Source organism: Diplotaxodon limnothrissa, linkage group LG4, assembly GCF_057381915.1.
Source record: "Diplotaxodon limnothrissa isolate DT_005_m linkage group LG4, D_limnothrissa_male_GT1.1, whole genome shotgun sequence".
Lineage (NCBI taxonomy): Eukaryota > Metazoa > Chordata > Actinopteri > Cichliformes > Cichlidae > Diplotaxodon > Diplotaxodon limnothrissa.
This window is the reverse complement of record NC_140599.1, coordinates 20,436,174-20,508,262: the sequence shown is the minus strand read 5'-3', so window position 1 is coordinate 20,508,262 and position 72,089 is coordinate 20,436,174. Positions and strand designations below refer to the sequence as shown.

The following is a 72,089-nucleotide window of genomic DNA, read 5'->3' as shown; positions in this document are numbered from 1 at the left end:
CTCAGTCTATACTCCGTGCTCTCCCATGGCTGATAGACACTCATAAAATAGTGGCGCAAGTCCTCCTGCAGGAATTCATGGCTGGATGTAACAAAATATATGCCAGAGGCCTTTCACTGCTTCCTCTTACAGTTTAGAACATGATCAAACAAGACTGGGCAGGAAAGTGGGATGGCATTTAGGTTTACATGAGTTGGGGGGAAGTCAAAATGTGTGTGTGTGTGTCCCCGGGGATGAAAAGGGGTTGTGGGATATCTCTGATCCCCTGGGCCCCTGGGGAGCAGGCAGGGCTGCTGCTGAGACTGAGTAGGGCTCAAGTTTTGTCAACGGGCATCAATCTCTCTTGTCTGTCAACCCTGCAACTCCCAACCCCTGACCCTACCCCACCCTTTAATGGCCTGGGTTACAAGGCCTCGTGGATGGAGACTGGTTGCCACAGAGGTCCAGCTGAGAGACAGTGGAGACGGTAATCTGGCCTGTGATGCCGCTGTGTCTCTGGAAGATGGAGCTCGTATTGCTCTGGCCTGAGCTTAACAAACTCAAGCTTAAACTAAATCTGCTCTGATGTTGTCCCTCGTTGCTGTTCTTTATCACTTTACTGATAATAATATGCTGCTATTCCTATCTCTTGGTCATATCAGTCCACTTCCCCTTCCTCGCTCTTCAAGGTACAAAGTGTCATCATCCATCTCTCTTCTAACAACTGAGCAGCCTGTCAGTGAGCTACCTCTGGAGTGAAGGATGGCATTATCTCTGAACAAAGAGCATAGATTGTTTTCTACACATTCACTAGTCTGAGAGGTAGGATTCTGGGATTTTTGGTGTTGGAAGCGTGATGTGAGTAAGTGTGGGATAAAGATATGGTGGGTTCACTGAGACAAACTAATGAGACCATGACAAACCACTTGGGGCACGGTTGTCTCATTGCATATCCCTGAACAATGAATTCTTGCAAGGCCATGCTTGGCTCCTCTCTCAAAGCTTCTCTGTCATTTCATGGAGGAGGTCAACAATTCGGAGCATTCCTTCTTCCCTCCACTTCTGCATTTGTCTTTTTCTTTCAGCCAGTGCATTTTGAGGTGCAAGCAAAGAGACAGTGGCATCTCTTTTCCTGGGGTGTGGGGTTCGAGGGCAAATAAAAGATAGGCATGGGGTTATTGGGGTGAGACCTGGGGGTACTGAGGTACTCCAGCTGTAGAGCTCCTTAACCTTCTTTTCTTTATCTTTGTCACTCTCTGCTTCCACGCCTACAATCTCCCTCCATCACTCACTGTCCCTTGTCCATCAGCATCCTGCAGGTTCCTGATTAAAGAGAATATCTCTTTAAACTCCCCCACCCCCCTCTCATGTGCTCTTCCCCTCTTACTTCATCTTCTTCTGTCCTGTCTTTCATTTCTCCTCCCCTCCCGTGTGAGGCGACCTGGCTCACTTCCATCAGCTTGTCTGGGGAATCTGTGAGTTGAGCCTCGGTATGCACTCTACATGCTCAAACTAAATGCTTTTCCATTCTCTTTTATTTCTCTTCTCCCTTTATCCTTCCTCAGATTTGAGAACTCTTGTCCAGAACATTGCTTTCCCACGAGCAGGTGGCAAGCTGTGGTCCTCATGTGAGTCATGACTGCACAGAGTGTTTAGTTCACTGAAAGAAATATATAAAAAAAACTGCTTTTTAGTAAAATTTCAACCAAAAACCCCAGTCAGCTCTTTAAATTAAGACCAGGACAATTGCTCCTGGTTAAAGCAGCCCTTTGTCCCTGCTGGCCAATGATCAGCGACATGCAGCTGACATCAGCACCACTATAGCTCTTAATGAAAGATTAAAATCAAAGGCAGCGTGAACCTGTATGACGGTCCTTTTCACTCACAAACAGCTCTCTGAAGCAGGAGGCCCTACCCTCATGCAGGGACCCTCAACCATCATCAAATCATCACTGGTGGCTTTGATGCTCTATTCAGTTGATGGTCCATTGTCACTGCTCCCTATTCACAAGCACCTGGGCTAGGAAGCAGAGTTAAATCCTTTTGCAGTATTATCAAAACAACACCTTAATCAGGGAGCTGGAGATTGAGGGCGAGCTGACTGTGTCGCAGTCAGTGGCACTGAGGTGCTCTCTTTTTATTTTAACAAGATGGGGACAAGTGGGGAATGCAAGAGAGTTTTTGAATGTGAAAACATGGAGATCACAAGAACAAACCAAATGCTTTCTAAAGCAACACAAAAATAATGCCCTCAGATTTGCAGACTTGTCATAAAGAGAGGAGTAGTTATGGGCAACAGCGGGTATGAAATGCTGGTATTGTCTCTTTTAGAGAAGCCAGACCTGGTCTCATCAATGAATATATCTTCAGAAGCTAGTTATCATGTGCTCTGAGTACCTTCTCGCCTCTTCTGGCCATGGTTGAGGGAGGGGTTGGGGACAGAGTCCTCCTTCATCACCTCAATACGAGGATGGGACCAGTGCCCAGAGTGGCCATGCCCAGCAAAATCCATTCCTAGCTGAGCCGCAGCACGAAGCAGAGCAGTTAGGGGGATCTGGACCCAGGTAAAGTGAGAAAGTGTGTGTGTACGGGAATGCTTCTGGAAAAAATACACAAGTGCTTGTTCCTGTATATGTGCATATACATCATAATGCAGCATCCCTTACTAAGTTTTCCCCTGGAAAGTTTGGCAACGATAACAACAATAATGGAGGCTTTGCTGTTTGCCCCCGTGTTGGTCTTTCTGAAAATAGGACCTGAACGTGAGAGGCGGAGAGGAGCGGAGACTAGGTTGGTGGTTCACCTTGGTGTCTTTGATGCACCGTTGTTCCGCTGGCCACCCTCTCTTCTCCGTGCAGCACTGCGGTTTAGCTTTGGCTCCACGACCCTCTTCACAGTCTTCCCGTCCAACTCCGCCACCGCAGGTGAACTTCTTTAGCACTTGTCAATATTTGTTTAAGATTATTTCTAGAAGTCCAGAAGGATAAAATCCCTTTAGTGATTACAGAGCTGACACAAAATAATGAGGAAGAATCCAAGGAACCATGGAAGAACCATTAATGAATATTTATTATTTGCATAACAAACACAGATGATTTAACTCAGGCATACTGTGGGCTGCTAAATTTGGGTGTATCCACACGGTGTCCTGGGTAACCTCAGCCCAGAATAGCCTGTGATGAAGACAGGAGTCACAGTGGTGTGTTAGGCTCCCTTGCTTACACATGAAGATGGGAGTTATGAAAACAGAGTCAATGGAATTAGGTTTTTCCACCAGATCTCTGATAAAAGGATCCATGTCTGGCTTAGCAGTGACAGCCAAATTCAATTTGCTATATTTTGAAAAAAAATTAAAAATGTTTCATTGAACAGCCCGAGTGCTGACTCTGAGGTCAGCTCGTTCACACATAAATCAAAGACAAACGATTTTACTCATTGCGCTCATTGCAATTTGATGGAAATGAGAGACGTAAGTGTAAGAATATGCTCAGTCAAGGATGAGCTGTATTTCCGTGATCTCTGAATGATTCCCAGGTGGGAAGTTCTCCTGGCATGCGGCAAGATTCAGCAGGACTTTCTTTCCTTTGTTGCAGTGGGTGATTAGTCATGCAGTTATTAAATACAGTTGATGCATTACAGACTTGTCATCTTTGGGGATATGAACTATATGTGTTCTTTTTTTAGGCGGTTCACTCCTTTCTCAGACAGTCTGCATTAGATTAGATTAGTCTGGGGCTTACTAAAGTAATTAAGGTTGATATAAGTTCTTTTAGAGACAGAAATACTTCAGTTCAAAGATATGCAATCCTTTTGGAGTGTTATAATTCCCAAAGTTTCAAAAGAAATGGTGCAGTGAAGGGGATTTCCCCTCAGCTCAGTGTGTGCCAGCAATGACCATAAAATAAGGATCTACTCGTGATCCCTCTCAACTTAGTTTAAGTGTGTGAGCAAACTTAAGCGCAATTTACTCCAGGTTATTTAAACCATTTGTCCAGAAGTCTTTGGTAGCTTCTGTTTTCTCAAGTTTTAGATAAGCTCTTTATGCGATCTTTTTGGGATCTTTTTAAAAAGGATTAGTGCTTCTGTTTCCATGTGTCTGTTCTGTTAGCCCACATGCAACTGTCTAACCTGACTACGTAGCACAGGCAGGAAAGAGGGTTTTTTTTAACTGACAAAACCTGCTTGGCCACCATTAACCTTTGCAGGAAGGGAGTCATACCACACATAATATCGCAGCTCAGACTGTATTTTTGTGTTTGACTTGGAAAAATATAACAGTGATTATTTTGTGATCCCTTGAAGTCTTGGCTGGGAAATTCAAAGAGCTGAAAAAGCTTGTGAGTCACTTTGTTTGTCAAGCTAGTAAAGAATGAAGTAGGTAAGCCATTGCAGGCAGGAATCTATTACTCCAGGGCTCTGCAAATTCAACACTTTAATTCCTAAATGCCTGAAATGGGTTATCTTCAGGTCTGCAATATTGTGTGGTAATTGAAAAGTAGATTTCATATTTCATATATAGCCAAACAATGGTCTGTTCAGATAAGCTATGTAAGTTGTTTAACTTTTCCTCTTTTTTTCTGTGCTACAGAACAGTGCACATACTGCTATGAGCACATTTATCTTTGAGTGGATTAATAATCTAGTCACATAACAATAGCAGCATCACCTGGAAATCAGGATTGAGGTGCTTTTCCTGCAGAAAAGTTGCCTCATTTTTCTCGGTCTAAGTGTGTCATTAAAGAACTGTGGTTGCCCCTCTCTCTTTTTACTCTCCTTGTCTGCTGTTTAAGAGAAGAGTGGAAAGTTCATAAGCAGAAGCTGGAAACTACAACCACAACCAGCCTATGCACAGGATAGTTATTCATAGACTCACACACACACACTCAGACACATGGGGTGGGGAACAAGAGCAGTGGCAGTAAATTGGTACAGGCATCCGTCAGAAGCCCCATGACTCATCTACTGGAAAACATACAGCTCTCCAAAGCCAGAATAGATATCCATCAAAAGTGATTGTGGCCAGTGCGAGCGCCTGCAAAAACACAGTTACATACATACACACAAGCATACGCTCACTTTCACACACAGCGGCACATACTAAAGACATAGTCAAGCATGCCCCCACACACACACAGAACAGAGATTTTTGTGGTGCTGATGGTGAGGTGGTAGAAGGATAACGAGGGGTATGTCGTCCAGTAGAGAGACAGCGAGCCAGGGGGAGCCATGCATAACCACCGGAGAGAATCATCAAACTATAAAATGAAGCCAACCTTACTTTTGAGGTCACCTGGCAATATAACAACTGACTCAAGAGTTAACCTCAAATAAATCTCATGTTCTTTGATATTCTTTGATACTTTTTTGAACTCAAACCACTGACTGAAAATCAAGGTTTTGCCACCTGCACTTAACTCCAAATCGTAGTCCCTGTATGACATAAAGAAACGATGCAATGCCCAGTTTTAAAAATGATAAGAATACTCATCAGTGACTACTGGTTTATGGAGGGATCCTGACACCTAGACTGCTGTGTGGGTATTCAATTTAGTTCAGTTCAGTTCAAGACAATTTCATTTTTACGGCGCAAAATCACACAACAGTCACCTCAAGACACTTTATATTGTAAGGTAGACCCTACAATAATGCATACAGAGAAAAACCCAACAATCATATGACCCTCTATGAGCAAGCACTTTGGGTGACAGTGGGAAAAACTCCCATCACCTGGAAATCAGGATTGAGGAAGCCTGACTTCTTCTTAACAGGAAGAAACCTCAGGTAGAGAACCAGCCTCAGGGAGGGGCAGCAATCTGCTTCGACCGGTTGGGATGAGAGAAATATCTGTATCTGTGGAGGAAGAAGCACAATACCTTACCTTCACTACATTGTGGTGATTATTATTATCCAGATTTAATCCTGTATAATACAGTACATTAAATTCACTCTACCTTTTGTTTTTCCCCTATAGGGCACATTTTCATCCTGTGAATTTTTCTCTTCTTCACTTCAAGTCATGTTAACTTTGGTTTAATTTGCACTCATTTATTAGATATGCGCCACTATGAGGAGTAACAAAGAAGCGATTAAGATAAATGTAGTACATGAAGAACACTTGATAAAGCTATTCCTACTTGGCATCAATATGTCAGAACTGTATCACCAGAAGAAGCAATGTGATACACTTTCATCTTTCAGGCATTTGTTGTGAATATTTAACTCATCATACTCAGCAAAATGTTTAGATTAGAGCTAACGTATCCCTCTGTTTTCATTTACAGAAGACAAAGACTGAAGCACACTATAGAGTCAAAATTGTTATCGCAGTTGATTATGAGCTGATTATTTTTGTGAGCTCATGTTCACCCTATACAGAGGAGCACAGTGTTGTGAATAGTCCTGTGTTGTGTTGCATGGTGGGGCAACAATTCCTGAGACATCAGACATTCTAGTGTTGGTGGGGCCAGCGGCTGCAGCCTCACTCATGACCTGCTCAAGGTCAGCAGGTCAGATCCTGTGATAATCCTGTCTCATAGCTCATGGGGTGCATGCATGTGTCCTCTCTCTCTGTCAGAGAGGCTAAAACTGTGGCCATGTTTGCACCCCTGTGTGTTTTCATGTGTTTTCTTTATACTGTAGTTTGCTGATGGTTAGCAATGGTGTTTTCAAATTCTGATCACATGTATGGGAAACACATGTTTCATTTGACAGGCTTCCAATATCGCTTCCGCACTTGTGTGCTGTATGCACATGCAACCGCATAACCGTGAGTGTGTGAGGATGTACATGACTGACGTTTACTCTTTCATCTTAGTGTGTGTGCGTATACCCAGGAATGAGAGTGCAATTTGTCCCAAAGAGGCTCAAAAGGGCCGCACCTGCAGGAGATCTGCAGAAAACATCAATGTCATGTGGATAAGCGAGAACAGAGAGAGAAAAGAGATGAAACAGAGAACAGAGGTTCTCACTCCACCCCCGGACATTGTTATTTCAAGCTTTTCTCATCAAACTGAGGAAGAGGGGAACAATGCACAACACATACGCTCACTCGGAGAGCTCACTGGGAGCAGCTCAGTCTACTCTTTAAGAAAAGACAAGAAAGGAAAAAAAAATCAAAGAGCAGAGAGGTGAGGACAAGCAGGGACGGAGTAAAAGATATAGACACCGGGGAGATGAAGTAGCTTATCAAAAGAAGCTATATTCTTCACTCCCCCCACACTACTTTTTCATGAGTGTGATGCAAAACATGCATCAACACGACACGAGCTAGAGGCAACTTTACTGAGCTCCATGTTTAGCTTTTCAACATCTTACATGCGCCTGCTATGCTCACAGCACCCGAGAGAAGTAAAAGAAAACTGACAACTTATTGCAAAAAGAGAGATAAATTATGGAAAAAGCACTAAAGAGTTGGAAGAAACAATTTTCCTTTTAAGCTCTGAGTGAAAATACATTCTTTATAAAGATTTAGACATGAACATACTGGCCTTTTCTCCAGTTGTTGGGGGAAAGAATGCCTCTGTCGTATATCTAACGGCACATGGAATGATTGATCAGGTGGCAAAGAGACCAGAGTCATGATAGAGTCTGCGGTCATGTGCACATTTGTGCATGCGTGTGCAGTAAGCATGTCACATAAGTATGCGTTCTGCTGGCATTTGCGTGTGTGCGGCCTGTTCACGCGTGTAAATTCCTTGTGTACATACATCTGCTGTAGTGTAGCTTTACAGCAATGTAGACACCAAGACACTCGGCACCACACTGACATGACCCAATGCTCGACCCCACAGGACGCCAGCGACAGTCTGACATAGTGAGAAAGATGCACCCTACTTCAACTTCCTTAAAAAGTCTGAAAAAGATACGTTTTTCCTTTGTATCAGTCATGAAGCCTGAAAGGAAGCTCTTGCAACACAAGAGTCAATGTCTTACAGTCATTGACGTTTAAGCTAACCTCTTCGAACTTTGACAACTTTCTTAGAGACAACTTCAGGCTTGTGTAAAAAACTACAAGAAGAAACTTGACACCTGTCTGCATTTCCCTCCTGGGAACCATCCAGTTTTGAGCCATCTAGATACTCTTGCTGTGTATTGCTTCTCCATTGCCAACCGCATCTTTCCTCTTTCATCTTTTTCCTATTTTATGCTGTTTGTGTGTGTGTGTGTGTGTGTGGGGTGGGGTGGGTGAGTGTGTATTTTCCCTCAAAGAAATATTTGCTGGCATGTTTGAATTAGAACTTCAATAAACCTCTGCCAGCTTGGGATTCTGGAATTTAACCCCCTCTACAGGAACGCAAGATCGCCAACTTTCATTCAGATGTTATCTGTCCGTCAGGCAAATGATGATGGTTTGACAAGAGCCAAAACACTCCCATGATTTACTAGGAAACACTTCGCTTTTAATACACGGAAAACTTCCCTATTTTGCTGACATCATATGAGATGTAGGCCCCTCCAAGGCTATTTAATGGTGCACTTAGGTAGGGTTTGGTTAACTGAATAATCCTATACTTGGTGCATGCCCTGTTGTGCCCCCTCTTATGTTTTCTTTCGTCTACACTTGCTCCATTTAGCTCTGTTAGTTCTGATCCTTTGGGTGGTGAGGCTAGGTCAGCTAGACACTCTAATGAGCCATCACCTTAGGGGCTGGTGGTTACAGAGTAAAGCTTTATGACTCAGGTGCATCCCACCTCTGAACATGCACCTAATGTGAGCTGGAGGCTTTGGCTATCCTGGGCCTTTGGATCATCAAGTGTTTTGCTTCAGGACACCATCAATGGCCAGCAGTCAAAGAAGCTCCGAAAATGGGATGCGCCAATTTGAGCTAAGGCCAGTGACCTTTATGTCATCCTTTCATCTCTTATGTTTCCTGCCAAGAAACCTGAATCAATAAGGAAACGAAAGAAACCTTACTGAAATAAGGGAGTTAGTGTAGTGCCAAATAAGTGTGAAATAATGCAAAAAAAGAAGATTTATAGAGGAAAAAAATAATGTTTTAGTAAACTGATGACCTCTTTGTGCACATGTGAACCTTCAGTGTAGTAAAAATTGAAGAAAAAAAAATGTGATGTTTAATCCTTGCCAAGAAGCTTGACACAGTGCAGGTCAATATTCTTGTGTGGCATGCTCACCTGTCTCCTCATGCCTCACATGTTAAACAATATCCGTCATGGCTTAAAGATAGCACGGCCTGGAGTTGTGCAGGCGGTTTGGCAGGCAGGTATAGGGAGGCAGCTCACTCACACAATAACAAGCAGGGCGGTCTGCACCGGTACAGCAAATATTGATACTGTGCTTGTGGGCGTTCTGGTGTGTTTTCAGGATGTTGATGGTGAGATCGGGGATGAGGAGGGATTTCTATATGTGTGCAGCCGACTCTGAAAAGCTCACCAGCCCCTCACCCGTGACCCTTTACCCTTAAACTGTGCCATGCCTTTCTTTGGCACGATCATGTTTAGTTTTCCAGTCGACTCCCTGAGCATTTCCCAATTTCCCAGGACTCCCTGCAGCAAAGGGAAGTTTGAAACCCGAATCAGTCTGTCTGCAAATGTGCCAGAAGGAGGATCCCAGTGAAGCCAATCATGCCTCCACAAACACTGCTGCTCTGTAGTGAAATATTCAGTCAGATATAGCTTTTATATGTTTGCACAGGGTAGATAAAAATGATTTGGCAGACACAGGTGAGAAGTGTAGTCTGCTGTGAGATCAGGCAGTAAATCAGAAATAAGGTGCATTCATTCTCTATTTATTGCCGTTCTTCTTCTGCTGATTGTGTTCTTGACAGTCCAAAACCCTGAGATATTCAAGTCAGAGTCAAAAGAGGCTGATATAATTGCTTTAACAAATAACAGATTAGTTTCTTGGGTGATTTTCCTGATAGTTCATGGTTAATTTTTCTACCAGGCAATAGAAAGTGTGTGTGTGTGTGTGTGTGTGTGTGTGTGTGTGTGTGTGTGTGTGTGTGAGAGTAAGCTGTGTGAAAGTGGTTGAAAGGCAGGAGAATTAGGGTTCATGTTTTCTCTCTGTGAGTCAACTTCCTTCACAGACGCTGTAATGGGAGCAACACACTTCCGCACACATGAACACACACACACACACACACACACGCACGCAAACTCGGGAATCACACGTTCAGTCCATTTCTCACTTACCGAAGCCCTGAATCACCCGGGGCCACATGACTTTATGACTGGTTGTTTTGCGCCATCTGTAGGTCGTAGATGATTGTTGGCTCAATATATTTTTATGATATGATGATAAGAAAGGCTATACACAGGAGTGTGAAAGGGTCCAGATTTACTGCTTGGTCACATGTGCCGCGAATGTCTCTGTCTGTCTTTTCATGTGTCTGTTAATATAGTGTGTGAGAGAAAGACAGCATTCACGCTGGGTCTTCCTGGTCTTTGCACCACTCCCACTCTCAATAGTTCACAGCGAGATTTCATTTTTTCCTAAAACATTTACCCGGCAGATTGGAAAGTTTTAAATAAACCCAAATTAATACAAATACAGCCTTGCCAATAAAACAAGGATTTCTCTGAGAAGGCTGAAGCCAACACTTTGTCTTTTGTGTGCTCCATTTAGCCGTAAAGTTCCATATGCCTGCGTTTATGTTTTCCCACTCTGAATATATTTGGATTTGTTTTCTGTGTTAATGGCAGGAGGGAGGGAATGACAAGCAAGCGGGAGGAGAAAAGGTCAGTCCATGAAAAGGTGTCTTAAATACTTTGCTTAGTTAATATTAAAACTTGTACTCTTGCCCTGAAAGTATGTTTTTGCTTCAGTTGATATGTCTCATTTAATAGCCCCCTAATAATATGTTGCATTTAGGCTGTCCATAAGGAAATTCAGGCTCTCTCTCACTTCTCTGTCCTCGCTCTGTCTCTCGTTCTCTCCCACCATCCATGTGCCAAAGGAAAAATTAATAAAACCATCACTCATGAGGACTCATTGAAGAGCGCCAGCTTGACAAATACAGGGAACCTTTTTTAATCGTAACGAGAAAAGTCTGGTTAGCGAGCTGCATTGTTAGGACTGTATACCGGAGACCTCAGTGGGTCCCAGGGAAAACTTACTGTGTCCTTATCATTTCTCAGTTAAGGCAAGAAGGGAAGCAAAGTTGTTTTTACAGTAAAATATTTTTTTTATTATTTCTCTGGATCTAAGAGATCAAGACAGCAAGCAGCTGTCATCATGTTTGTTTGCTCTTTAAATCAGACCTAATGAGCGAGGAGTGGGTCTGACTCAGAAACGGAAGACACTGCATTTTTATAATGGAGCCACGTTGCTCACAAGCTAGATATAGCTAAAAAAAAAATACCCCATTTTATATGTTATTGTCTTTTCAAACATGGGCAAATGATATACAACATGAAACTGACTGAAGTTAGGGTTTTAAAACCACCAACTGAGGCAGAAGCAGTGTCAATCTGTCTTCTTCTAGCAGCCTGTTCTTCTAGGAACCAAAAAGAGCCCAAACTTTCTTTAAAATAGTGTCTAGCTTGATCAAAAACCTAACTGATAATTAAACTGACAGAATATCTAATGGACTGACTTGTGCTCCAGTGCCATCACCAGCAGGTCATCTCAGATGTGCTGTTATTTTATGATGTATTGTAATTGTGAGCAGCTGGTTTGAATAAATAACTCTTCATTTCAGCCACAGTTTTCAAGTAATTTCATTAAAATAGAGGCATGCCATGTTTTCTTTGTCGTTTGCTGACACCTTGTGCACAGTTAACTGTGAGCAGATTTATTTTAAGGATAAATCTGTCTGGGAGAATATTGGTAAATTTTCCCCATCAACTATAAACAGCTTTTTAGTCTCTGTGTAAGGTTATCAGAGGTTAGAAATTATCAAAGACAAAGTGGCAGAAAAATATGTTTTATGCATACATGGTAAACTCCAAAGTATGCAGTGGATAAAATAAACTGAGTACAGTCAGTCACGTCTATTGCCACAGCTATGAGGAGGGAACTCTACCCCACTGCACCTGCTTCCTCCTCTCCTCTCCCTGTCAGCTCTCTTGGTTGGGATACAAATTAAAATTCCTCCCAGACAGATTTGGTAAATAAAGGACTCAAAGCCAAAGAGAATGTTTTTATATACTCTCTCAAAGCAGGGAAGGTAAGATAATAGTGAGTGAGGGTGAGATATGTCTGACATGATTAGGCCCGGGTATAGATCACTTATGTCAGGGTGAGAGCTGAGTCACCGGAAGACAGGAAAAGGACACAATGTTGTACTTTTTACATCCATCAGGTCAGAGCCAGTTTTGCTCTTTTGTGAACCTCCTCTGGCTGTGAATCATGCTGCAAATATAAGTATATGTACACTCCAATAAAGCCCAAACATGTAGGGTGGAAGCAGATGTCCTGCCAAACACAGTATGTTTTTTACTGAAATAATCCAGCACTTATCCAATCCACTAAAGATGCCAAGCGTGCGTAAAGTACAAACTTGACTGATGTTTTTAACTCAGCAGCAAGTGAAGCGAACATTAAGAATGAATCTTTTTCCTCTTTGTGCATGGTCTCGACAGCTTTGTATGGAATTCAATCTGCACTGAGATATGTGCTTCAAAACCTCACAATTCCTTAGAAGAACATCAGAAATGACTCTTCTGCAGTTTTTTTAATAGCTTTTGAAAGATTTACAGCATTTTTTTCTCTAATTCACTTTTTCTCGCTCACCCTTGTGCTGCTGTAACATGCGAATTTCCCCAGTGTGGGATTTTTGCGTAGCACAGGACCAACAAAAGGTAAATCAACAGCGGCGCTTCAAAGCAGGTGCAGGCGTGTGGATTAGGCCTGATTGCTTATTAGATTAAGACTGGGATTGATGTTCACTCGGTAATTAAACTGAAAAAAAGAAAGAAAGAATCTGAATGTGTCGCTCACATGAACAATGCGCAGATTTGTTCTTTCTGCTCTTCTACTTGTCTGAGACGTAGACTTAGAAGCTAATCTCCTCATCGGTTATGACCACTGTAAACCACCGAGGCAACGCTAAGTCACCAAGTGCAGCTGGCTCACGTTTAAAACGAACTGAACGACTGGGATGCACCAGAGCGAGTGACTGGACTTGTGATAGAGTAGCCACACTGGAGTTTATTAATACATCAGTAACCCTTAAGCAGGTTAAAAAGTTGACTTCTTTTTAGCATTAACACTGCAACACTAATTAAAAATTAATGAAATAAATTAAAATTCATTTATACTAATTTTCACATGTATGTACTTTTTTTAAAAGCAGTAAACGTTGTTACTCTCAGGTTATCAGTTGCAGATCTTTTAACTGGTCCCAGAATTAGATTTAAGTGTGCTGAGGCTGCTTTCAGTTACTGTGGTCCTGTTATTTGGAAAAAGCTGCTTGCTGACCTGAGGTCAAGTACTACTGTATTTACATTCAAAAACAAACTTCAATCCTTTTTATTCTCACAGGCTAATAATAAATAACTGTATGAATTTGTGTGTACATGTTCACTTGTATTTTATTTCTTCTTCTCCGGTTTGTTTTGTTGTTTTTATTGTTTTAAGGAATTGTAGACCAGTTTTTATGCTTTTATCTTTTCTATTAAACACGTTGAGTTTACGTGTGGTGAAATGTGCCATATTTAAAAAACTGTCATTGTCAACACTGCCACAGTCTTATTCTCTCTGTGCCTGCTGCATGGATTCTCTCAGTCCAAAACCAAGATTCATATTTTAATTGGTGAGTTTAAAATTAAAAAATTTAAAAAAAGAAAGCTCATTCGTGCCCAGGAGGCCAGGAGGTAGAAAGAAAAAAAAACAATGTCTGAACAAATTTCAATTGCATAAAAACATAATAAACTAAAAGAATATTCAGAAAATGAAGCAAAGTTTTGAGTTTGCTTATTCGAAAAGTACTTTTATATAGAAAAAAGAAATAAATGAAGGTTTTCACTGTACTTCTGCAAATATATCCCTGTTTATACATGAGCTGGTCCCGTTCTCCTTGATTCGCAGCCACACTGGCCCTGAAAAAACCCACAGCAGTCAACTGTGATGATGTAGGTCCCTTGATTCTAGTCACACTGCAAGCCTCATTTCCAGACTCATCAGAAAGCTTTAAATGTGACATAGTAACATATGGAAAAGAGAGGAAACTGTCTACATTCATGATGATGTTGAGGTAACCCATGGTGGTAGGATGTTGGTTAGAGAAGGAAAGAAGGACCAATGTGGCAAGGAGGGAGGGGCTGGAAGAAGAGCTTGAGGCAAAAGGGGACATTATTAACTTGCCTAGAGTCCCTGGGGTTGAGAGACAGCCGTGGCTCCATCAACATTCACATGTGCATGTGTGTGTGTTCACCTTTAACTTTTCCATTCAGTGACACACACACACGGGCCGTCAACAGAGCAGCTCTCACCTCATGCCCAGGCTGATTTATTACAGTAAAGAGGTGTTGATTCCATATAGGAATGTAATGTGGGACTAGGATGGACCTGTAACACTGCATGTTTCCTTCCATCTATTATGTGCTATATAAAATTGTTGTCGGTAATATCACACCCAATCGTACTTTATGATGTACTGTGGCCAATACTTCATGTGGCTAGCATGCTTTAACTGTGACAGAAGTGGAAAAGACATTTTGGCTGTTGAGCAAAAAACATCTGTGAGGTGAAAAACTGGACCGACATGGCACAGTGTCGTTTAACTGTGTAGAAAAAGTAGTTATTAAACTTCATGTCTGGTTCTCATGAGAGGGAAACACAAACCAACATTGAGTTTTGTCTCTCTGATGAAGAATGGGGCTGATTTAGGCGCACTGTGAGAGAAATGGGCCTCTCGGTGCCTTCGGTCTGGTTGTTAAGGAGCAGTTTGTCGAACAGCGTAAAAATACTGCAGTGTTACTAGGTCTGGATGTAAGGACAGGAGAGAGTGGGGACGCTGGCAGGATGCGATGTTTTTGCTCAGTAGGAGAGGGGGTTTCCCTCATGCTGTCATCTGTGAATGCAGCTGAATGGAGAAACTGCAGGGACTCTGTAGAGTGGCACCACAGGTCCCTGTTCTGTCTGAGGCCCTGTTGCCATCCATCACACCACATCCCTGCCTTTTATGGTCTCAAAGGTAAGGAAAGAAAGATGGTTGTGTTTGGTTACCAATTGCCAAGCCGTTATACTCAAACCGAAAGAAATGTCCTCCTAAATTCCCACCAGACCTCATTTTGATCTTCTAAAATCGAAATAATCCCCTTTGTGGAAGCATCATCCCATAAATACCTCGATTTCACACTGGCATCCTCTGCAGTGTTTCTTTAAATGATCCCAGGTTCTCTAAGACAGCGCCAGTCTACTTGGCTCATTTGGATTTATGCACACTAACTTAATCCAGCTGCTTTACATTGGACAGAGGCCTGTCTTCCTTCCAATTACCATGCACAACATCACCACCACCACAGCTTTTCTTGGCCTGAGGGAATGTTTACCTGGTGCTAAAATACTGACACGCTCCATATGCCTACTACGCACACACACACACACACCCGCACACACACCCGCGCACACACACACACACACACACACACACACACACACACACGCGCACACACACACGCGCACACACACACACTGAGTGAGGCGATAATAGTGACAGTAAAGATGGTAAAGTGGGATGCAAAAAGAGGGCGATGACAACATAGAAGAATATGGTAGAAAGGATAAAGGAGAGCAAACAAGTCCCTTAAGAGATTGATAGTGACGGTGATATTGCTGCTTGTTATCCACCTTATCTCTCCCCATGTTTCCTGCCTGTCGCTCAGCTGTCATAACAAAGGTTTAAAGGATTCAAAACAGAGCGGCGTACAGTTAGTGACTCTGAGGAAGCAGTACTTTGTGGTAACTCATAACATCAGCATGATAATATGGTCACATGATAACATGCTGGTATGGTTTAATGTTTACTGCACTCATAGTTGTAACATTTTTCCTCTTAGGAGAGATGTGCCAAACACAGCATTTATTTTGGGTTTTTTTTTTAGACCCACCAAAACAGGAATAGCTTCATTTTGTAATCTATTCCTAGTTTGCAAATCTTTAATATAAAATGACTGTTTTTAACTGCAGTGGAGAAATCTGATGTTTTTGCTCAGTAGGAGCAAATCCTGTGATGGAGTGGTGACCCCTCCAGGGTGTACCATGCTTCTTGAATTATGACAGCTGGGTTTGGCTGCAGATGGATGGGGAATTGAAATGTCACCTTGGTGACTGTTATCAGCCAAAGTCTTCTTCCTAAAATTGACGGGTTGGACAGCACATTTTGTTTTGCTTGAGCTCGCTGAACATTTGAAAATACTGATTCTCTGTGGGTTTGAAAGTAAATCTGTAGCTCTTAATATTTAGGTTGATTAACAACACGCTAATGAAACGAGTGATATGCAATAATTACACAGTAGATAACTAAGGGCAGTGAAAAATATGACCTCTTACTTATCCAGTATTGAAAGACACAACAAGAAATCCAATCATGTTCAACCTCACTTATATCATAACAGACTGGTTTCTTGTCAGGGAGCTTATTAAACTTTCTGTTACTAAAGTTACCTAAATGCACTCAGTAGTGTTTGATTTGGCAGTCTTCCTCAGCTCAGTTGGGTTTCATATCATTTTCTAGCTAAATGTTTTGGTTTTCCAGCACAGCTTTAATGTTTTGGTTCACTTAGTATTTTTATAGGGCTGTCAGACAGCTGTTTGAATGGAAAGGTTCTGATAACTAACTGTAGACAAGCTGATCAATGTCAAACAGCACATAGACAAATTAGGTATCTAACTTAGGAATATAGTGGAACATTCAGCAGCCAAAAATAAATGATTGTTGGACATTTGCAACCCAGAAAAATAAAAAGAGTTAAGAAAAATGACTGTCACTTCAGAAAAGAATATAGCCCATATGGTTTTCACTGCCCTATGCATAGCCAAGAAAACAGTCCTCATGAACTGGAAAAATAAAAACAATCTTAATTCTAACCAATATAGAAATTATCTATTAGATTACATTAGTCTTGATACAGCCTCTGCCACCACATCAGATTAATTGCTCTGGGCTCCTTTGATCAGCTCCATCACCTAGTGGGGGTGGAGGGTCATAGTTTGGTCCCGCCTTCACTGTTGTGATTGGTGTGGGGGTAGGGACAGGCTTAGGGCGTCGGGGGGTTCCCCGGAGGCATCTTCCTTGGGGGGCTCAACCCGGGGTAGCGGTCATGTCCGGTTAGGGGCTCTGTTGGCTCTCAGGTGACTGTTTCCTCGCGGCTGCGTGCAGCGGGGCTAGGGGAGGGTCTGTGCTGACGGACGTGGGTTACTGACCTGGTAGCCTGTCTGCCCCTGGGTGGGTCCGGGATGGGCGTGAGGTTCTGGGGGTGCTCCGTCTCTGGGCTGGGGCCCTGGCCGGGCCTCGGGGCCTTGGGTGCAGGTTTGTGTGTTGCCGGGGTTGTGGGCGGGTGGGTGCATGGGGGCCCATCCCTGGCGCAGGGTGCCGCCGGTGTGGGGGGCTCTTCAACTGGTGGGGGAGATTGTCACATCTTGCAGGAGCTTTCCTCTCCTCAGGAACTCTCTGCAGGAGGGGGAGATACAGGAGAGGTGGAGGAAGATCTCAGCCTGGGCGTCTATTGTCTCATGTAGTCTGGAAGATGAGTGGATGGTGGGGTGGGTGCAGTTTTCTCTGTGGTGGGGTTGGGTGGACTGTCCCGGGCTCTGTGGGGCCGGGGGGCGCTGCTGCGCTGGGCCCCGGTCTGGATGGGCCTGGGCCCCCTTTCCCTGGTGGGTCACGGAGTATGGGGGTGCCTACTGGGGTCAGCGGGGGAGCTGGCCCTAGGGAGGGGTCACCTGCCCCTCCCTTCCTTCCCTCCCCATCTCCAGCTGCCTCCCTCTTCCCGCTCCACCACAACCACCCACACATGCAGGGCCTTGGAGTAGGGGTATGTCACCAGGGTGCAGAGGAGGCTACCCCCCGTCCCCTTCTGGCTGCCTCTGCCTCTGTCATGGTTGGCTGTGTGGCAGGCGGGCAAGCAGGAGTGGTGGATCCAAAATGCAGGACTCAGACACAGAAGTTCAACTTAAAGCGCAGCTTTAATGCTGGAAAACCTCTTACTAACTAAACTCACCAAAAGACAAACAAAAACTCTGGTGGACTAAAACGCTGAAGCACAAAACACTGAACTGGAACTGGAAACAAAACACTGGCAACACGGAGGCAAAACACACACAGCCTGTTGAGGGTACGACGCAACACTGACTCAGAGAAACACAGGGACTAAATACACTGGGAAGTAACGAGGAGAATGAGACACAGAAGGAGAGCACAGCTGGGGGAAATTAGAACTGACGAGACAAGCAAAGCAGGACACATTCACATAAGACACGGACCTTCAAAGTAAAACAGGAAGGATCACACAGAGACGCGAACTTGACACAGTGGAGACAGCAACTAAGAAACACAGAGACATAAACCATAAGGCAGAGGACTCTAAGAACCGAGAGACACAGAGGGGAAATCAAACATGCAGACACAGACTTACACAGAACAGAGGGGACATAGAGAAACATGAAGGGCAAGGGATCAAAACTAGAAACTCACACCAAGTACAATAATACAAAAATCACAAAGAACTAAAACGCTGGGTCAGGAGACCCAGGACCCTGACAGCCTCAATTTTATCCCACAACTTAGACATTCACATTACTCACACTCTCATTACACATACATATAGGATCTTGGGGGTGGGCACGATACACGGAGTCCAAATTACCATCAGGGTGTACACCTCACCCCTGGCGTTGTTGCCCACCCCTCAATTTTAAATACACGTAGACATTGAGGGCTAGCAGGAGGGACCATGCGCTTACCTGCTGCTCTCTGGCAGGTAGCTCCATGCCCTCCTGGGTTTTAATTGCACCTTAGAACACACATGCATCAACACTACAATGAGCGGGTGGAGGGAGGTTTGGAGTCTTCTCTCACCCCCATTCTCTGCGGCCTGCTGGAGCGGGGGGGCTAGGAGGAGTTGGCCGTCCAACTGCAGTCTGGGGTGTGGGGCCTCCCTGCTGCTGCGGAGTCGGGGCGGTCTGCCTCTCCCCACCGCAGGGAAAAGGGTAACACCACCTGGGTCTGGGTGCAGTTCCCCCCTCCAGGGGCAAGGGTACCTAGACCCGGTTCGTAGAGTACGCTTGGGGAGTGTGATCGTGTGTACAGCGTCTCTTTATGTCTGTCTCCACGTTGGTTGAGTGTGGAGTAAGTGCATATGAGAGCATGAGGGTGGGAATGGATGTTTGTATCTGTGTGTGCCTGTATGTCTGTGTCTATATGTCAGGTTGGGTATCAGACGCCACCTCTCTGGGGACATCTTAGGCCCTCCAAGGTTTGGAGGCCTATCTCCACCCACCACCACTTCCCCTGCCAGTGGCGGACTCCCTCAGGTGTCGGTGCGTTGGTGGTTCTTTGTGTCTGAGGGTGGGCGTCCGGGTACACACCGGCTCACTCCTTGGCGGCCGCTTATCGGGGCCTGGAGCCTGGGGCTCGCTCGGGCCACTTCGGAGGTGGGGTGCCCCCGGCCTCTCGGCCTGGGGCTCGGTCACTCAGGCACAGCTGGCTGCTGGCGGAGCTCACGGGCGCGTCACTGCAACTCCCCCTGGCTTCTGCTCCGCGGCTGCTGAGTGAGCCCTCATCTGGGACTCTCCTCAGCTCTTTCTGGGACAGTGGCGCGGCTGCCCCTCTGTTGGTCTTCCTTGGTCTCTTGTGTTCTGGGGGCCTCTGGATGTCTGGAGTTTTGATCTCCTCCATACCTGCTTCATACCCTGGAGGACGGGGCTGTGGCCCCCCCACACTCCCTAGCAGATCGTTACATGGAGAAACCTTTGGAATGCAAGCATGCTGATCCACACAGGTATGCACACAGGTGTACACACGGGTATTCACAGACGCGGACTACAGCTTTCTTGGCTGCTGCCTCAAAGCACATTGTGCGCTGTCTATCTTGCGTGCTGCACAATATCGTTTATTATTTAGTATCTACTGTTATCTACTGCTAGCTAGTTTATTGTGATGGTGCTGTTTTTTTTTTATTATGTTGCTCTTTGTTGTTTGCTTTCTCTTCTGTTTTTTTTCTCCATACAGGTGACCCAGGTGTTTTGTTTGTTTTTTTCTTTCTTCCCCCCCTTCTCACCGTCTCTTCTCCCCTTTGGTTTTCTTTCTCTTCCTCTCTTTCTTTCATTCTTTCTCCCTGTCCTATTCCCCAGTCATATTTGTCCCGTTTGTAGCAACTGAAAATAAAATAAATTCATAATTATAATAAAGGTCAATCAAATGGACCAATATGGCAAGGCCATGATGATCCACTTGGTAAAATAAATCCGCTTGGCATCTTTCTTGGCCTTAAGACAACAATTCTGATGGCTAAAGATCCAAACGGGACACAAAAAAGAAAAAAAAAAGAGAAAAAAAAAAGTGATTGTTGGACATTTGCAACCCAGAAAAATAAAAAGAGTTAAGAAAAATGACAGAGAGGCCTAATGCATGCTGGAGCTCCAAAACCTGAACCTGAACAATGATAATGTTACATATGACTGATCATACAATAACCGGGATCATAAAGTAGTGATTTATATACATGCTGCTTTTTTTGAAATGCAATAGCTGTTGCTAACTGTAGCTAATAGACTGAAAACTCTGTGTCTTGGTGACTCTGCAAATGTATGTCCCTGTTCACCTGCCTCCAGAGCCAAGCCCAGCTGACCAGACCTTTCCATGACCTTGCTCAGTGGCGACAGCTGCACCCAGTCTCCGTGGAACAGCACACCATCCCAGAACTGGCCAAACAATGGCTCCTTCAAGACAAGGTCCCTCAAGACAGTCAGGCAGTCAGACCGGGACCCGAGGAGGACCTGACTCAGCCGTAAGCCACCCAGGTGTGCCTTGCTCACCATGGCACAACAACTCTTCTATTTACAAGTTGTTTACCTCATTTTACCTCATTTCCCCTCATTTCCCTTGCTTATATTTGTAGCCTTGGTGAGCTGTAGGGGGTTTTCCTGTTGTCAGGTTAATTCCCAAACATTAAAAAAGTCAAGAATAACAGATCAGCAGTTGCACTGACCCTGTGGATCTGAGAACAAAGAGACATTAAAAAGCTGAGATAGACAAACACAAAGCCAGTGGTGTGATAAATCATATAGGTTTATACCCTATATGCCCTTTAACCAAAACTAAGACAAATGGCCAACCTGCTGAGCACTAATGATTGCCATTACCTGAGTATAGTGCTGCTGTGTTGAGGAATGTGGAGCCTCTTTTGCCCAGAGAGGGTCATTTTCAGGGCATGGTTTAATAAGAGATACTGTAAGCAAAAAGAAACCAAACTGAGGTTTTGGGTTGATTCTTATCCAGTTAAAGCTGTTTATTTATTCTCATCTCATCTCCTCCCAAACATTCACAGTGAACCACCACACCAGTACTAATGATGCTGTATTTATCATCATCATTTTTTATATGAATCAAAGTTGCATAAACAGTCCTGCAGCAGTGCATCTTTGTTCAAAAATGTCTTTCGGTCTGTCAGCGCCTGTGTGCTCACTGTAATCAATGCTGTCTGATCAAGTCTCTGTCTGTTTTAAGAACAATGATGTCCTCTACCCACTTTAAAAACAAACAAACCAACAAACCAACAAAACAAGCTTGACCCCTCTCAAAAAGACCAATCTCAAAATTACCTTTTATTGCAAAGAATTTAGAAGGTTGTGGCTAAGCTTTAATTTGGCTTTCATAAAGCTAATTCCACTGAAACAGCTCTAGAGTGTCAGATTAGATCTTGATTCACAGTAATGTGGGAGAATGTTCTGTGTTGTTGTTGTTTACCGGACCTCTACCATTGACACTGTTGACCATGACATTGTGCTTGATAGGCTGAGACACTGGGTCAGTATATTAGGGTCTGCTTTGGATCTCTGCCTGAGGGATCTTTCTCTGTGGCTGCCTCTGAGTTCAGCTCCTCTTCTATTTTTCTTGCATATAGTGCAAGAAAAGTTCAAATGGCAGACAATTTTCACCAATTTATTGTCAAAAGAAAGAGAAGTCTTTGTTTCTGTACCCAACAGGTATATGGAACAATAGACATTATTGGTCCCCTTATCAGTTTTGCTAAATCTTGTATTTAAAAAGCTTGGAGTGACTTGATTCAGCCTTCACTTTGGATGCTCATTGATGCTCATCTCTGGTTCACTAATTTATGCTTTTATCATTTGCGAAATATTGCCAACATGAGTTCGACTGTGTCAGGCTCTGAGTTTGTTATTGATACATTTATTTTGCCACATTTGGATTAATGTGATTGTTTTGTTCATTTAAAAACAAACCTCTTTGGAACATCTGCAGATTGTTTAGAACGCCTCTAAGAGGAAGTACACATGCCACACTATGATTAACTCTGTTGCACTGGCTCCCCATTAACGTCAGGGTCCACTTGAAGATTTTTGATTTTGACTTTTGGAGCCCTGCATGGACAAGCACCAAGTCCTCAGTGAACATTTACATCCATACAGCCCCAGCAGGACCCTGAGGTCATGTGATCAGGAGATGTACCTGACAGCTAAAACTCATCTTTTTAAACTTACTTTTGGGTAAGTAGTGCTATGAAGCACTTTTTGATATTTATCTTAAAGGGTGCTATATATAAATAAAATATTTTGTATTTTTAAATTTTTACTTACTTACTTCATACTATCTGTCAAATTAAGTAATAAAAGTCTGAATTATGATTACAAATGTCCTCAGCACTGCTTTACCTGAAATAAGAAATCAGCAGTACTACTACTTGGTTTTCTACAAACCCCCATAGTGAACCAGATTAGATGAGTTAATTCTTTTTTTTTTAACTGGCTTTGTCTTTTGACTATTTTTTATACATAAAAGAATTGGATTGTGTCCTAACAGAACTAGTAATGAAGTTTCTGAGTTCTTGTCCACTGATTTCATATTCTCTTTTAATCCAAGGTTTGCCCCCCCCCTCAAAAAAACCAACAAAAAAAAAAAAACAACAACCCAACAACAACAACAACAAAATTCAGCTGCATGGGATATTTTTTGGTAAATTTTCTTAGGGTGCTGAATCCAAAAAATGATCTTCATTCACCCATCATGTACAGGTTTTTTTTTTTTTTGTTGCAAAACATGAGAAGTTTATATTTAAAAGAAAAACACAGCAGCAATGAAAAAAAAGCAACATTTTAATACAATTAACTATGCATAGTTTTTCTGAGATTCCTTACACTTTGCTATCTGAGCTTCTCACTCTGTCAAACCCATCTTCCCACCACCCCACCCTGATCCCCCTCAATTCCTTGCATTTTCTGTTTGTTTTTCTCCTCAGTCTCACTCTTAGACATATTAAATCAATGTAAGAAATCATTATTGGACATGGTTTTTGGACTCAAGTATAGGATACCAGACTTCAGTTTAAAAAGGGAAATTGTATGCTTAATTACTCTAAGAACATGAGTTTTGCAAGAAAACCTGAACAGATGAATTTTAAAAACATATTTTCCCGCCAAAGTGAGTAAAAATCTATAAGAAACTGTCAAAAAAATCCTACGTAGCTTTTTTGGTTGCAGATCTGTCTCATTAAAGATCATTAAAGACAGAATATCTAAAAACACACAAAAAAACAGTAGAGCTAAGGATGACTCTGTCAATTTGAAATATTTAAATAACTACAAGATAGAACAAATCTGTGACTTTGCACCATCAACACATCTTTTGTTTTGTTTCAAGAAGTTAATGTTGTTTTTACATCATATAATGTAAACTAAACATTAAATCTCTTAATGTCTTAAAACTGATTTCTGTATCTGGAATCTTTTATGTTCATATGGAACATGTCTGTGAATGAATCAAAACACTGACTAGTACTGCCCTCTGGTGCTCAATAGGAAGAAAACAACAAGAAGAAAATAAGTGTGAGTGTGTGTGCATATGCGTGCAGGTCTGTGATTGATTTACAATCATGTATCATCATGAAAACATCCTCGCATTCACCAGCAAGGAGTCTGCAAATGATTGTCTTAAATGATTGACTGCTGCTAGTCTCCCTGGGAGTGGAAACCCTGTAAAGATCACAGCAAAATAAAACTGACAAATAGCATGCAACCCTGAAACAGGTGAAAAAGAATCCAAGAACACTTTCTGGTATTTTATGACGATGTGTTTAGAAGTGTGTTTTCTGGTTTGTTTTCAGAAAACGAAGGGGAATGATTTTCACAGACACTTAAAGTCTGTAGTTCAGAAAGGTGGCATCAACACAACAACAAAAGAGGAAAAAATAAAATTCAACATGGACTTATCGTTGCCATCAGTCAAGCATGATGCTGAGTTATTCAGTAAAACGTTCCCATAAGAATTCTGTGTTGTTATTCTTTATTTAATAATTTGACATTGAAAGATTTTTATAATGGTAATGCAAATTTCAGGGACTGGGTTAAAATAGGTCATCATGTTTCACCACCATGACGAAGCCAAAAACATCTGTCTGATAGGCTGCAATAAACTGGCCCCATCTTCAGGGTCAGAAAGCTATTTTAAAAAGGATCAAAGCCTCTCAGTTAGCCTCCTCATCTGAAGCAGTAGTAATTTTGTTGACCAATACTTTTCATTGTTGTTTTCATTAATGAAGATAACTAAATAAAAACTAATGCATGAGGACAAACACTATAGCGAAATGTACTGAGTCTAATGAAAATACATGAAAATTGTCATTGACATCAGAGAATGACCTGATGCAAAGGCAACAGTTACTCAGATCGCCACTTATAAAACCAAGGTTTGCAGAAGAGCTCTGAACACATAACATATCAAACTTTGAATGTGATTACATCACAGATTTAAAATCAGCTCACACTAAAATATTTTCACAGATTTGGTGATGAAACACTGTCGACAGTTTGAAAGTTACATTGTCTGAATTTCAGTGTATGAGTCTGTTACGTTCCCCTAAAAAACAAATCAGAAAAACATTGTAGACAACGTGGACAGTAGGAAAGATCCAAAATAGATAAGGATTACAAATCAAACCCAGATCCACTTTGGTCCTGGTCATTTCCCAGATCATCCCATCCGTCAAGGCTTAATATTTTTCTGCCTTTTTATTTGGCTCATTGTCCCATGTTCACTATTCTGAAGTATTTAAAAACTATAAAAGCGAGGGCATTTCTTACAACATATTTGCTTTTACATTTATTAAAGCTGCCCTGCATTTTTTTCAGGGAAATGTGAACCTATCATGAAACTCCGATTATTAAAAATAGCAATTCAGTAAACATTTCTGCTATGACTATAAGACAGTCATCATCTAACAGTGAAGGCTAACATCAGATCAGATTATAAATTCTTAGTGAACATTAAAGCAGAGTTTTTCTGTAAATCCAATTAAACACTTTTAACTGACAATGGCAGAATACAGCCAGTCCTAACAACATGGTATTTTGAATTTAGACACTTGTTGCACTGGCCGAGCAAGAGTAGTCTTTCATTAATTGTGTGCAAGAAAAAAAAAGTAGAGGTCTGCTAAAATAGAATTATACCAACTTTGTGTTATGCAAAAGTTGCATGAAAGTACTTTATACTGTCTAGTATAACTACAATATAAGCAGCAAATCAGCCAAGACATTACTGAAAACATTTGCTTACATCGTGTTGAATTCAGCTGTGTAAATCCATAAACAGCAGTAAACCTCAGAGCAGCAGCAGGACAGGTCAGCTGATCACAGCCTGCATTCAAAGAAAATCCAAATGTAAATGAGTGTAAGCTGTGATTGTTCCAATACGGAGCCACTCAACCAGTCCCCCTGCTGCCGAATCCCTTTAACCCCTGTGTGGTTTATGATGCCATCCATCCATCCATTTGCTTCAGCTTATCCATTGCAGTGTCGCGGGGCGCGCTGGAGCCTATCCCAGCTGCCATAAGGCGAGAGGTGGGGTACACGCTGGACAGGTCGCCAGTTTGTCACAGGGCTAACAATAATAATAACAATAATGTCATCTATCCTTATAATAATATAGCTTAAGGTTCAGTTAGCTTTGTAACAAAATGGACAGAAATGTCCTTCAAGGGGCTACTTTTTACTCTTTCTTTGAGTGCATTTCAGGCCTGTACTTTCTCACTTTCACTTGAGTAGAGAAGCTGAGTATTTCAACTTTTACCCGAGTATTTTTAAAGAAAGTATCTGTACGTCTACTTAAATAAAAACTGTCTTTGCCTTTGTCACCTCTGGTTGTGTTCAGGCTTCTTATGTGTTGTGGGAATGTGGGCTGCATACTGTTGAAGAGAACATCCTTAATGGTCAGCCCATGTATCGGAGGGCTCCCACTCTCCCATCCTGGTACTTTATATTTTTATTAGTAATTTTGAGGATCACAAATGTAATGAAATTTGAATAAAAATTCATATTTAAAATAAAGTGTCCATCACACAACACATAACATCATTTTACTCCTTTGTTATCAGTACATGGCCAGCATGTGGCTGCATGTAATAAAGCCTGTATTAATGTTTTTATCTAAGTCCTGAAGGACGTTTGGAAACTAGGACACTGCTGTGCTATTTTATCACTATTTTGTGTTTACGATTATAGTAATAACATGTATGCATAATGCCAGTGGATGCATACAAGTTAATAATTCCCAGTTTGATCCTGGGAAGAGGTGCACATCCCTTCGTGTTAGTGTCGGGAAGACCATCCAGTTGAAATCAAATATAGGGAGCTGCCGGCTGTGGCCGCCCCTTATAATTAAATATTGTACTTTTCACGTGTACAAGTCTGCTATACAGCCAGAACAGGGAAGTACTGCTGACGCACCGGGTCTAATGACGTGCATTTCACGTGCCCGCCTGTTTTTTGTGACAGTGGGGACGCATCCGCTAAGAATTTAGATGACAATACACCCACGCCAGGATGCGAACTTCAAGCAGATGTTTAAAAAAATCCAGGAATCCTAAACTACTACTCAGCCGTTCGGTCTCCACCGGTCCACAGCTGCGTACAGTCACAGGAGGGGAGACGTTTTTTTTGTTTTCACTGTCTAAAATGTTGAGAATATACACATGTAATGCAACGGTCTACCTTTATTCTCTTTTGTGTTTAACCTATAATATCTGGAAACTTTAATCCCTTCCAACAAATCCATTGTCATTGTTGTAACATATCTCTCAGCCACTCATATCTTCCCTGAACAAACACCGCCTCTTTTGCTTTTCTCAGTCCTGCTTCTCACTATTTTCACTACACCCACCTTTTTCTGGTCTCCATTTATTTATTTATTTATGCTATTTGTATTTTATCTGTTAGTACATATTAACTGGCATCTGTGTGTGGACAGCAAAGAAAGAATCTCATTGTACAGAGAAATGCTTTTCTTTGTACACATGACAATAAACGCTTTGAATCCTAAATCTTGAAAAATTGTTCTGCAGTCCAATGCAAACATTTTGGAACGTACATCCTCCAGAGCCGTGGGATGCGCCCTGAAGTTGGGGGTGGGGAAGTTTAGGGTGTAGGACATGAAGTGTACATAGCATTCCATTCCTCTTGCCACATTCTATGAAATCTTTGAACAAGCAGACCCAGATGCACACAGCGCACAACTGTAAGCAGTCTAAACTGGACTGAACTGGTTTGTTTGTTGTTGGTTGTTAATTTATTTTGCTCATGTGAACATTATACAAAGTTCATTTAGCAAAGACAAGAAGAGAAAGAAAATTCAAAACGAAATAAAGCGACCACATTTCAATATTCCTTCAACTGTTCTGATTCAGTTACATATTGAAAAGGAGTGGGAAGAAGGTCTCAGAAGTCCCACCAAAAGCCATCACTTCTGTTTTCTGCTCATTAAAATGTAAAAAGTTCAAAGCCATCCAGGCCCTTATTTCATCAAGGCATCTGAGCAGAGGGTCTACTGAGAAGCCATTTATCTTTTTAACGCTGGGCATACACGGTGCGATTTTTGGCTCATTTCGAGCAGATTTTTCAGTCGTGTGACCGTTTTGGTGATTGTCCCAAGTTTCGCCTTCATTGTGTGTCATGCATCGTGTAGTATACGTGGGGTAACGAGGAGCCATTAGCACCTCACGACCAGCTCCCGATCATCAATCGCTTGGTCGTAAGAAAATCAAACCTGTTTGAAATCCTGTCGGCCGTCGTGAGGGTGTCACCGCAGCCTCTCACACTGCGCACGCGCTAACACAGAAATGAAAGTGAAAAGACGGTGCAGCACGGCAGTGCAGCGTGTGATGTGGACACAAGCGATCGAGGCACAACTTGTAGAACTTTGGCAAGTTCATCCGAGCCTTTTCGATGTGGCCTCACAAAATTATCACGACCACAACAACCGTAAAAATAGTTGGATTTACATTGCTGCTCAATCACAGCTGCCTGATCAATGTTTTTCATTAGCAATTTAGCAAAGTTGATGGTGGTGTGTGTGTCTGTGTGAGTGAAAGACAGAGAGGGAGAGCCAGCGACAGACAAATTTCCTGAGAGGACTCGACACCAACAGTCTGTGGAGCATGAAGGACCATGTCATAAAACGGCTGTGTGTAGGCAGGAAAAGGACCCAAAATTCAGACTCAAAACGGCAGCTTTTATTGCTTAACAAAAAAAACTTTACTGGGATCTGCAGGGAGAAATACACAGCATGAGGGCACTCACAACACTGACACAGAGAAAAACAGGCCTTAAATACACTGGGAAGTAACGAGGGGAATGAGACACAGAAGGGGAGCACAGGTGGGAGAAATCGGACATAACGAGAGTCAAGGGAAGCGAAACACAATACATTCACATAGGACACAGACCTTCAAAGTAAAACAGGACATGTAACACAGAGACACAGACTTGACTAGGAGATACAGCTGACAGGGGAGACAGAGCAACAAAGAAACACAGAGATCAACATAAAGGAGGCACAGAGGGCAGCTACTAAATACTCAGAAAACTAAAGAGAATACAAGCAACCCAAACTCAGACACTAGACTCTATAGAATAAACTGGGACAACAAAGAGAACATAGAACATACATCATAATAAAAAAAATACTGAGACACTAGAAACTCAACACTGGGTCAGGAGACCCAGGATCCTGACCGGCCATGTCAATAGTCTTAAATAAGGCATGAGGCTTACGGCAATTTGTCTGAATAATAGCAGCAAAATGTTTCCTCTTAGCATCTTTTACAGTTTTCTGATAAGAATTTCAGTAATTCTGTAATGTTTGGTATGACGCCTGAAGTTTATCCTGCTTCCATTTACGTTCAGCTCTCCTACAATTTCTTCTGGCAGCACGGGTGTCTTCATTCAGCCAGGGTTCAGATTTGGCTTTAACTTGCCTAAGCTTAAAGGGGGCCACCGAATCTAAAACGGTTTGGCAGACTGACTAAAACCGTGTGCTCAGCTCTTCTGAATCATTATATACAGAATCAGGAAGTCTGCAGTTCTGATTAAAAACAACAGAGAACTTACCAGCAGAGGATGGGTTAAAAATACGCCAGCACCGAGCAACAACAGGAGGAGGACAATATCACAAACTTCTAAGTTAGAGACAGGTAAATCATGAGTTAAAACAAGATCCAACTTGTGCCCGTATTTTTGTGTAGGCACAGACACAGGTTGCTCAAGATCAACGGACTCGATAAGATTTAAAAAGTCCTTTGCCATTGGCTTGTCAGGGCAGCACATGTGAATACTGAAGTCCCCAACATTAAGGACATGATCGTATTCTGGCATAATTTCAGCCAACAGATCAGAAAAGTCATTCAAGAAGTCCTTATTGTATTTGGGGGGTCTGTAAACCACAGCACAGAGCACTGTGTGAGAGCGACCTAGCTCAAACACACTCAGTTCAAAGTTACTAGGTGATGTTCATAAGGACAGTGGTTTACATTTATACTGCTTAAAAACAATCGCTAGGCCTCCTCCTATGCCTGATATTCGAGGAGAGTTTAAAAAGAAGTCATCTGGTAAGAGATCTGGGAAAACGCTGGACTCACCGGCCCTTGACCATGTCTCAGTTATACAGAGGAAATCCAGTCCTTGGGTCATAAATAAATCCTTTAAGATAAAAGTTTTATTACTCAGCACTCTAGTGTTCACCAATCCAAACCTGGTGGAGGTCAGTGCGTTCATGACAGATGAGTTCACAGGTTATTTTTACTCATTTAATCACACATTAAATCTAACATTTTAGGCAAAAATAACATCTGGAATAGTGTTTCAAACATCTTATCTATCTATTTTTTGCATGCTGCAGCAATCCCATTACCCTACATCCCACGGCCTTAACATTTTCCATTCAGAGTACAAAAACGCTTGAGATATTTTTTCATACTACACAAAATGTGTTAATCTCCTAAGACCCGAACTCTTTCATGGATTGCATTTAAAATTTTTCTTTGCTATTTGACTTTATAGTGTTCTATTGAACACTATAAAGTCACAATTGAGTAATGATGTGCAAAACTCTTTATTTGGTGTCTGAACACAGCAACATTTTTCCTGAGTATAAAAACAAAATGAGAAATAGCAGTTGTGCCCCTTTGAGCAATGTGGCTCATTTGAAAGAGCAAAATTTAGTATTGTGGTCTAGATAACCCAAAATGTGATGTCCCAATATGTGAACGCCAGGTCCTGAGGTCAAGACAGAAAAATGAAAGTTTTCTGTTCCCATAGCTATTTCACTCTTTAAAAATAATTTAAAAAACAATTTCTGAAGTAGTTAAGAGCAATTCTTCATTTCGCAACTGAATCTTTAATTACAGCTGAACAAATTGACAAGGAAAGTCTGTATTGTCTTGATGATCGAGAGATTGAAAATTTGATCAATAAAGCTGGACCAAGAGTGAAATTCAAGAAGAAACTCAAGCTGTGAAAAGTAACTAACTGCTGATTTTTGTTAGAATTACCTGTATATTACAAAACTGTAACATTGAAATAATTTGTAGTGTAATTTTGAAAAATTTAATATGGTTTTGCGATTTCATTTTACCACAAAACACAAATCAGGTAACAGTCAACATGTCTTTTCAAGTAAGTTAAAAAAAAGTTTTTCTTTCTGATTCAGTATCTACAAAAGTATCTATACAACAAATTACATTATTTTTAAAATTTATTTATTTTACATTTTGAATACATCTTAAAGTCTGCTCAGTATTGTACACAGCTTTGCACTTTTTATCTGCAGTGTAAACAGGAGTATGAAGAAGCAACTGATTTGTTCAGGTAAGGATTATACTGCAGTATAATAAGCCTGCCTGAGACAAAGTAGAGGTCCAGTCTGTTGCTTATACAGACTGTCAGTGAGCCCCCTGGCAACCTTCCAGAAACCAATAAATGACTGAATCTAAAAACTTAATTCATAGGGGGTTGGGGAATATGCCCTTCGCTAACCATCAATCAAGTCTGTGTGACTGGGACATAATTATGCAAAAGATTTGTCTCATAGGATCACAGGTGTTTACTAAAAACAATGGAGTTATAATCTATTCTTCATCAGTCTGCTGGTTGAAAACATGACTGCATTTAAGTTTGTTGATTATAAAACTTGTATTTTAGTGTCCTTTAAATTTTGTTATAGAACAATGCCAATGCAAACAGTGACAAGTTCCTGTATAACTGAATTTCATCCTCTGCTTTTGCTATTCACATGGATCCAGCTGAGACACGCATCTTATTTTTTTAACCTCATATTAATCTGTGTTTTAAAGGCAGCAATATTTTTGCAACATCTAAATAATTAATTGAGATAAACTTTAAATGCCGAGAGATGTCAAGAACACTGGACGGAGTGGACTCAATGGCAGAATGGTTAAGGTTTAGTGCCTTTATTTACAGTGACAAGAATTACCAGGGTAATATATATAGTTGCGAGGGAAAAAGGTAAGGCACATACATGAGTTAATGGAGCCAGGTTTTGCATAGTTCACCAATCCAGAGAAGAAAGACTCTGGGCCACCACCACGTGTGTTAAACCTATGTCACGGACCTGGGTCTGAGGGACCCAAGGTTATTAAATAAGTTATGGACATGTGTATTTTTGGTGCTGCTGTCGCTCGTTTTCCTGGTTTGTGTGTGCGTGCGTGTGTGTGTGTGCGTGCGTGTGTGTGTGTGTGTGTGTACAGAGCACCGGTCTACAGGCATCATCAGGCCCGGCAGGTGTGTTCAGACTGGATGCTGGCCACACCTGAGGGAGCTCATTACGCACACCTGCAGCTGATCAAGCCTCGTCGGGGGAGCTACTTAGGTGTGTTGTGGAGCTCTCTCCGACGCTTGTTTCGTGAGACTTCCCGTCAGTTTCCCAGCTAGAAGTCAGTGAGTGTGAGTTTGTCGCAGTGTGGTGTATTTGCCTCTGGTATTTTCCCAGGAGGATTGTGGAAGGAGAGGACAGCAAGCACGGGTTACACGAATACCAAGGAGCAGAGGCACGGAGCAGACCGTGACACTGATGACATAATCTGGGACAGGTGGTCGAGTCATCCACTGTTAAAATAAAAAAAATTCTAAAATTGTTTTCTTAAAGAGAAGGGGCATGCAATTTGGGGGGATTAAATTTAATATACCCCAGTATCCATACAATAGTAAAAAGCTTTTGCATTTCTGTGTGTGGAGTGAAATTGTGGACTGAAGTGAAGAACGGAAGCAATGTCCCAGCACGACTCAGTCTAACAAGCAGTAAAAAAACAAAACATGGGTGTGTGTGGATGCACGCACGCACGCACAAGTATGTTTATATAACTTTATATATCTGTAAATTTGTATATGTTTTGACGTGTTAGGGTTATAAAAGCAAACACATGTAACAAATTGTAAGGAAGAATTTCTGATGGATAAATAGGAAGAAAACGTGTTGATTATTAGTGGTGGAAAGGGGGTGGGATTAGAAAAGCTTATGCTTCTTCCAGAGCTGCTTCTTACTCCTACAGGGTTTTTATTTTATTTTATAACCATTATTGTTTGGCTTTCCTTTGTTTGGCTTTGTTTGTTTTTGTTTCTTTCCCCGCCACAATACAACACATTACAAATACCAGGAATTTCGAGCAGTTTCTTTCATATGGACTTCGTTATCTTCTTATTATTTCCATCTGTCTCTCTCTCTCTTATGAACCGGATCTGTTAGTGCTCTGGCGCTCAGCCTGGCGCACTGGACCGAACCAAATCATGAAATAAGGAGGGGAGGCGATGTCAGACTCTGACTAGATTTCATTATTTGTTGGCAATGACAAAACGACATTAATTCTAGAAGAGAGGAGTGGTAAGGTCAAATACCTTATGAAACAAACATCCCTTTATTGTAATATGTTAATATTTTCAAAAGTAAAAGTAATTGACGGTTTACTATTTTTCTAGCGCTCATGTTATCACTTTTCTCATCCTTATGACGCCTCTGTTTGTTAGTACGGAATGAAGCTTAGAAAACGGGACATAATTGTGCGATTTTATCACTAATTTGTGTTAAATACTTATATAACACAGTGTTCTTTATTTCTTGTCTTTTGTTTTTAATCTGTAAACTTTAATCCATTCGATTTGTTTGTCACCAAACAAAACCGCTTTCTACATGCATCAACACCACTTCTGCGTCTTCCCTATCCTGTTTTTTGTTTTCTGAGTTCTGCTTTTCCGTGCACACCCACTTTACTCTGTCTAGATTTAGCGTTGTATTATATGTAGCGATCCACTTTCACTTGCCAAACAGTGAACTACACTTTTTGCAAAACCGAGTCCCAGTTTGTTTTTGGACTTTTGCTTTTTGCTAGATTTTTTTTTTCACCCTGTTCCAGTGTGTGCCTCCCTGCATTTTGTTTTTATTTTTTTTTTTTTAACTTTTTGTTCATTTATTTATTTTATTGTCAACTGTCTTTTTCTGCATTACTTTAAACCAAAGGTAAGTAGTTTAAACTTTTAATTTGAATTCAATAAAAGTTTATCTGAATATAGAATTAGAGTCAATGAATTTAAGGACCAGTTGATTACAAAGTCTAATTTGTCAAGCAGTACTGTCTGATGAAATATTACAGTTTATCTTTTAGTTTCTTGCTTATGGATGATTTTGTGGAGAAAAAAAACTGGGCCTAAGTAAGTGGCTGGAGAGATTTGAAGATATTGATACGGATGTGATCTACTGACTGTGAAACAGAAAATCTACTAAAAACATGAGTACTACAACATTGTTCTGCAGTCCAATGCAAACATTTTGGAACGTACATTCTCCAGGGCTGTGGGATGCGCCAGGAAGTTGGGGGTGGGGAGGTTTAGGGTGTAAGAGATAAAGTGTACATTGCATTCCTTCTTGTCATGATCTAATGCGCTCTATAAAGTCTGTGAACTAGCAAACCCAGCTGCACACAGAGCACAAGAATAAACAGTATAAGCTGAAACTGATTGTTCCGCACAGCCAAGAAAATCATATCAGATGTTCTGTGGCTAAAATAACTCTTTCATCCACAAAATGGGTGGAGGTCTTAGAACTGAAGGGGAAAAAAAAGGATTGAACCAAAAGTGTCATATTAGCCGAACTGTTTATATTTGGTTTTTAAACTGTGTGTATTTTTCTATCAAACTCAGACTCCGGCTATAAGTATTTTGTCAGAAATATTTTATTATTCTGTTTCCAGTGACATTATGTTCAGTTGAGGTACTGTTGCTGCCCATCTTAAGTTGGGCTTTAGACAACTTGCCCCATTCACGCCCATGCATACAACCACTTTTTCTGTGATCTTTACTTTAGACTTTTTGAATGCAGAATATTTTATTAAAGCTATTTAGCAGGAGCAAAGCAAAGGATGTATTAAATAATAATAATCACTTAATATACTTAACTAATTATTCTACTCCGAGACAATGCAAATTTCTAATACTGATCTTGAGAGTAATGAGAGAGCAGAGGATTGGCACATCCAGGCAGGAAGTTGCACTTCTTTGGGTCGTGTCAATATAATCCAATAGTAAGGTAGTAACGCTATACTGAGTCCTTCAATTACTTGACATTGTAATCCAACACAACACAAATAGAGAATAAATGTAGTTTAGCACTTTTGTGCTATTTTGTCACATAATCATATGATTATGTGATTAAAATAGCACAAAAGTGCCTTCCTTTCCAAACTACATTTATTCTCTATTTGTGCTGTGTTGGATTACAATGTCAAGTAATTGAAGGACTCAGTATAGAGTTACTACGTTACTATTGGATTATATTGGTCTGGGGAGGTTGTTACCCCCCTCTCTCAGTCACTTCCAATCTGGCCTGCACAAACACCACCTCTTCCTGCTCTTCTCTGTTCTCAGTTCTGCTTTACCCTGTGGCAGCCTCGCTTCTGTCAGTCTGCCCCAGGGCAGCTGTGGCTACAACCGTAGCTTGCCTCCACCAGTGTGTGAATGCGAGAGTGAATGAATAGTGGCATTGAAAAGCGCCTTGGGTTCTTTGAAAAGCGCTATATAAATCCAATCCATTATTATCTCCCTCAGCAGCCTTTTCCTGCGTTACTTCTAACAAAAGGTGAACTGTTGAACTTTTAATCTGAATTTGATATCAGTGTCTCTGATTTATATATGCATTAAAGGAGAAGTTGATCACAAATGTCTAACCTGTAAAGCAGTACTGTCTGGTTAAACATCACAGTTTATCTTACAGTTTCACTTCCTTGTCATGGATGATTTCGTAAGAAACAAACTGGCTGAATGGGGGCTAAGTGAGTGGGTGGAGAAATTTAAAGGTAAAGTATTAACGTGAATCCATGATCGGTACAGATATTGATCCTGATGTGATCTGTTAACTGTGAAACAGCTCATATAACTATGCCCATTGCTTTGTCACTCATTGAACAAGAATTTCTAAAGCAAGTTGAGAATAATCTTTATCTCTGCAACTTTATTTTTAATTACAGATGAACAAATCGATGCAGAAAGTCTGCGTGTCCTTGATGATCGAGAAATTGATAATTTGATCCCAAAAGCTGGACCAAGAGTGAAATTCAAGAAGAACCTCAAGCTGTTAAAGGTAATTACGTTTTTTTAACAACATTTTTATTTGAGTGTTCGGAGGTGAACTGTTGTTAGAATTATCAGAATATTAAAAATGTACTGGCGGTAATAATATGTAGTGTCATTTTTGTTAATTCTTTACTAAAACTGAAATGTTTTTGTTGTGCTAGGAAGAAATAAACACAAATCAAGAAATCAAGAAACAGTAGTAAGAGGTTAATATTAAACACTGCTTTGCTGGGCTAAAGGGGCCTTGCTAGCTATGGGATGTTTAAGAGTGCGAAGCAGAGTCTCCAATTCTGTGATCCTGGCCTCCAGAGCTGCAAATAGTCTACAAATAGTATCATTATTGCTAAAGGAGGCTAAGGAGTAATTAAGCACAAAAGTAACAAAAGTAATCTGACACAATGAGCAAGAAAGTGCAGGAGGTACAGGTGAAAGGGCCATGCTGCTAGTGAGTTGGCTACAGGCCAAGCTAAGCTAGCGAATCCCTGATGGCACAGTGAGTGAATACTGTGACTATAATTAGTGAGTGAATACACAGAGTGCATGAAGATAACACTATGAAATACGCTATCTATACGTTTTTAATTAGACTGGCTACACAGATAAGCTACACAAAAATACCACTCTGCGTTGGAACAAGAAGTGATAGTCTACCATGGAGAGGGAACACCAAATGACCCACTGGTGTTCGACAGCGTCTCACTGGCAGTAATTATTTGTAGAGTAATTTTATTAATTCTTAACTAATATAGATTTGAACTGATTTTACTGTTGTAGGAAGAAGAAAACTCAAATCGGGAAACAGTCAATTCTGTTCAAGTAAGTAAATGTGAAGGGAAAAGTTCTTAAATGTCCATATGACAAATACAATTTTAATACACGTTTAAGAGGTTAATATTAAACACTGCTTTGCACTTTTATCTGCAGTGTGAACAGGAGCATGAAGAAGCAGCTGATGTGGTTCAGGTAAGGGTTATACTGAATTTCAGACATTTAGGCCAACTACCTGAGACAAAGTAAAGCTCCATCCTCTGGTCTATAGAAACTGACCACTCTCTACAGAAACCAATAAATGACTGAATCTAAAAACCTAATTCATAGGTTGGGTTGGGAAATATACATTTTGCCCTAGCTAGGGGTTCGCTAACCGTCTCTGTAGGTCTTCATGACTGGGACTTTGTTGTGGAAATTTTGACAATAACCTGCAACACACCCATTGAGCGTTTTGAAAAGGGTGTAATAAACACATTGCAATGTGGATAGAAGCATCCCAGCCAAACCACTAGGATCATCTCTGAATCGTGGCCACCGCCCTTACATCTTATATACCCAGAGACAGACAAAGACACTCCACAAACTCTTACATGTTGGCCCCTCTCACGGGGAGGCTATACCATCAGCCTCATGCTTAAAACCCTCTCCCTCTCAGAGAGAATTATAACCTTGCTTTCTGCTTAACCGTCACCTAAAGATTTACATCCCTGAAAAGGAGAGGGAGTCTCACTATCTGTTTAACGTCTCCCATGAACTAACAATGGCCCCACTGTGTCAGTGTGTGTGTGTAGAGCACAGGGCTCATTTCTAGTGCACATGCATACAATTAAGTGACAGGAGTGCTCTTGCTATACTAAAGTGATATTACTATTACTAATGTGATATGATTAAACATGTGATTAATACACGAGAACAGAAATCTGCCACCAAAACTTAATTATGTAAAAGAATTGTCTCATAGCATAAGAAGAGGGTAATGGGAGGGCGTAATGTACTCTTCATCAGTCTGCTAGTTGAAAACATGGAGAACTTGTACATTAGTGTCCTTTAAATGCTGTTAAAGAGCAATGCCAATGCAAATAGTAATAATTTCCTGTATAACTCATATTCATCCTCAGGTCTTGCCATCCACAAGTGATACAGGTGAGACACATGCATCGTATTTATTGCATCTCATATTAGTCTGTGTTTTAAAGGCACCAATATTTTTTGCAATCTACATAACTTTACTAAGAATAGATTTACTGAGAGAAAGACGTTTTTCTTTTCTTATTATTTTTTGTTGTTTTTATCCAATCAGGAAAGAGAAAATCAGACCTTCAAAGTGATGCCAGCAGGTTGCAGTCACCAGCTAAGCGACAGTGTCAGTCTATGCCAGGATTTGAAGGTATTTATGTTTCTTACTAAACAGTGTCACAGTTTAAGCCACTATAGGGTTAAACCTCTGTGCAGCACAATTTTCCCAACATGCCAGTTTCATCTTTGATGCTAGAAATTACTTTTTCTTTGGCCTGTTGTCAAAATGTAACAGTCACATGATGCATGGTATACTAAGTATGATTGGTAAGTGGTCATATTATGATCCTGATATACTCTAATTCACACAGGTTTGTTTTTTTAACATGAGATTTTACATTTTCTGGTTATTCTAGTCTATAATTCCTTCTAAATAGTTTTTTACTTTTTTGTCCACAGAATCAATCATACTGTCTGATGTGAAAAGCATCATGACATTTGTACATGCCAGACTAAATGACCAAGACAAACTCAGTGCTTTCTTGAAGTGAGTATTAATTTTTTTCATATTTTGTAATGTATGGGCCTGGTTCCACTCCTGATTGCGTGACAGTTTCACTAACAAATCACAGAGTTTGTTTTTAAAGAAAGCAAAAATGCAGAAAATATCTGTAAAACATCCTCAGAAGCTGCTAGTTATGTGTAATTTAGTCACACGGAGATGAATTAACCTAAATGCACTAACTGCACGTCTTTGGACTGTTGGAGAAAGCCAGAGTACCTGGAGAGAACCGAGGCAAACACAGAGAGAACACGTAAACTCAAAACAAAAATGCCCCCAACCAGATGGTGGTGTGAGACAACAGTGCCATCATGCCATCGTGCTGCCTGAACATGAACCCTTTTGGTTCAATAGTCACCAATTAGTTTCTTGTGTCAGTCTGTTTGACGTGTTGGTTCTTTGTTTAGTTGTCTGTGAAGGTTCTCAGTCATCCAGGTCATCGTAGTCAAAGGAGCTTGCAAAGAAAAGCGTCTGGACTTCTTTAAGTTGCTTGAAGACGTTTCACCTCTCATCCGAGAAGTGGAGAAGCTTCTCGGATGAGAGGTGAAACGTCTTCAAGCAACTTAAAGAAGTCCAGACGCTTTTCTTTGCAAGCTCCTTTGACTTTGTTTAGTTATTTTTACATCATACTTTTGACTTACAGCCGCACAATTATAGATGACGGAATGATTCGGTAGTAAACTAAAACTTTCCAATTTAAGACCAACAAAGACTGATATTTTTAGGAAGTTTTGGTGACTTAGCTACATTTTTTTTCCTGTTCCCGGTATCTACCAACTCTTGAAGGAAACATTTTCACTTTAGCTGTCACAAAAAAGGTGTAGATCAAAACAACATACAGTAAACAATTAGTGGAGCGAGTCTATAAAACTGAAATGCCTAGTAGTGATTACTATTAAAAATAACAAAACTCTCTTTTAAACCTTTTGAAGCATGCTTAAAAATGTTTTCATGACTGAATCAATTAACCCATCTTTAAAATCTTGTTCAACAGGAAAAAGATCAGTGATTTGGAGACAGACAAGAGGGAGCTGGTTGGTGTCTTTGGTAAAACTGGGGCTGGAAAGAGCTCTTTGATAAATGCCATCATTGAAGAGAAGAATCTTTTACCCTCAGGAAGCATCAATGCCTGCACCTCAGTCATGATCAAAGTGGAAGCTAACACACGTAGCACAAAGTATGAAGCAGAAATTGAGTTCATCACAAAGGAGGTAAAATGAATTCTCAAAGTTTGATTTGTACTTAAAACTAAATCATTTGTTATAGTGCAGTTCTTGGAGCTTAAGGCTGGGTACATGCCTCCAATAAATGGCTTGTCATCTATTTTTGTAGGAGTGGAAAGATGAGTTGTGGTCATTTCGTCAGTTTCTTGACAATAATGAAGATCAGGACAAGGAAGGCGATGATGATTATCGTGATGCTGTTGAAAAGCTGTCAGCACTTTATGGAGAAGAATGGAAAGAAAAGTCCTCTGAAAACCTCATGGAGAACAAATATTTCAAAGAAATTCCAGAATTTCTCCAATCCAGGCGAAAGATTTTGAGATGTGAATCAGTAAGACAAACTCATATTGCTACTATAACAGACAGCCATGATAGTCTACACACTGGGGATGCTGGGAAGGGGACACAGGTGAAACTAGGACATCTTGGACACAAAAGGGAACTGACCAAATTAACAAAAGATTACGAATTGGAAACACATCTCACTTCTGAAAACAAAATGCAGCATAGATCCAAAAGTCCAAAAAACACAAAACACCAAAAACAGTTTTTTTCTTTCTTTATTTCTGTCTGTCGAATTAGAGACTTACTCAAAACTATCAAATGGTTGATTGTTTTAAAAAGGGTTTCACATGACCTGAATTTCTCCTCAGTCTTGATCCAATATAACGCAAGGGGAAGCTTGTACATGACACAATCTGATCATTTAAATCGAAAATTGACGAAGGTTCCCTTGCACATCTATTTTGGCATTTCCCTGTCTTTAAAGCTTTTTGGAGCCAGATTTTTACGTGGTTTTCAAACCAATTTAGGAAAAAAGTACCACTTGATGGTACACTGGCTATAATTGGATCATTTGCATCAATCGAATCTGTTTTTCCTTTTCACAAAAACAGATAATTACAATGGGTATGCTGGCTGCAAAGAAACTTATTCTTTTACAGTGGCGGTCTTCTTCGGCCCCGTGTTTTAAAAGGTGGTTTAATGAGATGGTGTCTGGGCCAGGGTGGAACAGATAATATTTGATAGAAAGGGGAAACTGGCGAGTTTTTGTACGATTTGGTAGCCATTTCTAGAATTCTTAATTAACTGATCATAATTCATGCCTCACACGCTGTGCGAATTTTCTTATTTTATTTTACTCTTTATTTAGTTAATGTTGTTATAATTTTTTCTTCCTCTTTTTTCTCCTTTTTCTTTTTTCCTTATAAGTTCACAAATGCTAAATGTAGTAATTGTCCTCAGTTGAATCTGTATAAGCATGCTGTGTTTAATATAAAAGCAAAAAATAAAATGATTAAAAATATATATATATATATATATATTTTTTTTAGTGATCCAATTTCTTTAAGTTTTTTTTATGTCACGGACTTTTTAATGGTTTTTGTAAAGCACTTAAACTGTAGGATTAAAATTAAACTGCACTGCTTTTATTATTTATTGCAGGCTAATGAACTTTCTGCAAAATGTGTCAAGTACACAAGAAGTGATTCAAAACAAGGAGAAGGCAATGAAGGAAAAAAGTGGTTTTGGCCACTAGTGAAGTGTGTGACTGTCAGGGTGCCAAACAAGTCTCTTCTCCAGCATGTCACACTTGTGGACCTTCCTGGAAATGACGACTGTAACAAGAGCAGAGATCAGATGTGGAAAGGGGTAATTCACATTTACTGCTCTTTGCTTATACTGTGTTGTCTGTAAACAGTCATCTTTCAATGAAGCACTGAGACATGTTATTCTCCTTTCAGATAGTTGGAGATTGTTCTACTGTGTGGATTGTGACTGACATTAATCGAGCAGCATGTGAGAAAGCAGCCTGGGGGATCCTGGAAAGTGTCAGTAGTCTGATTGGAAATGGTGGCGAATGTCAGCAAATTCACTTTATCTGCACCAAGTCTGATCTTCTTGATGATTCTGATGATCTGTAAGTACATTTTCCATGCAAACTCCCATATTTGCGAGTTTGTTTTTTAAACAGTCAAAATAAATACATTAAGCAAATAAAGCCATATAATCATATATGACTGGACCCGCAAAGCAGACAACTGAAGCTCAATAGGTTTATTTTTAATGAAACAAATGTATACAATGAACTGGTGAATTAGTGGAGAGCACCACCCTAAGGTGGTGGTTTGGGAGAGAGTACTCAATGACTGGCTGGAAGGAAAAAAGACGGAGACTGTAGTGAACAGGTAAGTATTTTGGTGTGAGGCTCTGACAACCCAAGTTAGCAAGTAGGAGTATGAGAGGATATTAACCAGACCAGACATTTAAAAATAGAAGGCAACAAACTGGAGTACCAGCACCATCAGGCAGAGAAACATTGCCACAGCCAGTCTTTAAATACAATCTATGTGTTAACAAAGAGTTACAGGTGTGCAAAAGTCAGGCAAAGCTCTGCTTGGTTCCCACATTTTCACCTAAAGGCCAAGAATAAATCAAAACCGCCCAGCCTGCCCCAAATTAATGATGGTGATGGTGATGATAATAGTGATGACGGTAACAGTACAGATGTGCTCATTTCTTGTAGTTCACGAGCTCATATCCATGATCGAATAGTAATGAGAAACCTGCAAGCCAAGGATGGAGTAAGGAAAGAATTCAACAAGCGAAGCAAGATTAAGGTGAGTTTTATAGGCTGATAGAAAATAATACAGACTCTCCACAGTTGCAAAGATGCTTTAAAATTAAATCATTTTTCCGCAGAAACACTTCACTGACGACAGTTTCAAAGTGTTCACAGTGAGCTCCAAAGAGTTCCTAAAAGGGAAGCATCTAAGTCCAGAAGAGACTGGTAGGTGAAGTCTTGATGCACATGTTGTTTTAGTTTGCTCTGACTGAAAGAAGAATTATTTAATTTGAATTATAGTACGTAATTTCAAACTGTGGCACTGAAATTTCTTCTTAACAGAAATACCCAAACTTCAGGGATTTTTGCAAGATCTCAATGACTGTCACTCTGAGATAGTAAACTATGTGAGTGGAGCTTATGGGATTCTTGCTTTGATTCAAGGAGCCAACTCCGGAGGAGTGGTAAGTTCAAGTAAAAGATATACAACAACATTCTCTTACATGTTGGGATTTATCAAATGTCTTTGTGTTTCTTATTGTGTTTTTTATGTATTAATTTATAGGTTATTAAGTGATCAATTGATTGTATTTTTGCCGTTCTGTTTTACTTACAGTAGAGTGACTTAAAGCCAAGTGGAGTTTATAGAGAAGAAATAATAATAAGTATTTTGTTTATGGTTTTATTCCTTCAAATATTTTTCAGGATGATAAAAAAGGTGAGGTGTGTTCAGAACTTGAGAGACACATGATCCTTCAACTAGCAAATATCAACAAAGAAATGGAAGAGACCATTACGGCCTTTGAAAAATGTCTTAATGATGGCGTTGAGAAATCCAAACGTTCATACGGAGAAAAACTCAAGAACTTCTTGTATCACGTATGTATTTTAAATCTAGTTACAAAAAAATTACATATTTAACAGTAATATGTATTTAAATAATTCTGTTTTCTTTTTTGTTTTAGGGAAAGAAGGGTGGTGCTTTTCACAAGGTACTGAAGTGTGTCGTTGAGAATGGTGGCGTCCACAAACCAAAGAACAAGACCCTAATTAACCTTAACATGATGTTGGCTTCATGCCTGACTGACAGCATTGATGAAGAATTCAGAAAGACCTTCCCGTAAGAAAAGACAAGTTCTAAACAGTCACATAATATTATTCAAGATATGTAATTTATAACATATCACAATTTTCAAATATAAACTTGCCAACTCTGCCATTAATAACCACAATGTTTACATGTTTTAGAAATGACTCAGAATGTGGAGCATTCAACGGAGTCATCAAGAGTTTTTCTCTTAACACTGATTCTCTGATTGAAAAGTACAAAAATACTGAACTGCAGCTCAGATTTCTCAAGACAGAGGTAAGAGATGAAACTTTCCTATACATCAATTCAAACAGTAAAGTACAGTAAAAGGAAAAAATGAAAAATTAGTTTTATAGCTTGATGTAATTTAAAACGACGTTCATCTGTATTTCATGTTTTGTGTCTAAGGAAGAAAAAATTAAGGCAAAACTGAACAGAATGATCCGGGAACAGAAGAAAAAAGTCTACAGCAGTCTGACAGAGACAATTGTGAACATTATGGAAGAAGGCTACAAGAGTAAGAGATAATATTATTCACAACTTGGCACTAAAACACATATTTATATTTATCATTATTGAGCAAGAGAAATCTGATTGGAGTTTTCTGTCTTATTGTAGAGGCTGCAGAATTTAGTGGAAAAGACACGCTGTACAACATGAGGGAGACTATTAAGAACCATGTGCACTCAAAAAAGGACATGTTTGAGCAGGCAAAAAATACCATGTTGGAGAAGTTACGCAGTTTAAGGGTTTGTCCTGTTTTATGAAGAAATATTATGACCGTATTTTGTTATAGCTCACCTGAAGGCTTTTTCTGTGTTTAACTGGAATAGACTTATACAAAAATTTATGTTTCCATTTATGTTTTAAATGAAGTCTGAGAAATTTCTAAATGTAATTTAATATGACTTTAATACAATATTTGATCTGTGATAAGTGAATACATTTTTTTTTTAAATTAGAGAGACATCCTTGAGATTCTGGAGACTACTATGAAGGAATCCTTTGAACTTTCATTCAAGACTGATGGGAGCTCACTCCCAGGTAAACAGGACAGTTTGCTGTAATTACATCGGTTCCAAGTGCTTGATAATGCTTCCGTCCTTTTCTCTTTATCTTTGCAATCTTGCACCTGATAACTTCGTCTGTGTAACTATTTATCTGTTTTTCAAATTAACTTATAAATTACTGATTCATAAAAATTCAAATTTGTTTTTCAGATGTTTCAACAGAGCTTGATATGGTGAAGAAACGTTATGATGAACTTCCAGGCACTCCAGATGATGAAGTGTCTCTTACTGGGTAACTCCTAATATGTTATCAATGGTATTACATTAAATATTAAAAATTTTACAAAAAATAAATAATTTTTGCTCTTAACAATGTTAACAATTATTTTAAGCCAAAGTATGATGATCAGCTGAGAGGCTGCAATGAGTCCATTTTAGGGGAATCTGCAATTCAACATTTAAACTAATTATAGCCATTAGTATTCTTTAGTGTGAGGAGTTTTACAAGCAATATTACGATTTTTAAAATGTAGAAATTATATTATGTTCATTGGTTATTGTTTATTGTCAAACCTTTGCTCTCTTTTTTTAATGTTTCAGAGTTGCTGACCAGGTAGTAACTGCAGAAGCCTGGACACAAACAGGTCTTACCAGAGGAAGTGCTGTTTAAAACAAAGAAAACATCTGATTTGGTCTCAGTCCTTTTCAGTTGTTTTTATTTGGTCTTTGGTGACATTTGACTTTGATTTTGTGAATGTCATAAGTGATTCTGGATTTTTATTTCTGTAAGACATCTGTCTCTTTTAATGTTTTAAATCTTGAGGCTAGCAGAGAAGTTGGAGGAAAAACTGAAAGAGATTCACATCACTCTACATACATTGTTTTGATCTACTTTAATGCTTTTATTTCATGAGTTTGGTTATGGTTCATTCAGATGACAATGACAATTATATAGTACATTTCAGTACATGTAAAATCAGTCTACTTATCACAGAAGGTAAAAACATGGCAACACTTTATAATACAGCCCACAACTAACGCGTAATTCCCCTGTAATTAAAAGGAACATCAATGTATTTTATCTAAAATTACAATTAAAACTGTGATTGTATTTACCTACAAATATTTAAAGGTAACAAGTCATCCAGACCATTGATTTAAGATTTTTATTATGAGATAATAGTTTTTCATCTCAACCTTTCACACACAAATGTGTTTTTGACAGGTTTTCATACATTAGAGCCACAGCAGAGGGTGCGTTTTCTTAAAAACAATATCTGAATTAGGATAAGATGGATTTGTGTATGAAAAACACAACTAGTCATAAATTTATTTGTAAAACTTAAAGTTTCTGGGGTTTTTTTCCAAGGACACATTCACACTTCTTGTCATGCTCTTTTAATTGTTGCTTTCTTGTTCCCTACAATCTTTCTGACCTGTCATCTATGTTTATTCTTCACAAAAAATATTATTATATGAACATTGTTTTGGTAGTAGTATCAGTGGACTCTGTTGTGATATTTTGACAACATAGTGTGCTGTTGACAGAATTTGAGTTTGTCTAAGGTGCACCTCTGTCACACCTAACAGCCATTGTTGTTGTTGCAGGTCTTTCCAAGTATCCTGTGCCATTTGAGTCCCCACAAAAGAACTGAGTGTATTTTGTATGAAAATATATTATCACATTATTTCTAAAAGCGTGTCTTACAATCTGAATCCCCAATTTACCTTAGAAATCAATTATACTTTTGTTTGGGTTTTTAATGCAATGCAATATCCTGAAATGCCATGTCCAGTCATTTTTGTTCAAGTTCAGTTTTTAAAATATAAGTAATAAAAATTAAAAACAGTTGTACACCCTTACTCATAATATTATAACCAGATGTTATTTTAATTCTGTGAATACATTTTCAATGCTTAAAGTCTTTGATATAAGTCCCTGAATTGGCTGTAACCCCCATTACTCTTACTCTTAGGGGCATTGTTTTTTTGTTGTTGTTATTTTTGTTTGTTTTGTTTTCTTTTATTTTTTTAAAGGAAAATCATCTTTTTTTAAAGAACCAGAATAAATATCAGTCTTTCATCAACATTTTCTTCCATTTTTCTGAATGATTCACAGATGTGTTGAAGGCAAGGCAAGTTTATTTGTATAGCACAATTCAACAACAACAAGGTGATTCAAAGTGCTTTACAGAGACATTAGAAACAAAAACAAATAAAAAGCATGATTTAAAATTGATTAAAACAAGCAAACAAACAAACTAATTAACAAACAAACAAAACAGTATATAAAATCAAAACAGATAAAATCAGTAGTTAAATGTAAGTTTTGAAATTTAAGCTTAAAAGTGTGGATTTGGTGCTTTATTCAAATGCAGCTGAGAATAGGTGAGTCTTCAACCTGGATTTAAATAAACTGAGTGTTTCAGCTGATCTGAGGCTTTCTGGGAGTTTGTTCCAGATATAAGGAGCATAAAAGCTGAATGCAGCTTCTCCGTGTCTGGTTCTGACTCTGGGAACTGATAAAAGACCGGATCCAGATGACCTGAGGGATCTGGAAGGTTCATACTGGGTCAGGAGGTCACTGATGTATTTTGGTCCTAAACCATTCAGAGCTTTATAGACCAGCATCAGAACTTTAAAGTCTATCCTCTGACGGACAGGCAGCCAGTGTAAAGACCTCAGAGCTGGACTGATGTGGTCCACTTTTTTGGTCTTAGTGAGGACTCGAGCAGCAGAGTTCTGAATGAGCTGTAGTTGTCTGACTGATTTTTTAGGTAGACCTGTAAAGATGCTGTTACAGTAATCAAGCCTACTAAAGATGAATGCATGGACTAGTTTTTCCAGGTCCTGTTGAGACATCAGATCTTTTATCCTTGATATATTCTTGAGGTGATAGTAAGCTGACTTTGTTATTGTCTTAATGTGTTTTTCTAAGTTTAGGTCTGCATCCATCACTACACCCAAATTTCTCGCCTGTGGTTTTTAGGTGTATAGATTGAAGTTCTCTGGTGACCTGTAATCGTTTTTCTTTGGCGCCAAAGACTATTACCTCAGTTTTGTTTTTGTTTAGCTGGAGAAAATTGTGGCACAACCAGTCATTAATTTCCTCAATGCATTTACCAAGAGCCTGTACAGGGCCTCGGTCTCCTGGTGACATTGTGATATATATTTGTGTGTCATCTGCATAGCTGTGGTAGTTTATTTTGTTGTTTATTTTGTTGTTCTTTATATGAAGCATAACATGTTCACCCTCTCATGCTTATTTACAGTATAAACTGATACTGCCTCACGTAAGTAATAAAGGCTAATTTAAGTATAAAGTATGAAATATTTCTCAATGCATTTTGTATTATAGTATTTTTTTTTTCATATTTTGGTATCTCAACCTCAAAAACGTAAGGCAGCAAGACTGTTGATGTAAAAGGAGACTGTGAAGACTATTAAAAATTGTGTATAAATGATAACAATAGTAAATTTACAGTGAAGTATATGGGCATGATTTTATTATTTTTTTATCATTCTTGATGAGCTCTCAGCCGTAAAAGGCTGATGGGGTATTGTAGTCACTCTGCCTGGTGGGTGGAGCCTATCCCAGCAGTCCAGAGGCGGGGTGAACAGGTCTATCGCAGGGCCAACACAGAGAGACAGACCGTTATACTCACATTCACACAATAGGCAACTTCGGATTTCTAAGTCTAATATCAGCCTGCAATTGAGTCAAATTGATAACTTCATGCAATCTGTGTCTGACAACCCAGTGTTGTGCAGAAAACAGCAGACATAACTCTGACTTGACTGAGCAAAAAACAACATTAGTTTATTGTCTAGTCTTTCACACAAACAGCAACTTCCAAAATGACAACCCATCCATATATTCAATTCAATTCAGTTTTATTTTTATAGCGCCAAATCACAACAACAGTCACCTCATGGCGCTTTATATTGTACAGTAGATCCTACAATAATAGATACAGAGAAAAACCCAACAATCATATGACAAGCATTTTGGCGACAGTGGGAAGGAAAAACTCCCTTTTAACAGGAAGAACCCTCCGGCAGAACCAGGCTCAGGGAGGGGCTGGGCCATCTGCTGCGACCGGTTGGGGTGAGAGAAAGAAGACAGGATAACGACATACTGTGGAAGAGAGACAGAGATTAATAAAAGGTATGATTCAATGCAGAGGTCTATTAACACATAGTGAGTGAGAAAGGTGACTGGAAAGGAAAAACTCAATGCGTCATGGGAATCCCCGGCAGCCTACATCTATTGCAGCTAAGGGAGGATTCAGGGTCACCTGGTCCAGCCCTAACTATATGCTTTAGCAAAAAGGAAAGTTTTAAGCCTAATCTTAAAAGTAGAGATAGTGTCCCCCCAAACAAAACTGGAAGCTGGTTCAACAGAAGAGGGGCCTGAAAACTGAAGGCTCTCCCTCCCATTCTACTTTTAAATACTCTAGGAACAACAAGTAGGCCTGCAGAGCGAGAGCGAAGTGCTCTAATAGGGTGATATGGTACTACAAGGTCATTGAGATAAGATGGGGCCTCTTTGGCTCTCAGCGAAGGCGGTCGCACTTTTCTCCTCTCCTCCTTACCCTTATCTTCCCTGCTTAGCCTCTATGTCCTTGTCTTGTCTCGTGTGCATTACTTTCCAAACGCCTTCGATGCTTGTGCCCTACCAGGGAAGATGGCAGTCAACTGGACCAGCGCAGACATGCTGCAGGACCGGATGCGCTGTCTACACCGGCTCTCTCTTACCCTTTACCCGCCCCTGTGGCTTGTCTTGTGTTTCTATGGTGTCGTGTGCTTTTTGTGCTGAGGTGTTTTTTCTGTTATCAAACTGTTCTCCCACTAGGAGCTCAGTCTGAGTGGAGTTTTTTTTCTCCTCCTCTTACCTCATGTTTTGTATTTTCGTTGTTTTTTTTCCTATCAGCCTACCTTTCTGACATGTCTCCCCAATGTGATGTTTGTGTAAAGTTGGTCAGAAGGTTCCTTTGTAAGTGCGCATGCGCCATTAGCGTGCTGCCTGCTGTAACCCTAATTTCCTTCGGGATTAATAAAGTATTCTGATTCTGATTATTTAAGACCTTGTATGTGAGGAGCAGGATTTTGAATCCAACTCTGGATTTAACAGGAAGCCAATGAAGGGAAGTCAAAGCAGGAGAAATATGCTCTCTCTTTCTAGTCCCTGTCAGTACTCTTGCTGCAGCATTTTGAATTAACTGAAGGCTTTTCAGGAAGTTTTTTGGACTTCCTGGTAATAATGAATTGCAGTAGTCGAGCGTGGAAGTAATAAATACATGAACTAGTTTTTCAGCATCAGTAACACCATTAACACCATTTTAACCACTCGTTATGCTAGTCTAACCGTTTTCTATTAAACTATACAATACATATTATGCATTTCAGATTGCTCAAATTAAATCATGTACATTACAAACCTTGTTCCCCTGTCGACTGTAGCTAGATGGTTTGAAAGAAGAGTAAAAGATGCCATTTATGTCCACTGTGAGCGACCATCTTTGAACAGAGGCGGTGGTTTACGACACCAACTGTCTGCCATCTATAATCCAGTGTTGAGATCCCTTCACAGACGCCTTAACGCCCACTCACATCCTGGGCCATCTGACCTCAGGAAATCACATGACAGGGTGGGGCTAGGTTTCACAATGAGCTCACCCGAAACCTCGTGACCTACACCCATTTTCACACCTTGGCTCGTGCGATTAGATAGAGGATCATTAGGGGGTCCATCGAGAGAGTGGTCTAAGTGGAGTGCTGCTTTTGAAAGCCAGATTGAAAAGGGACAAAAATCTGTAATCTGCATAGTGAGGACCTGAACTGAACTTTTTCCAGTAATTTACTTATAAATGGCAGTTTTGAAATAGCCCAATAATTACTAGTAGAGCAAGGATCTAGATTCTGTTTGGTTTTTTTTTATTTATTTATTTTAAAAAAGAGGAGTTTCCTCAGCATGTTTAAAGGATGGAACAAAACCTTGCCTCAGTGTACTGTTGATGATGGATAACAATGTGGGACCAATGATGGTGAGAGTCCCAGACAAGACAGAGAGAGGCAATATATCTAAAGAGCACGATGAGAATTTCATTTTGCCTATTACTGTAATGAAGTCAGCATATTTACTATGGAAGGCCTCGATCCAGACCTTGCGACCCTACCGGAAATACTCCGGAAGTGTCTAGTCATTTTCAGACCTGATGCGTCATGTTCCTTAAGCATGAGGGGAGGGGTATGGTTGCTGGGGGGAGATCAGAGAGGGTTCCTGAAGCATAGGGGTGATGCAGCAGCAGTTGACTCTGTGCTGTATAGAGAGACAGAGCGGCAGTTAGTTTTCCACAAACTCATAGTTTGAATTCTGTTTCAATATTATGACAATTTTCTCTGTATTATTTTTTTTTTTACAATAGCGGATGTAATTTTACTTTCTTAAGCTGCACCGGCGCTTGTAATGGGAAAAAAAGAGTGACTTCCTATTGCCTGTAGAGAACCGTTTCTTTCTAATAGTATTTTATTTTCCTATAATACAGACGCAGTAAAAAACCTTTAAGATGATCTGTCTAGCAACAAATTGCATTTTTAGGCTACACCATAGCTTGTGATGAAAAGAAGAACTTTCTATCCGCTTGTAACCTACAGGCTGTCTACCCCGTATGTTTAAAAATGAATAAATATCCCTTAGTGAATACTTTTCTTTGAATACTACTTTTCCTTTTGAGAGTCCCTTTTACAAGGGACTGAAAAACAAACCATAATTGCCGTGACAGGCGATCTTGTTTCACACACACACACACACACACACACCGCGGGTCAAGGAGGAATGAGACAGCGGTAGAGTTTTTTTCTTCATTACTTTTACAATGGGTTTTCTCAATAGACAGAAAATGAAAATGATGACGCTGAGGAGTCAACAGCCGATATTATCATTGCTTGTAACCCGGTAAATAATTTCGTACATCTCCCCATAAAATAAGCCTTAGTGGGAAAAAAAAGCTCATATTCGAATAAGTTTATTAAAGCACCCCCCTCTGTGGGAAAGAGTTTTTTTTCTCAGAGTCGAGTTTAAACCATGAGGTGAGTTTTGTCAACAGGAGGCGAGCAAGAACAACTGTTGCCCATAAAGTAAAACAAATATCCGCCTCTAAGTCGTATTTTACCGTTGCAGAATGTGGAAAACAGACAGCCCTCCCAAAAAAAAAAGGAAATTGGACACCCCAACTCTCCCGACTACACACACACACACACACACACACAAAAAAAAAAAACCCTCTCTAACTGACAATATTGTCAGGAGAAAGATGCGAAAAACAGATGCCTCTCTAGACGAGGATAAAATGAGACAGGGGAGTTAAAAGAGCCGTTATCTGCTCAAACCCTACTGTGAGAGTTCTACCAATCGCGAGGAAGAATCCGAGAATATTATGTCAGCATTCCGTTCAAACAACACCGCCGATCAGAGCGCCAGGGCCATCTCGCCAGAAGTATTCGTACCTCACCCCGGTAAGTCTTTTTTTCTTTACGACTTTAAATTATATATCAACAGAGATGTCAATAATTTGATTACTTTCTTTTAGATTTCTACATCAATGATTTCACGCAAGTGGACTACGGTGCGATTAAATAAGTATATATAATTTTTTAAATAAGTTTAGATAGACTTTTTTTTTTTAACGAAACTCTGTTACTTACAGAAGCTATCGATAGCAGCATAAATCCGGCCGTTTTCCGAGGCGATTTAGACGCCATCCTCCCCGCAGAACCTCCGCCGCAGCGAAAAGAAGAACAAGAAGACGACGTTATTTTCGTCTCCGCATACCAGGAGAACTGCGGAGAAAAAAGTTTTAAAACCGAAGGTAAACAATATGTTGCATTATCGAGCATTAGCCGCGAGACCCCCAAGATGGCGCTCTGAGCAGTCACGTTTCGCTGAGCTCTGCGAACCTGGCCTTTTTTAAATATATATTACACACAGTGAACAGAGACTTTATTTACGCCTACGCAATAGTCATCCTTTACTTCTCATTTTGGTATCTATTTGTGAACCAAAATGAGCAAACCCGAGAAGAGAAAGACCGATTCTAAGAAGTTACATGCTAACAGCGGCTCCGTTAGCAAGCTTGCTAATGTTAGCCAAGCTGCTCAGTCTTCTCTCGCCACTGAGATGCCCGCCGACACTAAAAATACTCTCATCGACTCCATGCACGACTATTTGGAGGCAGTTTCCGAACCGCTTCAGTATTCACGGATGGAAGAAGAGTTTCCCCCTCTCCCTATCACTCCATGCGCCTCTCCCGCTGGTAAGCTAAGAAAAATTGCGGATACGGAGACATCTACGGTTCTCTCCCAGCTCTCATCACTTACCATGTTGATTAACTCGAGGTCGGACACTCTTGAAAAAATGGTGAGTGTTGCACACTTGAATTAAAATGAATTGAAACCAGTGTGGCTATGTGAGTTCGCCTTTACTGCATCTGCAAATATATACATGGACATAGCACAGCGTTACACACTTTTGCAGTCTCACATAACGCTTATAGGCGCACTGCCTTATGGGTAGTGTTTAAACTCAAATCACTAATATTTCTTACAGTGGAACAATGAAATAAACATAAACACAAGGTAGTGTGATCCACCAGTCTACATCTGCTGTGATTACAGCCCGGTACAGGTATAAATCCACAAAAGTGCCACGAGGTTTCCACACAAACTAATGAATCAGATCTAGTTGCTAATCGTTAGCATCACAGCTAATTCACATCGCTACCAATAACTTATACACTAATGACACATAGTGGGGATTAACGGCCAACTTTCCCACATTCTCTGCAACCCCGTGGACTCATCTGTAGACACATTTTAAGTTATTTACCATCTTGTATCTGCTTACCTGCAAATATATACATGGACATAGCACAGCGTTACACACTTTTGCAGTCTCACATAACGCTTATAGGCGCACTGCCTTATGGGTAGTGGCTGGCTTCTTTACTCCCGCTAGAGCTGCTCATTTTAGGGGATACTCCCTCTTGTGGTGTAACGGAGGAATAACTACGCTTCCTGCACTATGTCATTTTTGGAGACTGGGGCACACATTATTTTACCACAATCAAAGAAAATACAGATGTGAACAATCAGACCATTTAACTAACTACAATATTGTCACTAAAGATTATGGGGGGTGTCTTGTTTTGTCCACAATGTCTTTCTTGTCCTTACACTCTCCCCTCAAAAAGTTAATGGCGTCCCGACATTCTACCAATATCAGTCCTTATGTGGCAACTATACATTGCTCGTAGGAGGCTACATCCCTTTAGGAGTCAGAGTTCAGCATCACTGCTAGCCACAGTGAAACACATGACATGTATCTCCCCTTCATGTCATATGTCGCAGCAGGTGTTATTGTGCACGATAACAGTCCACTGCTTTTCCATCCATATCACGGGTATCTGCATCTTTACTGAGTAAGGTGCTCTCACCTGGACATAACCTCGCTACATGACATGGGTGCCATTCTCATTACAGGTCATTCCACTGTCTTCTTTATAGCTAACAAAACAGAATTAACATTTCTATCCTTCTAATAAGCATTAATAAAAACCCGAAAATGTAACTGTTATAACTGCTTTACTGCAATATGTAACATATGACTGTGTCTGAGGTATTTATTCAAGTGCTAACGTTGGCTGTCCTAACTTGTGGTAAGTAAACATTAGCTTTTGTTTTCTCATTCTGAAAGGATACTTTTTCACACTGGCAGGTGACTGGTCAGTGTCCTCTTGGTCACTGCACTCCATCTCGAGCTGGTGCGTCTGCTCTGTGTCTTTAATGTCCTCTTGTGCCTCTGTATCCTCGTCATGCTGGTCGCGTTGGTGTTCTATATCATTCACGCCCAGATTCTCTTCTTCGCAATCCTCCTGGTGTTCCCTGTCATTGTCATCACAGAGATCCTCCCTACTGCCTGCTCCACTTTCTGCATTGAACTCTGATGCTTCTGTCCACCAGGACAGTCTACCACGTTCCCCTTGTTCTGTTGCCAGTCCTCTGATTGCCCTCCAGTCATCTTCATCCTCCGAACTGTGCTCTTGCTCATGCCGCTCATGTCTGTCCTTGTTGTTTTTCTGTTTTTGCTTTCCCAGTTCTGCATGTGAGTTGACTTTTCCGGCTGGTAAGAAGTCACACGGCAGCAGGAGGTTCCTGTGGACGACTCTGACACGTCCCTTGCCATTTTCTGGCTTAATCTCATATACTGGGCTCTCCTTATGTTTCCTTTGTGTCACCTGAAACACCTGGTCCTCCCAGAAGGATCTCAGTTTCCCTGGTCCTCCCTTCTCACCAAAATTCCGGACCAGTACTCTGCACCCTGGGTACAGCTCTGCACCATGTGTTTTCCTGTCATAGAGCACTTTTCCCCGTCGACTCTCCTTACAGGCTGTCGCTGAGGCCAGTTTGTAAGCGTCCTGCATGCGAATCTTCCACTTCTCAGCATAGTCTTGATGAGAAGGGCTTTGGTCATTAGCTGTGAGACCAAAAATCATATCAATGGGGAGTCTGGGGTTTCTCCCAAACAAGAGGAAATAAGGTGCATATCCAGTAGCCTCGCTGCGCGTACAGTTGTACGCATGGACCACCTTTGCCAGGGATGCCTTCCAGTCTGCTTTTGCCCCCTCTGGGAGGTTCCGAAGCATGGCCAGCAGTGTCCTATTGAACCTTTCTACCTGACCATTTCCCTGGGGGTGGTATGGTGTGGTTCTGGACCCCTTGACTCCACTGTATCCCTCCAGCTTGGCAAAGAGTTTGTTTTCGAACTCTCTTCCCTGGTCATGATGGAGCCGTGTGGGAAAACCAAACTTCAACACAAAGTCTCCAAATATTTTCTCTGCCGCTGTTTTGGCACTTTTATCTCTGCAGGGATAAGCCTGAGCAAATCGTGTAAAGTGGTCCATGGCCACGAGGATATACTCATACCCTCCCTTACATTTCTCCAAATGTAGAAAATCAATGGAGACCAGCTCAAACGGGTACGTTGTAGTGATATTGATCAGTGGGGCTCTGGTGGGCCTGTGGGGACGCTTGTTTTTTAGACAACTACACACCTGTGTTATGTAGTGCTCCACGTCCTTCTGCATGTGAGGCCAGTAAAAGCGATCCCGAATGAGGGCCAAAACTCTCTCCACCCCCAAGTGACCCATGTCTTCATGTAGTTCTTTATAAATGAGCGAATGGAACTTCTTAGGCAGAAGTAGCTGTGTTCGGCTGAGTGTTTTCCTGTACAGTAAACCATCATTATCAAGGTGCAGTTTCTGTTTTTCCCTTGCCAGAGCAGCGATCTCCTTGTTGCCTGCCTGTTTTCTGCCTTTTGGCCACCGATTAGAGATGACATACTTCAGGACTTCCCCGATCACAGAATCCTCTTTTTGTGCATCTCTTAAGTTTGCCTTAGGGATTTCCAGACCTGACATCCCTACCTCCTCACTTTGCTCTGCTACCACAGTTGAGATGTTTAACGGGCAGAGCCAGGGTTCACTTCCCTGCAGCTGAACAGCCAGAGCCTGAGTCACGCTGTTTAGGACCTCAGGTGTCACTGCTTCTGTACACGTTTGTATGTAGTGTTCCATATCCAAGGGCATTCGTGAGAGACCATCTGCATCCCTGTTAGCTCTACCAGGTCGATACTTGATGGAGAACTGGAAGTCAGCGAGTTCAGCCACCCATCTGTGTGTGGTTGCATTCAGTTTTGCCGTTGTCAGCACATATGTGAGGGAGTTATTGTCAGTGTAGACAATGAAGGGTGGTGAATAGTAGAGATAATCTCTAAACCTCTCACATATGGCCCACTTCATGGCAAGAAATTCCAGCTTCCCTGAATGGAGGTGGTAGTTCTTCTCTGGGGCAGTAAGGGTCCTAGACCCATATGCTATAACCACTAGCTTCCCATTTTGTCTTTGGTAAAGCACAGCTCCAAGTCCCTCCTGTGATGCATCACAGTGTAAGATGAATGGTTGCTCAAAGTCAGGATAACCTAAAACGGGGGGCTGAATGAGGAAGTTGACGAGCTGACAGACCACCTGATGATGCTCAGCTGACCATACCACTGGGTGAGAGGATGGTAGCTGACCCCCTTGATTCTTTGTCTTTTTGTTGTCTTTTGACGCCCTGACTCTCCCTTCCCCTGGCTTTTCTGAGGAGAGCAGGTCATAGAGTGGCTTTGCAATGCGCGAAAAGTTAGGAATATAGTTGCGATAGTATGAGATGAATCCCAACAGCTTCCTCACTTCCCCAATGGTGGTGGGGTTCCTTTGTTTTAAGGCTTGGACAGGCGCAATGTCAGCGGGGTCCATGGTGTGACCATCTTGAGTTACCAACCTCCCCAGGAATCTCACCTGATTTTTGAACAGTTCACATTTCCTGGGTGTTAATTTCACTCCATGGCTCTGATAACGCTGCAGGACCTGCTTTAGATCATTTAAGTGGTCCTCAAATGTTTTTGAATGAACAAGGTTGTCATCCAAGTAAGGCAGACATGTGTCGTCCCGCAGCCCTGCAAGGCATTCTTCCATCGACCTCTGAAACTCTGCCGGTGCAGACGACAGCCCAAAAGGAATTCTTACCCATTCATACAATCCCCAGGGTGTGATGAATGCTGTGAGAGGGCGACTTGACTCTTCCAGGAAGCCCTGGTGATAAGCCTTCCCTTGGTCTAAGACCGAGAACCAGGAGCTTCCTTTCAATGTGTTGAGCATATCCTGTATGCGTGGTATGGGATGGCGGTCCGGGATTGACTTCGTATTTAGCTCCCTATAGTCGCAGCACAAGCGGAGGCCGCCATCCTTTTTTCGCACACATACGATGGGGCTGGAGTAGGGGGATTTTGATTTCTTTATCCACCCTCTATTCAGCAAGTCTTCCAAATATTCTTTTACTTCTTTATGAAGTGGCTTAGGCACTGATGTATATGTTCGGCGAACAGGTGTGGGGTCGCTGAGGCGGATCTTAAGCTGCAGTGAGGGGATATTGCCAACATCGTGTTCATCACGAGCAAAGGCATTACTCTCCTCCCTTAATAGCTGCCTGATCTTCAGCTGCTGTGCCGGAGAGAGATGGTCGAGGGGAACTGGAGGGTCCCAAACACCTTCACTGTTGCTTCTTGTTCTGTTTTCCTGTTCCCCAATTTGGCTAGCTGGAGGTGTAGCTGTTGCTTCTACAGTAGATCTTGTTGTTCCCATTTGTTCTATTTCCACTGTCACTGTGTTTGCTGGGTAAATAGTTCGAACCCTCTGAGTTTGTCCCAAAACAGTTCTCGGAGGCAGTATGATCTCATAAGCTTTGGTATTAGTGACTGGGAGGCTCATACGGGACCAGCTGCCTTGCTGTAAATGGACAACGCCCTCTTGCACCTCCAATCCCTCTGGCATCTGAGGGTAGGGGCTGGGCTCGAACAGTACATCCTGACCTGCTGGGAGTGGGCCTGCTCTCACACTACACTTGACCACTCTTGTCTGACCAGGTGGGATACTCATTAATTCTCTCCCAGTTTTCACTCTGCCCTCACCTAGCCCATCGTCTCCACTCTTCATCACCTTTATAAAGACCTCAGCTTTCTTACAGTCAATGGAGAATGCTGTGCTAACAGCTTCTGTTACAGCACGAGGTGGCTCTATTCCCCTCTCTAGCATGTATTCAATCACGTTGAAGCCAATTATTGGCTCCTCCGCCACCCCGTCTTCCTGAGCTACTAATACTGGCACGAGAAGTTCTAACTGCGCAGCCTCTTCTGTGGGCAACCTGAATTTGATTTCAACCCACCCGGAAAATGGGATTGGTGTCTGGTTTACTGCCCTCCCATCTAATATACCAGGCCCAATGATTTCAGTTAAACTCCTAACTTTGAGGTGTGGGATGTTCTGTTGTCTCCATTTTTCATTTATGAGACAAACCTGTGATCCCGTGTCCCACAACGCTGCGGTTTTTACTCCCTCAAGCAGGCAGGTGATCAGGTGCTTCCTCCCTATAAGATTGAGGAGCTGGGCTCTTCGTTTTGGGGAGAGGAGGCTGACGGAGACCGCTTCATTCCTCTTATCTGGTGTGGCGGCTGCTGCTTTTGTCTCCAAATGTTTTATACTGTCCGTCAAGAGTTTGTGAACATCTTGTTGTTGCTCACCTTGGTTTAGTAGCTGAAAAGAGGGTGACGGGCGTGGGTTCACTGTGCTAGCTGACATACCAATCTGCTCTGCCCTGTCTGGAAGTTTTCTCCGGGTGCGGCATCCCCTAGACAAATGCCCACTTTGTCCACATTTGAAGCAGTGGTCGCAGTTTTCTCCTCTATTGCTGTCCTGACAATCCCTGCAGCCACGTTTGAGGCTTGGGCGGTGTAAGGGAGAAGGTCGGTGCGACTCACGAATCACTCCTTTTATTTCAGCTATTTCCCCTTTTAGTTGATTGATGATATCAAACAGCTCAGTTTCCTTGCGTGTCACTGTTGCTGGTGCTTTAGCAGCTTTACCTTTTGTCGAGGTGGAGAATGGCTGGTCTTGCCCACCCACTGCACCAACCGTTGCCTCCTGCACTGACTGTGCCTCTGCTTTTATCTCTCTTACTTTCATTTCTCGGATGGTCTTTCTGAATTTTTGTTGCCTCTCCCACTCAAGGCTGGCCGCTTCATTTGTCTTTGCAATCAGCACATCGTCAGTGACTGCTGGATCATCCAGGTAGAGTTTGATCTGGTATTTCACATTGTCGCTAATCAGACCTGTGCCAACGGCTCGCAGAAACTTTTTCTGAATCAGTTCGACACTGTATTGTTCATCTGTTCCTGGCTCCCTTGATGATGCTAGGAGTCTTTCTTTCAGCTCTATTGCCCTAAATAGAAAGTTCTGTGGGGACTCATTACTTCCTTGAGTGATATTTATCAGCCGATGATAGAGGTCAGTAGAGCTATCCTCCTTGTAGTGTCCCCTCAGTATGGTACGAAGCTGCATGAGGGTGAGGTCTGTTTTAATCTCCAACATATCACGGAGACTTAGGCCTGGGCTTATGGCCCTAACAACAGCTTCAATAATTTCAGCTTCGCTGTGATTCTTTTTAAGTCCCATTTCGATTTGATGAATCAGGTTGGAGTATGACAGTTTGTCTTTCTGACCCCGTTCCCCAATTTGGCCACTGATTCTAAATTCCCTGCGTATAGTCACTTCAGGGGGCTGTGTTGCTGGTGAAGCAGGTAACGGTGATGGACGAGTAGGTAACTGTGCAGCCAGACCCTGACTAGTTTCTTGGGAGGCCATTCTGTCTGTCAATCTTGCCATTTCTTCCTCTAACCTTTTTGTTGAGGTTTGAAAACTTAGTTGCAATGCTGCATATTGTTCTTGTAGACTGGCCAATGCAACCGCATCCCTACTGACACTCTCTTCACGTTCCTGTGTAGGGTCATCTCTTTCCTTTAATTCTTTAACAGTTTTAATTAATCTGTCCAGGAATGTGTGTGCTACTTCCTCTTCCTCCACTTCAATAATTGTTTCAACTGCTTCACTTATTGTTCTGATCAGCGTGTGCTTCTTTGTCTGTTTTCCGATTGAGATTTTAGCTTGTAAACACACTTCTTGTAGTTGATCTGACCTTAACTGTAGCAAGCTCTCACTTAGCTGGTCTTGCAGTTGCTCCAACTCCATACTGTGGGTGACGATTCTGTAATCTCACACTGCTTCTCAGTAGCACCGCTGATCCCACCGCTGCCACCAAATTTTGTTGCACACTTGAATTAAAATGAATTGAAACCAGTGTGGCTATGTGAGTTCGCCTTTACTGCATCTGCAAATATATACATGGACATAGCACAGCGTTACACACTTTTGCAGTCTCACATAACGCTTATAGGCGCACTGCCTTATGGGTAGTGTTTAAACTCAAATCACTAATATTTCTTACAGTGGAACAATGAAATAAACATAAACACAAGGTAGTGTGATCCACCAGTCTACATCTGCTGTGATTACAGCCCGGTACAGGTATAAATCCACAAAAGTGCCACGAGGTTTCCACACAAACTAATGAATCAGATCTAGCTGCTAATCGTTAGCATCACAGCTAATTCACATCGCTACCAATAACTTATACACTAATGACACATAGTGGGGATTAACGGCCAACTTTCCCACATTCTCTGCAACCCCGTGGACTCATCTGTAGACACATTTTAAGTTATTTACCATCTTGTATCTGCTTACCTGCAAATATATACATGGACATAGCACAGCGTTACACACTTTTGCAGTCTCACATAACGCTTATAGGCGCACTGCCTTATGGGTAGTGGCTGGCTTCTTTACTCCCGCTAGAGCTGCTCATTTTAGGGGATACTCCCTCTTGTGGTGTAACGGAGGAATAACTACGCTTCCTGCACTATGTCATTTTTGGAGACTGGGGCACACATTATTTTACCACAATCAAAGAAAATACAGATGTGAACAATCAGACCATTTAACTAACTACAATATTGTCACTAAAGATTATGGGGGGTGTCTTGTTTTGTCCACAATGTCTTTCTTGTCCTTACATGAGTGACAACTCCATAGCCATCTCCGAGATGAAAAAAGCTGTCCAAGAGAACACTGAACATATCACAGCTGTTAAGGAGTCATTTGATGCTGTCTGTGCTGAGTTAAATGATATGAAGAGCAGAGTTGTCAGTGTTGAGGCACAGCTCGAAAAATATAAAGCTATCGCTGAAGCACAGGAAAAGCGCATCTCTCACCTGGAGAGCTATTCACGCCGTTGGAATCTGAAGCTCTACGGTCTGACCGAGAGGGACAAGCAAGACGTGCGGCAGGAGGTACTCAAAGTCTGTAGATCAGTCCTACCGGAGATGCAAGATAAATTCCCCGACGTCGTTGACACCGTCCACCGCATCGGTCCCAAGAAGTCCAATAACGACCAACCCAGGGGAATCATCATTCAGTTTACATCCAGGATCTACCGCGATGCTGTCTGGCACGCTGCTAAGAAATCCACCTACCTGAAAGGTAACAACCTAAAGCTGGCTGAGGATCTGTCTCCTGACGACCGCGCCCGAAGAAACAGACTCTGGCCGTCTGTGGAAGCTGCGCGCAAAGAAAACAAGCTGGCGTTCTTCGTAGGAGGTCGTGCATTCGTGGAGGGAAAAGAGATTTTTCCACCCCTATAACTTGATCCAAGGTATTTTGAGGTGAAAACTGAAGTATCTTAAGATTAACTTGGTTTCACTGCCGTTCTTTTTTTGTTTGTTTGTCTTTGTTGTTGGACTCATAAAACGATCAGAGTTAAACTGATGCAGTTTATTTGTTATAAGTTTATTGGTCTTCAGTTTGGCTGCAATATTTTTGCTGAAAATGTTATGAGCAAGCTGGATAAGCTTCTTTTTATTTTATTTTTTTTGTTTGTTTGTTTTTTTAATTCTTTTTTTGAATAATTAGTGATTTAAATGGAGCAAGAAAATTTCTATTAAGCTCCCTTTCAATGCTCATATGTGAAGCATTTATTTATTTTATTTATTTATTTTTTACCACATTGGTTTTGTTTTAGGCTATTGTATTCCTATTATTATTCAAGTTCACAATTTCCTTACTCAGGGGTTGCAGTTCTCATCTTATATAGGACTCTCTTAAGTGACCAGGTTCCCAATTCAACTGTTCTTCATTTACTTGGTCTAAGCTTTTTCTTATTTGTCACTTTTAATTTTTGTTACTATCTTTATGTCTTTGTCTGTTATTTCTTTAAATGCAAGAGGTTTAAGAAACAATGTTAAACGTAAGGCTATTTTTTTGTTTTGCAAGCAGTTCAATTCAGATTTCTGTTTTATACAAGAGTCTCACTCAACAGAACAAGAAAAAACATTTTGGAGATCGCAATGGGGAGATGATCTGTGGATGTCCCATGGTACAGAGCATGCTGCTGGTGTCTGCATACTTAAAGGAAGATTTAATGGTAAAATCTTGAATTCTGACATAGATAAAGATGGTCATTACATTTTTCTAATAGTTGAGGCTGCACACTCTATCTATGTTTTAGTCAATGTGTATGGTTTAAACTGTCAGAGGGAGAATAAACTATATTTTGATAGGTTGGAGGAGCGCCTACTGCGCTGGTTATCTAAATATCCCAATTCTTTTATTATTTTTGGTGGAGACTTTAACTCATTCACTGCCATTGACGTCTATAGACGTGAATTACGTTTTTCAATGGGAGGGGCTAGAATACAACCTCGGGCAGCTTGTCAGTGAATTTTATTGTTTCATATATTCGTAAATAAATTGTTTTGATAAAACATAACCTTTCTCAGTGTTATTTCTGTTTTATAGAAGTGAAAAACTATTTTATATGTTAGAGGTGTCACAAAGCAAGAAATATTAGTGTCAAAGGCACTTTTCTGCTTGAAATGTATTTTTCACAAAGAGTTTGTTTTCTCCCTTTTTTTGGTCAAAACAGGCATTTTTGGTGGAACCCACCTCTCTTCTACAGCTGATTACTAAAGAATGGAAAATGGTAGAAACAAGCTTTTTTTTTGGATGAAAGAAGAGAGTCTGTTCTTCATTTTGGTAGGTTCAGCGTTTATATGATCATAACACACAGTTTTCTGTGGCTCTTCAAAAATGAGTAAAAATGCTCAAAAACCCTGGCAGTGGGGAGTTACCTGATTTGAAAAATGGCTGGCAGTGAATGAGTTAATACAGTGTTTAACAGCTATTTAGACAGATGGCCTTCTAGAAGTTCAGACTCTAACTCATTCATAAGACTGTTTGCACAAAGATTCAACTTAGTCGATTCTTGGAGGGATTCTCATTCGTCTCAGATAGCTTATACATGGTGCAATAAGTCTCAAACCAGACACTCGCGTATCGATTTTTGGCTTATCTCAAAAGATTTAGAAAAAGTTAAAACGGATATTTATCCTACACCACTCTCAGACCACAAAATGGTTAGCTTATCAATCCCGTTGTCATCCTCCCTAAATCACTAAAACCTCTTACTGGAAGTTAAATAGTACCATTCTTGAGCATAAAGAAGTGATTTGTGAAGTTCAGAGATTCATTAAACTTTATTGGAGTAAAGCTCTCACAGATAATACATTTTGTAGTAACTGGGAACTTTTGAAATATGAAATTGGAAAATTCTTTAGAAAATATAGCAGTGATTTAGCAAAAAAAAGAAGATCTGATGAGACGCAAGTGATACAAGAGATCACATGCCTTACTTCCAAACCAATAGGCACCCTAAGTGAATCTGATAAGATAAAACTGGTTGACCTGCAGCATAAGTTAGATGAGATTTACAAACGCAAAGCTGACGGAGCATTTATTCGGTCTCGCAGGAAATGGCTCGAAGTAGGAGAGCAGAATTCAGCCTATTTTTTCAGACTTGAAAAGCATCAATCTAACACCAACTCCATCCTACAACTAAATATTAATGGGACAATTTCTAATGATAAGGATACCATAGCAAAATATTGTTCAAACTTTTATTGCAAACTTTATTCTTCTAGTTATTGCCCTGAAGCTTGTCTGACTTTTTAAAATTCTTTAGACAAAATCACTCAGCTGAATGAGGAGGATAGTCAGCTTTGCGACAGATCGATTTCTTTGATTGAGGTTGCAGATGCTATAAAACATCTGAAGTTTAACAAATCACCTGGAACTGACGGCCTTACTGCCGAGTTTTACAAACAGTTCGCTGACAGTTTAGCCCCGTTTCTTTTAGAAGTTTTTAAGGAAAGTATGGATAGAGGTACACTCCCTCCCACTTTATGTCAAGGTTTGATCACCCTCATTCCAAAACCAGGAAAGGATCCTTTGCTCTTAGACAATTGGCGACCAATCTCTTTACTGAATAATGATTATAAGATATTGGCACAAATTCTGGCTAATAGAATGAAACCTGTATTAGATAAAGTTATTGATGAGAGTCAGTCTGGTTTCATGCGGAATCGTCATATCTCAAACAACATAAGATTAATTCTAGACATAATAGATTACCCAGAACTTGTACAGGATGATAGTCTTATTCTTTTTTTAGATTTCTACAAGGCGTTCGACTCCTTAGAGCATGAGTTTATTTTTACTGCTTTAAATAAATTTGGGTTTGGTCAGTCCTTCTGTAATGCCGTTCGGACACTGTATTCCAATAGTAACAGCTCCATAAAGCTTGCCACTGGTACTTCCCCAAGATTTTCTCTAAAGCGTGGAGTGAGGCAGGGTTGCCCCCTATCCGTATATTTATTCCTTCTTTCTGTGCAACTCCTTAATTCGCATATCAAACTCAGTTCTTTAAAAGGCCTGGTCATTGCTAACAGAGAAATACTCATAAGTCAGCTGGCAGACGATACAGCTCTCTTCCTCAGAGACGCCTCGCAAGTTTCAGTGGCCATCAACAATATACAGCCATTCTCTAAAGCCTCCGGACTTTCACTCAACCTGCATAAATGTGAACTTTTACCAGTTAAAAGTTGTTCAGCAACTTCAATTCATGGAATACCTGTAAGAAACTCTGTAAGATACCTTGGAATTCAAATAATAAAAAATGAGCAATCCAGATGCTCCACAAACTTCATTCCTATTATAGATAAATCCCAAAAAATCTTTAATCATTGGCTACAGCGAGACCTGTCATTGAAGGGTAGAGTTCTGCTATCGAAGGCTGAAGGTAACTCCCGTCTAACCTATGCTGCCCAGTCACTCATGTTGATAATACAACCTGTAAGTCAATTAACAAATTATTATACAATTTTTTATGGAAAAATAAAACTCACTACTTGCGTAAATCAGTAGCTTTAAATTCATATGATAAAGGAGGCATAAATTTTATTGATTTCGGTGCTCTTAACAACACCTTTAAAATAAACTGGATTAAAAAGTAGTTAAAAAATCCCACTTCTATCTGGAACTTTATCTCACATCATGTGTTCTCTAATTTAGGCGGCCTTAACTTCCTACTGCTCTGCAATTACAGTATTCCAAAAATACCACTGAAACTTTCTCACTTTCATCAACAAATTCTTTTGGCATGGGCGCTGATTTACAAACACAATTTCTCTCCACAAAACTGTTTTATTTGGAATAACTGCAATATTATTTATAAAAACAAAACTCTTTTTTTTAAATAACTGGTTTAGTAATGGAATAATCTTGGTTAGTCAGTTATTTAGAGAAGATGGACTCTTTTATAATTACTCTGAGTTCCTCAGGAGATACAATGTACCGATAACGCCTAAAGAATTCTCAATAGTGTTCGATGCCATCCCATCTGGTCTGTCCATGTTACACAGATGCTCCCACAGTGCTCCACTACAGGTCACTCCCCCGGATGTGTTACATTCTTCTCTTGGCAATGTTTGCTTTTCCTCTCATAAGTCTATAAATACCAAAATAAGATCTCTCTTTCAGGATGCAATGGTCTCTGTTCCATCAGCCATATTTTATTGGGCCAATTTTGTAACAGATATTGAATGGAAAAAAGTTTGGACTTTACCACAAAGGTTTTTCTTGACAAACAAAATTAAAGAGATTTCTTTTAAGTTGATTCATAAGTTTTACCCTACCAAACAATATTTGTCCAAATTTATGGCTGAAATAAATGTAAATTGTACTTTCTGTCAAGAGCAACCTGAAACAGTTTCTCATCTGTTTTGGTCGTGTAAATTTACGTGTAAATTCTGGAAGGATTTCCACAAGTTTATTACTGACTTTGTTCTCCCTAATCTTCAACTATACTATAAGGATGTTATCTTTGGCTATTATAATTTTAAAGACAAGGACAATGATGCTTTCTTTTTTATAAATTTGGTTTTATTTTTGGCAAAATTTCATATACACAAAAGCAAAGTCCTCGGCAGAAAGCCTGAACTTCTTGTATTAAAAATGGAACTTGCACAATATATAAGGACAATCTCCTCATCAAAAAACACTAAGGCTCTCAAGACTGTTAACATCTGTAACCGATTGAAACTGCTAACTTGATTTTGGCTCTTGCAAACTTTTGTTTATTTATGTTCCCCTTGATTTATTTTATTTTTTGTACTCACTTTTGTCTTACTGTCTTTGTCACTCTTTCTGTTCCTCATTGTACTACCACAATGTTATCTTTTATGTGATCCCTGTTTTACCTGACTGTATGTCTATAATGTGATAAATAAAGTTAAAAAAAAATAAAAAAATAAAAAAAACACTCGCTGCTGCTGCCTCCCATGCTAGCGGCCTCGGGAGAGCAGATCTCTTCGCCGTCCAAGTACACAGGAACGCCGCTGGGCTGCGTTCCTGTGGTGGTGGCGCGCTTAGGGGATCAAATTACACACTTCCGGGGGTTTCCCCCTCCCTTCGCCGGATGCAATTCGTCACGCTTAGGGGATCAAATTACACACTTCCGGGGGGGAGGGGGGAGGTCAAAAGGTCGTGATTAGGGTCATCAATCAAATCGAATCAAATTTTGTCATAACTTGTAGGGAGTATCTCTCTCCCAGGGTGATATTGTGGAGAGCAGGGAAACTATTTTACTGCTATTGTTAATAATCATCAACATTACTATTGCATTAATAATATAATCTGCAGCATTGATATTGCATTCAGATGTTTAAACAGTGTGTGTGTCTTTCAGAAAGACTAAGCCACAGGCTGACAGAGGCTGTGTAGAGGGTGAAGAGGAAGGAGGAGAGGACAGGGGCACCACAGGGGACTGTCCTCTCCCCCTTCCTCTTCACCCTCTACACCACAGACTTCAGCCACTGCACAGAGACCTGCCATCTTCAGAAGTTTTCTGATGACTCTGCGGTGGTTGGATGCATCAGCAGGGATGATGAGACAGAGTACCGGGCTGTGGTCGACTCCTTTGTCACGTGGTGTGAGCAGAATCCTCTGCAGCTCAACGTGGCAAAGACCAAGGAACTGATCGTGGACTTCAGGAAGACCAGGAAACACTTGACCCCTGTTTCAATCCAGGGGGTCAGTGTTGACATTGTGGAGGACTATATTGACAATAAACTGGACTGGGCTAAAAACACCACAGCACTTTACAGGAAGGGCCAGAGTCGTCTCTATTTTTTGAGGCGACTGAGGTCCTTCAGCATCTGCCAGAAAATGCTGAGGATTTTCTATGAGTCTGTTGTGGCCAGTGGGGTCCTCTATGCTGTTGCATGCTGGGGGAGCAGGCTGAGGGTCGCAGATGCCAACAGACTCAATAAACTAATCCGTAAGGCCAGCAATGTTGTGGGGATGGAGCTGGACTCCCTCAAGGTGGTGTCGGAGAGGCGGATGCTGTCCAAGATAAAGACAATGTTGGATAACACCTCCCACCCACTCCATGACATGCCGGTCAGTCACAGGAGCTCGTTCAGTGAGAGACTGAGATTACCGAAAAGCACCACTGAACCACACAGGAAATCTTTCCTGCCTGTGGCCATCTCCCTGTACAACGCATCCACTTAACACACTGTTTGCTGCTATAACTACACATGTTTCTTTTTCAGCTATTTATTTATGAGTGACTTATGTATGTATGTATGTATATGTATATATTGTACTATTCTTAGTTAGCGTATTGTCTGTCTTGTCTTAATGTTGGTTTATAATGGAGCACTGTAACAAAAAATAATTTCCCCCAGGGATCAATAAAGTATTCTGATTCTGATTCTGACAGGATATGCAGGCTTTGCAGAACTGAAACAGAAAGCAGAATCTAAGCGCAGGTTATTCTGAGGAGCTGGTTAGATGAGGCTATTTGAATAACTAGGTTATTCAAATTGCCTGGTATACTTTTATATCCTTTTATTAAGCTTTTAGTAGAGGTTCTTGATTAAAACATTTATTCAATATAGTACATATAGTTTCAATTAGGTTGTTACACATAAGGATGAGCCTCTGTTCTGGTGAAAGGTCAGAAGTGCAACGGGTGAGATGAGAGAGCATTTGAGGACGACATATACACACACACACACACACACACACACACACACTCAATTAGAGGGAATCATTTATAGGTGAGAGGTTAGTTATGTTTACTCGCAACTGTGAAAGAGGAACAGTTTCTTGTTGTCTCTGCAAGAAAGAGGAACAGCGTCTGGCAGGATGCGGGGCTCGTGTTCCAGACGAGATAGAAGACAATGTTCTTTTAAAAACCGTGTTAAAAGTCATTGTGGTTTTGATTTGACGTATGTATATATTCTGTCTGTGACGTATGAAGGGGCGTCATTAATTCAAACCCTGATGCTATAAAAATCTGTGTATGCTTTGATTAAGTCGAAGATCAGCCCTGTCTGCGAACGGAACTGGTCTTCCCACGCGTGTATTCATTAAAATCAATTGTTTGACCAAGATCTTCTGGACCATGGTTGTTTGTACTCTCCTTCCTCAATATTTGAACCTTAACAATATCTAAAACCTGCAGGACACCGGCACTCGAGGCCTGGAGTTGCCTACTCAGCTTCTACTTTAGCTATTATATTGTTTCTGTTGTTTATATTCTGTATTGATTCTATGCTGTAAGATGGAAACATGTTTTTTTTTTCAAACCCTGTTCTTGTTTTTTTCTGACACTAAAAATAAGCTGCCTGCCAAAAAAGTATTTTGCAGCACCACAGCAGTTTTTAACATACAACAAAATTATCCATGAACTTTAAAGACTGAAACAATCTATTTTTCAACCGGAAGTCGAATGATTGGTGATCCTGCTTCCTGTAAAAGCGTTCTTATCTCAGTGGCCTTGCAGGTCATCTACAATCCTCCAGTCACATCTGTCATCAGCAGCTCTCTTCTATAATCTGTTAACTTTTATGGCCAAACTAACCTTTTATAACCCTTTGTGTGATATTAAAACAATACAGGTTTTTACATTTCCTGTTTCACAAAGGTTTAAAAAAAAAAAGCATGTCGAGAATTTAGACTTTTTGAATCCCTGTGACAGACTGGCGACCTGTCCAGGGTGTACCCTGCCTCTCGCCCTGTGACAGCTGGGATAGGCTCCAGCACCCCCCGCGACCCTGAAAAGGATAAGCGGAAGCGAATGGATGGATGGATGAATCCAGAATATTACATTAAAGGAATTTAGTAGAAGCAAAGCAAAAGATCAATCAAGTAATAATAATAATAATCACTTAATAAAATCACTTGAATTTTACTTACTTAATTAAGCTAATGTAGATTCCTAATACTGATCTTGGGTGGAATGAGAGAGAGGATGGGCTCATCCAGGCCTGAAGATGCATTTATTTCTGTTCCCTGTCAATATAATCCAATAGCAAAGTAACTCTATAGTGCTCTCCAATTACTTTGAAATGGTAATCCAACATTGTACGAGAAGAGAAAAAAGCCAAAAAATTATCATTCGTAAGTTCATAGTGTTCGGCAGCACCTAATCCTTTGGCTTGTTTTTTGCTGTAATTTCCAACTGTGAACTTCCAAGTCTGGATTTACTGATCATGCAGGAAACTAGAGGAAGAATCCTGAATGCTCCTAAGTGACCCCTTAGAAGCATTGATAGCCATTTGGCCATGTTGTATGCATGACTTCTACTCCCCCACCCTTCTTCCTCTAACCAAATGTGGTAAGAAGAAGAAGGCCAGAAGATGGGTATCCCATCCTTTGTTTCTTTATATACTTCATGTATAATCATATAATCATATATATTCTATTTATTACAAATTAATCTTGTGCATTTCAGGTTAAAGCTAAGAAAACTATATCAACAACCACCAAACAACTAAATCAGCAAATGAGAGCAGGTAAACGGATTCCACGCAAAGATGTAAACACAAAGCGTGGACGAAATGCATGAGAATCAGTGCGATGTCTTCAGCTTTCTCACTTGATGGCACGTACACGCCATCAGTGCTGAACGACGACATCTCACAGCTTATGATGCTGCAGGATTTGCCACTCTTCACCTCTTCCTTACAGATGCATCTGGAGATCAGCACACCTAAGGCTGATCTGTGAATGTGTGTGTGTGTGTGTGTGTGTGTGTGTGGGGGGGGGGAATGCTCTTCAGTAGTTTTCCACCACTCTCCTCTTTGCCCTGGAGGGTTGCCCTCCCACAGGCTTGTAACTGTGGCCTCCAGTCCAGGGGGTGGGGGTTAGCTGTTCTCCTGCCCTGCCCCCCAGCCCCCTCCCACTATGCAATCTACAGTCTCTCTAATTATACCAAGCAAGCTATTATCCTCAAAGAGCATCAGGTAATGTTCATATGTTGATTAACGGTTTTCTTCAGTTTTTGATCCACTGCAGAATATTTTTAAGGAAAAGCCAGGCCAGGAATATCTCCTTCATGTTTTTCTGTGTTTTATCCTTAGTTACTTTGACACAAAGGCATCTGCTGTGTATATTGCATATGCTTAAACATCTGATGAAGTATCAGTACTGATAAATGATCAAAATTATAATATTTCTGACTGTCTGAGGAAAAATTGAATCGAATTGGAATCCAACCGATTCTAGAAATCAGTGATGATAACCAGCCCTAGTGCCAAGGTAGGTATCCCCCTGCGTCAGAAGCCCGCACTGGGCTGTCCAAATCATGGACAAACAGTATCCCACAGCTGTTTATGTTTTTAAACCCATTTTGAAGAGAGGCATTTTTTTAAATGTATTGATAGCATAATGTTAAATATTCTTACACAGTTAAAAAAAACTACACGTACAATAAATTAAACCATAAAGATTTCTGTTATTAAAAGAGTTTGTACTTTATTTTATTGCAACCTGTAATTTGTTTCAGTTTACTTGTATTTGTTTTATTGTTTACAAAAGGTTTGAGGTGCGAAATACACTGCAATGGTGTTTGAAAACAAAACATGCGTGTGTGTGTGTGTGTGTGTGTGTGTGTGTGGTTGGAGGATGTGTTTGTGTTTTGGGGGTTATAAAACAAGATGATAGATACAAGATAATAGATAATATGCAACTTAACAGTTGTATTTTATCTATTGGGGGATGGGTGTGGCTGGGCTGATGACGGTAACAGAAAAGAGTGGCAATTTATATTTTTATTAGTATTTTTAAGGATTAAAGATGGTATTTATTATTAGGCTTTTTTTAAAAAAGTGTTTATCACCCAACATCGTTTCATTGTTGAAAAAAAAGGGCTCCGAGGGAGGGTGTTACCGCTCTTCCAGCCACGCCCATCTGCGCTGCACAAACACCTCCTCTTCCTGCCTTTCTCAGTTCTCCGTTCTGCTTTTCCTGCTCCCGCGTTACTCATGTTGGATTTACCTTTGTATTTTAGGTATAGATGCAGTTGCAATTGTGCAGTCTGAGCCACAGAGTTCCAGTTTGTTTTTAACCGCATCGGTTTGTGGACTTTGCTTTTTGCTTGATTTTTATTTTTCCCGCCTGTTTCCTGTTTGTGTCTCACTGCTTGCCTCAGATCTCCCTCAGCAGCCTTTTCCAGCATTACTTCTAACAAAAGGTGAGCAGTTTGAACTTTTAATCTGAATTTAATATCACTGTCTCTGATTATATGTGCATTAAAGGAGAAGTCGATCACGAATGTCTAACCAGTAAAGCAGTATTGTCTGGTTAAATATTGCATTTTATCTTACAGTTTATCTTACATTTCTTGGTCATGGATGATTTCGTAAGAACCAAAC

General features: G+C 40.8%; 2 protein-coding genes across 2 annotated transcripts in view; both read left to right on the top strand.

Moving 5' to 3' along the window:
• Positions 1 to 33,878: 33,878 nt before the first annotated feature.
• On the top strand, positions 33,879 to 45,393 carry LOC146633704 (nuclear GTPase SLIP-GC-like). Its single transcript, XM_085351614.1, has 23 exons — positions 33,879 to 33,916; positions 35,666 to 35,747; positions 35,919 to 36,031; positions 36,799 to 36,840; positions 36,949 to 36,987; positions 37,914 to 37,938; positions 38,096 to 38,182; positions 38,491 to 38,578; positions 39,588 to 39,804; positions 39,926 to 40,147; positions 41,263 to 41,469; positions 41,562 to 41,737; positions 42,344 to 42,437; positions 42,520 to 42,607; positions 42,725 to 42,846; positions 43,088 to 43,261; positions 43,348 to 43,502; positions 43,631 to 43,748; positions 43,881 to 43,989; positions 44,091 to 44,221; positions 44,435 to 44,516; positions 44,693 to 44,774; positions 45,083 to 45,393. Exons 2-23 carry the CDS (start codon positions 35,681 to 35,683, stop codon positions 45,150 to 45,152), a joined length of 2,508 nt encoding a protein of 835 aa, XP_085207740.1. The 5' UTR covers positions 33,879 to 33,916; positions 35,666 to 35,680; the 3' UTR covers positions 45,153 to 45,393.
• Positions 45,394 to 71,667: 26,274 nt separating this feature from the next.
• LOC146633703 (nuclear GTPase SLIP-GC-like) overlaps positions 71,668 to 72,089 on the top strand; it is a 12,341-nt gene continuing 11,919 nt past the window's right edge. Inside the window, exons 1-2 of the mRNA XM_085351615.1 lie at positions 71,668 to 71,908; positions 72,044 to 72,089. The exon at positions 72,044 to 72,089 is cut by the window's right edge and continues 42 nt beyond it. Of these exons, the coding sequence (XP_085207741.1) occupies positions 72,065 to 72,089 (25 nt within the window). The 5' untranslated portion in view covers positions 71,668 to 71,908; positions 72,044 to 72,064. The remainder of the gene's footprint in view (positions 71,909 to 72,043) is intronic.

Excerpts from the sequence above, each read along its gene's own strand:
- LOC146633704 (XM_085351614.1), top strand. The coding sequence starts at position 35,681 with ATGGATGATTTCGTAAGAAACAAACTGGCTGAATGGGGGCTAAGTGAG. Across the intron at positions 35,748-35,918 it reads GTGGGTGGAGAAATTTAAAG|ATGAACAAATCGATGCAGAA; the intron begins GTAAAGTATTAA and ends TTTTAATTACAG. Across the intron at positions 44,517-44,692 it reads TGATGGGAGCTCACTCCCAG|ATGTTTCAACAGAGCTTGAT; the intron begins GTAAACAGGACA and ends TTTGTTTTTCAG.